Here is a 69,513-nt window from a genome sequence, read left to right as displayed (position 1 = left end):
GCCCCCTACCACCCCCCTCCCCCCCCCCCCCCCACACACACACACACAATACTTTTTTTTTTATTCTGGAGGATTAGGTGAATCATCTAACTCTGATGGGCCAACTGCAGCCTCCGAAACTCAGCGGTAATGGCTCCACCTCTCTAACCTTCTCCATTTAAATCCAAGCTTCATTCGTATGGCACAGGGCTTGAACATGTGACCTACGTCACAAGTCCCTCTACCTTTGCCACTTGAACTAAGCCCTGAGGGCAATTTGATTGTTATTTGAACCAATTTAGAGTTAAGATACTCTGGCTACATGCATCACATTGAACAAGGAGCAATGAGGCATCGTTTAAAAAAACACTGAAGTCAAAGAGTATCGGAACACTGACAGATCAACTCGAGTATCATTAAAATGTAACTGTAAATTAAGTCTATCACACTTTTGGTCATTGCTCAAGTCTAGAGCATCAAAAGCAATCAGCCAAGAATACTAAGTGCAATTTTACTAAACCTTGTAAAAAACCAAAAAATTCTGAAGTTTGATTTCTGGTGCAGGAATATTAAACTCATCCCAACCTTAAGGCAAGCGATAAATAAGGAATCCAAACTTCTAACAAACACCTTAGAGTGAGTTAGTCAACAACTAAGCTTTAACAACATTCTCTCATTTAGTAGTGAGGTGGACTAACATCTCACTTAAGTATCTAGCAAGAATATTACTTTATAGGTAGATTAAATAAAAATTATACAAGTAAATATAAGTAGATTATTATTAATAATACTTTTATTAGTTCTGACTAGAAAATTGTCAATCAGTAGAAGTTGGATGCATTAAGAGTACTAATATGTAGCTTCTTCAGAACCATTTGACTATTTATATATTACACACCAAATATGTGTTCCCCACATGCAAAGTACCTATTTATATATCACATGAATGAACAAGTATCTTTATTTGCCAAGTCGGTGTTTCCATTATAACAAAAAAAATCAATAAGCTTGTCATATAAAGTCAAAAAGTAAATTAAGTCAATTAGAGAGATGTCCCAGCACTAACCACAATATTGAGCATCAAGAGAATGGAGAAATAAGCTGCATTAACAATGTAAGAAAAACAAAACTTGGACCACAACAGTACAAGCTGTGATTTAAAATAAAGGAAATTGTGAGCTGATTAAGCCACTGGTGAAAATTTGTTTAACTTGAAATTGATACACATGAACTCTTGCGTAATTCAGTTTCACCGTTCTACAGAAGCACTACCTACAATTATTCCTCCAAAAGTGTTCTAAATTTGCTATAGACTATAAATTACAAGAGAATTCAGAAAATATTCAGACGTAATTATACTAATGATACAACAGGGCAACCAACAAGGATTCTCTTTTTCAAGTCCCTTTCAGTGGTTGCAAATAAATGGGGTTTTTCTGGCAAATGTTAAGCCCTGAAGCAGGTGAGACAAATAGGCCTCGGCTCTGGTCCCTATAATCTTCAAAGAGACAAGTCCAACCTCAACGGTTATTGACTTGTTCGAAGTGCCATAAGAGAACTAACAACACAGGCAGCACAAAGACCCTTGAAAGGACGGTGCCCTCTGATCCAGTAGGGACCAATACAAGCTCAATCGGAAACATAACAGTTGTCAAAGATATCTGTACTTGAAAAATGGTTATTCGTTATTCTGAACACATACCTTTTTGATGGATCAATTGTCCTTTGGTATGGCAATCGCATCATGCAATTGCCCAGTTCAAGTACATTCATTGAGTGCTAACCACAGTGCAAAAATTTCCTTAAAATCGTCCAAGAAAACATTTTCAGCCAATAAGCTATTCACCAATTAGTCATCATCAAAGAATTTACAACATGAGCAGAAGGAAGGGGAAGGATGCAGAGGAAAGAGCTCGCTGGTGGAGTGGACTAGGGAGTCATTGGCACTTGCGAGGAGCATAGCATGCCTGGCACAGAGCTGAAGTGGAAAATGTAGGACTAAGACTACCTGTTACCCCAAGTCCTGCAGGAATGGATCAGAAAGTTCCAATGTTCCATTTACATTGCTAGTCTAAATCTTAAAGACATAGTACCTTTCCTCCACCATGAACAATCTCCGTTTGATAAGTAAGGTTGAACTTCGAAACCAATCATGTCAAGATATCCAGCATTAACGAAATGAGTGTTAGGACCCTATCCAACTGCTTCCTGGTTGCTTTAACACTCCACATTTATTCATCAGTTTCCTCACATTAGCAGAGTCCTCCCAGTTCTCCGCACTAGCATAAATATTGGATAAAAGCACATACACCGTGGGGTTATTCTTCTCAGTCTCAAGCAGAAATCCCGCAGCAATTCTGCCTAGTCTAACGTTGCCATAAGCAGCACATGAACTGAATAATGTCCACCAAACAGTGGAATCTACATCAACATGCCTATCTTTTACCAGTTTTTCTGCCTCATCAAGATATCCAGCCCGACCTAGAAGATCAACAATGCAAGAGAAGTGGTCTGCTGTAGGTTCTATACCGTAGGTATGAACCATGGAGGTAAAAACTTCAATGCCTTTATCGATTAAGCCTGAATGGCTGCAAGCTGATAGAACTGCATTAAAGGTCGTGTTATCTGGTTTGACCCCACCTAATTCTTGCATCATCTCAAAGCAATGTACAGCTTCCTTGCCTTTCCCATGCTGTGCATATGCAGTAATAATTGAATTCCAAGAAACTGTGTCTTTTTGTGTCATTATCTGGAACACCTTTAGAGACCAATGCAACAGTCCACATTTTGCATACAATGTAATGAGGGCATTTCCTAAAGATATTTCTGAAATGAATCCAGATTTGAGAATGTAAGTATGAATCTCCTTCCCTTGTTGTAGAGCTGAAATGCTGGCACAAACACTCAAAATGATGCTTAGAGTAAAAGGATTAGGCATCAAACGTTCACTCACAACCTCAGAGAAGAGGTGCAAGCACCCCATGGGTAGTCCATTGAGATGACAACCAGAAATCAAAGTATTCCAAGAGATCATGTTTCTAGGGAACATGTCATGAAAAACTTGATAAGCTTGCTTCATTTCACCATGCTTACAGAAGGCAGAGAGCAGCGCATTAGATACTTCAGTCTTCAAGATAAGGGCCTTCTTCAAAACAACACCCAAAATTATTTCAACAATTACTAGAGACTCTGAGCTTGCGAGTATGCTTCCTATCGTAAACTCGTCTGGCTCTAACCCTTCCTTCTGCATCTGAATGTATGCAGAAATTGCTGCACTGTCCAAACAATTTTGGGCATAACTTGTAATCATGGCATTCCACGACACGCTATCCTTCACCTTCAGTCTTTCAAAAACTAAAAAGGCTGCATTCAAGTTCCCGCAACTAGCATACATGGTTATTGTTGCATTAGCGATAGACGTATAGTTTTCTAAACCTATTCTAGCAACTTGAGCATGCAGTTGAGAAGCAATTCTAATACATGAACATGAACTCATTATACTCACAAAAGTGAACTCAGTAGGTCTCAAAGAAAACTTACGCATATCCTTGAACATTACTAATGCCTCCTCAGCTCTTTCCATACTCACTAAACCAGCTATCATTGCATTATAAGTTACAGGATCAAGCACTTCATCCTCAGCTTCTTCAAATACTCCAAAAGCATCAAAATCATTATTACAGTTAAAATACATGGTAACCAAAGCATTAATCACTGAAGCTCTTACCAAAAAACCCGTCTTGATGACCATCGAATGCACTTGTCTTCCGAAATCCAATAACTCCATATCACACAAACTTAAAACACTAGCAAAAGCATAATTATCATATCTAACACCTAAAAAATGCATTCTTTGAAACAAATTCAAAGCAATCCCGTGATACCCACTTTCAGCACACCCAGTAATCATTGCATTCCAAACAGCCAAATTCCTCTGCGGCATTTCATCAAACACCTTACAAGCATACCCAACTTCCCCCAACTTAGTACAGGCAGACAATAGCGTAGTCCAAGAATAAACATCTGGGGTTTCAATTTCTTTAAAGACCCTTTTAACTGAACCCAAATCTTTAGATTTGGCGTAGAATGAAAGAAGAGAATTTGATACATGTGGGAATTGTTTAAGGTCTGTTTTAATGGCGAAACCGTGGAGCTGATTGCCGAAGCTAGTGTTTACAATGTTGGCACATGCGGTGAGAGTGGTTGAAAGGGTGTAATGATCTGGTCGGAGATGAAGGGAAGAGTGAATTTGGTTGAAGAGAGAGAGAGCATCGGAGAATTGGTGGGAATGAGTGAAGTTTGAAAGAAGGCAATTGAGTTTGATGAGTTGCTTTGAGGAGCTTTCGGTTAACTTCATTCTACATCTAATAATTCTTATTCACTAGGGTCGTGCATAAGAATAAAATCAATTTTGAATAGATTATAATTAATTAACATAACAATCGAATTAAGACCCGATCAATTCGATCCCGTCCAAATATACTTCGGTTAGAATTGGGCATGGAAGAGGTGTACATAGGTCGGTTTGGTTTGGCTTTTCATAAAATAAAAAAATAAAAAATTAAATCAATTATGTCGGTTTATTAAATCTAAAAATCAAATCAAACCACATAAAGTCGGTTTTTTCGGTTTCGGTTTTTTTGATTTTTTGCAACTATACGGTGTTTGAAAAAGAGATCAAATATATTTTCACTTACATGTGTGATAAGCTAAACTTAAAAAATGTTAAATGAATAGAAATTTTCGAAAAAACGGTAAAATTCACATGAGTACAAAATATTTTTTGTGAAATATCAACGCTCATTATGTTAAATTAATAAGATTAAAAGCTACATGCAAACTGAATATTAACATATAAATAATATTTTTTATCTATAAATAAAATAAATTTATATATATATATATTATAAATTTTCCAAGCCCAAATTTGAAATAAAATATATAAACATTGAACACTATAAAGTAACTAAAAATATATTAACAAAGTAGGTTATAAATAATATTTTTTATCTATAAATAAAATAAAAAAAATTATATATATATTATGTCGGTTTGGTTTGGGTTCGATTTGACTCTTTTTCTTTTAAAATCAAATCAAACCAAGAGTGGTCGAGTTTTTTTTCAACCGCCAAACCAACCAAATCAAATCACAAATCGTTTTCTTTTTTAGTTTAATTTGATTCGTCGTTTCGATTTGACTTGTACAGCCCTAAGCATGAGACTAGGCTAAGTTCATTATTATCTTAAGAAGAAAATTTGGCCACATATAATTGTTTTTTTTTTTTTTTGACATTAGTCACGTTTAAAATGACTATTTAACCCTTTTTCGGCCAAAAATTTTAGCACCACAGTCATATAATATTATTTTTTTGGAAATAGCAGAAGTACCCTCTCTCTGTCTTTTATTTTTTAATCAGAATTTCTCCAGAATTTTTGGTTAATTACGTGAACATGCTAATTTAAGTTATTTGTTGATCAATTTGATTGGTAAATATATTTGATAAAAAATAATGAATTTGGTGAATATAAAAGATAAAGTAGAAATTGATTTGAAATAATAATAAATGTTATGATAGTAAGAATAATCAGTATTTGAGATATAAATGGTTTTAAAAGTAATGATATGAATTATAAATTTTATTTACATATGAAATAAGTGGTTAGTAAATATATATGTGGGTTGTTTTTACAAAATATAAACTTATAGGTCAATTTTTGTATTTGAAAATTCCCAAATCGTGATTTTTGGAAAATTTAAGATTTCATGAGATGAAATCAACATGAAATCGCATGTCCAAACCCATATTTCATATCACGATTTCATATCGCGATTCATATCGCATTTCCAAACGCCTACTAAGTTATACTAAAATTTTCTTTTTAAAATAATCGACGGACTTCCGTGCAAAAATGGTTGCAATATATTTTTCGAAAGCCTAGATCACTATATAAGTCGGATTAGTTGCATCACATTCTAACTAATCCAACAGACTCTCTCAATTTCTCACAAAAATAAATAGGAAAATTATTGTTCATAAATCATAACCGATGGAATTTGTTGCCTTTTTTTTGTTATACCTTGGTCAATTCATCAAAAAATAAATTAATAAAGAGCATTTATGCTGACATCGGTGTCATGTTATGAATTTATGTTATTGTTTGATTTGTTTAGGATTAATTCCTTGATTTTATAGTATTACATGACTTATGGCTTATCATGAACATCCTAGTTAAGGGTGTACGTGGCCAGATTGGTTCGAGTTTATCAAATATCAAATTAAATTATTTGTGTCGAATTTTTAAATTTATAAACCAAATTAATAAAATTCGGGTTTTTCAACCTTAGGTTTTTTTTAGATTTTTCCTATAAAGTATTCATACAAACATATAATTAACTTGTACTTCAAATATTTCTTTAGTCCTACCAAAATACAACTATCTAAGGTGTTTTTTAAGAAAATAATACAAAATATGAGATGATTAATGATACTAAAATATCCAATAAAAAAATAATGAGATCGCATAAAACAAATATTGTCAATAATAAGTCATAATGAAACTGATCATAATTTAAAAGTATTAAATCATCCTAAAATAAGTTTAATAAGTATTAGTTACATCACTAAATATTTTTAAAAAAAAATAGATTATGTATTTTAATTGTCTAAACCAATGTAAAACTAAAGAACAAATATTCAATATTATTGTCATTCTTAGTGTTGAATTGATTTTCTTTTAGCATTAGTATTAATTAGATTTTGATTTGAGCTTTATTATAATTACCAACATCTATGGACTATAATCTTTATTGGAACATTCAAAATTCTAAGTTTCAAACTTGAAATAATATATTAAAAGATAAAAACTATGAAAAAGTAATATTTAAAAATTATATCAAAGAAAATGGTTTTACGTATAAAATAAAATTTTAAAATTATATATATAATGTCAGGTTGGTTTGATCTTGGATTGATTTTTTTAGTTAAAACCAAACCAACCCAAATATAATTGGGTTTTTTTTCTAATATCAAACCAAGTCAAACCAAACCACTAGTTGAGTTTTTTTTTTACTTACGATTTGATTCGATTTTCAATTCGATTTTGTACACCCCTAATCCTAGCTAGTTAATGGTTTTACTCTGCTTATGGATTCAAAGTTGGCCAATTATAGTTATATCATGTTGAAGATGTTGTTCTAGTTAATTTTTGAATTGATGTGAAACATTTATATGGACCGAAGAGTAAAAAGACATAAATTGAAATGATAGTACAATTTAGCTATTACATTTATATGAATAAACTGCATTAAAATGTGAATTTATTGATTGAGATCAGAGTTGCACATCTGTATATAATGCATTGTATTTTGTACAGATTAGAGCGGCACGCTGTCCAATATTATACATATGAATCGGATGTTGAGTTTTAAAGGTGTGAATAGGAAGTCAAGTCCAAATTTGAGATTTGTTAAGTTGTACTTTCTTCGTCTCATTTTATATGTCACATTTTTACTTTGCACTTGCATTAAGAAATGATGTAACTTTATTCTTCTACCCTTATATAATTTTTTTGGAACTCAAGTTTTCAATCAATGAATATGAATTAATTTATTTTGATTAATTAATTTAACCAATGAACATGAATCATTTACTTAGCTTTTCTAAGTTGGTCAAATGTATATTTTTCAAGGCTAATAACTCACAAGGGTAAAAAAGCAAGAATATTGTAATGTATGCATTGATTTTATGAAATGACAAGTATTATGGACCAATTATTTATAGAAAGGGATGACATATAAAATGGGACGGAGGGAGTATTTGAATTCACGAAGACGTGTACTAGTGATTCCAGGTTTCTAAAGATTTTGTATGGATTTTCTGCATTTCTTTTTACAGTTTTATAAAAAGAGTTGTTATTGACTTGATTGTTATCTTCCGTGTTTTTATGTTTCGCGTCATGATTAAGTTATTTTGGATTGATTTACCTATTGTGAGATCAGGGTCGTTTTAATCCCTAGGCCGTTAAAGTTATTGCTTTGGCTCCATATTTTCTTGGGCCTCAATTTTTTTTAAAAAATTACTTATAAACGTTTTTTTTTTTAAATTATATATACTGTGAGTGTTATGATTTCTACTAAGAAAATTGTTACAACCTGAATTTCGTAAGAAACAATTTGATAAAAAAATATTGATAACGAAATCACAAAGCCCCTTGAAATTAGAGTTGAATAATATATATATATATATATATATATATATATAGTAGATCAAGCTATTTTTTCACTTCAAAATATATTTGAATCAATTGAAGCATATGAAAATATTTTTGGTTTCTTATTTAGTGGTAAATTGAGTTCAGTAGGTGATGAGAATTTAAAAAAAAACATTGTCTTAACCTTGAACTTTCTTTAACACATAATAGTTATTCTGATATTGATGGTTTAGATTTTTTTTTAAATTAAAAGTGTTAAGAGAAATAATATACAAGTAGAAGATAATGATCTAATAAATATACTCAATCAAATAAAAAGACTTTCTTTTCTCCAAATACATATATTGCTTATAGAAAGATGTTAACAGTTCATGTAATTGTTGCCTAAGCCGAAAGAAGTTTTTCAAAACTAAAATTGATTAAATCTTATTTAAGACCAATAATGTCTCAAGAGAGACCGAATGTATTCACTATATTATCAATTTGAAAAGGAATTATTAAAACAAATCGATTATAAAACAATAACTAATGACTTCGCATCTAAAAGCTAGAAAAATAGATTTCAAATAAAAGTATATATGATGGAAAAAGTAAAATATTAGGGGCCTTCTCTAAAGTTTCGCTTTAAGCCCCAATCTTATTAAGTCGGCCCTGAGTGAGATTGAGGTAGGTATCATCACTTTATCGATTTCGGATCGTGACAACTATTTATTTAATCAACTTATTTTGTACTTCTTTGATTCATTTATATGACTCACTTTTCTTTTTTAGTCAACCCTAAAAAGAATGATATACTTTTAAATATAATAACCATTTAACTTTAAAATGTGTATATTATCCTCAATGAAATAATTTATAATCACACAAATATCTATGACTTATTTTAAACCATAAATTTCAAAAATCGTCACACATCACATTAAAAAAAGAATGTTAAAAAAAATATCAAACTACTTGACATAAATTAAAAAGGATGGAGTTCCTAACTTTAAAGCCATTCAATATTTAAATGGCATAGAGACATAAATACATTTAATTTAAATAAATTTGGCATAATCCTCTTTATCATAAAGTTTCATAGTAATGTGGTTAACTAACATTCGGTAATTAATAGAACACTACTTTTACGGCAGATGTGCCACCTCTTAACTTAAGCTAACAAAAGAGTGGACAACATTTAATACATTCACCAACATAAATTGTGGTGCAGTGATAAAACTGCTTTATTCCTAATAAAAAATATCGAGTTTGAGCTTTAGAGTATGGAGAAAATTTTGCTAAGAGCCGCCATCTCCGAATGAGTTCTATAATATATTGTTCAAATTTAATCGAAACTCTAATACGAAGTCCAAACATTGAAGGGAAAACACTAACCCAAAAAAAAAACATTTAATACATTGACTAGTTGGCCTAATCCGCCGTTTGTGAGAATTGTAGACGTTTTGGGGCTAACAATTGTCTTTTTAGGGTGTGTATTAATGATTAATATAGTTTTATTTTTCTGGGTTGGTTAATCAAATAAATTTGAAATAATTTTTTTAAAATAATATAAGTTTAAAAAATAAAAAATTCCTTGCAATAGCAGGGAGAAGTTTTATAAATAACATTTTTATATTAATTGTGTCCTTCTATCTCAATATACCTCAACTTCACCCCACTTTCGTAGCTTTCATCCCTCGACCTCCAATAGAATTTGTCTATAAATACTTTTAGGATAATTTTTTGTTTATACCAAATACAAAAAAAATAAGTAAGAAATTATTTTCCTTAGTATCTATGTAAAATTCATTATTTTTTTAAATGACTAAAATGAAAAGGAAAAAAAAAGTAGTATCACGTGAAAATTATATATCCTTCCAAAGTTTGTTATACCAAAATTTACAATCACATGAGATTTCAGCATAAATTTTTTAATAATAATTTTACATCTTTTTAATGTTTCGACTTGAAAGCATCTTCCATTGTGATTAATTATTATATAACCTCCATTTCTTTCATATTTTGTATTACCAAACTATATTGTAATACCCAAAACGACAAGCTTACTCCTAATTAATGAGTTAAACATGTTTTTCTTCTATCGTGTGTACCACCATAGTATCTTATTTTATTCTTGGTAAAAATCAACAAATGCTTTTAAACGTTGTGAAATTAAAATAGAATGTCCTCAATATTCTTTTAGTAAAAAAAATAAAATTAATTGTGTGTGTGAGTCATTATACTATCAATCCAGATATTCCCTAATTGATGACTGTTAGGTCTGTTTCCGCGCACCTTGACTAATTTTTGTGGTATATTTGCCACCTGCCACAAGTAATAGGTACTAGGTAACTTTGTCCATCAAAACTAGGACACATCGAAAGAATCACCTAATGTTTTTTCTCTTCGCTAAGTTTTGAACTTAAGACCTCCATAAGAACCCACTAGATTTAATTAGAACCGGTGGCTTTTAGTTTATTTTTATTTTTAAATTAAAAATAAGTGCTTAAAATACATTTATTTTATTTCATTCCAACACTATAAATTAAAAGTTTAAAAATTATTTTGACTTAAAACACTTGAAATAATTCTTCATCTTCTTATAAATTCTTGTATTTCCTCACTTATGTGAAATGTTGTACAAGAAAAATCATGCTTCCTTGTGATTTATTAGCAGAGATCCTCTCAAGACTCCCAGCCAAAAATGTATGTCAATTAAAATGTGTTTCAAAACATTGGCTCAACACAATTTCCACACCTCACTTCAAGAAACTCCATTACAAAAATTCCATCAAAAATCCTCATCTAGTTGTAATTGATGAATCCATCAAATGCAACAACTATTTTACCAAAACTCTTACAATATCCACAATTAACCACCTTAAACAAAATCCAACACCAAATCTTGACAAAAAATTCACATTAGACATTTTGTTTCAACACAACACCTATTTCTCTTTCAGCCAATGTTTCATTTGTTACAACATTAAAGACAACATTTGGTTATACAATCTAACCACTCAACAAAATCAAGAATTGCCTCATGTTACAACCCCCATGATTAGTTTTGATTTAGGGTACATCCCGTGTTCTAATGAATTCAAGATTGTTCATGTTTTTGGGTTAAAAGATGACAAAGTTGGATATGAGATTATAACTCTTAAAGATGACAACTTTGTCCCAAATTCTTGGAGTATTCTTGAAAACCATAAGAATTTATGCACAAGAAAAATTGCAGCTTTGAGTGTGAATGGCTCTATTTATTGGTTGGTCAATGATATGCAAGACAATAAAAAAAGAATTGTGTGTCTAGACTTGGAAAATGAGGAATTTAGGAAAATTTCTTGTCCAAAAGAAAGTTCAATTACTCAAAAAAGTCTTATGATATATCAAGCACAACAACTAGTGGAAGTAAAGGGGTTTTTTGGGCTAGCACAATTTTCAGCAAATTTTTCAAATGTGAATATTTTTGTGCTTAAACAAGACAAGAAGGCGGAGGAGTTTTGGGTAAAAGAGTTTAGTATCAACTTGTTTCATATGGGGCATTGGTTTAAGATTGTGGGGTTTGTGCCTTTTGAAGAAGACAATATTAATGGGGAGATAATATTTATTCCAAACAATGGGAGACTCTTATTGTATAATACCAAAACAGGAAGCTTTAAAAAAGTGGGAGAGTTCAATTTATTGAGATATAATCATCATAGTTTGTATTTTGATAGTCTCTTTTGTTTAGGTAGTAGTGGATGACTTGTAGGAATAAAAGAGAAAGTTTGTTTATTTTGTGTCAAGCGTTGAAAACTACTAAGCTGGAGTATGATGCGAACAAAGGAAATTTTGAATGGAATGGTGAAATGTTTAGTGATAACACTTTAGTTATCAATATATTATATATTAATAAGAAAGAAAGTATGTATGTGTACAATGTAAGTAATTCTTGGCATTTTTATTTTCAACTGTTTTTAAATTCTTATTCTCATATCTAGTTTAATTTCTTTCTACTTTGACTTGATGTTAGTAAATGATGTAGTATTTACTATTTAACTCTTTATAGGCTTCCTAGTTTTATATTGTGCATTAGCAAGGAATGATAAGGTCAAACCAATGTATTAATTTAACAAAGAAAGTAAATTATTTAAAACACTTGATAATCATAAAATAAATCTCATAAGTTAATAGTATAGAAGGTACATAACCTCACCCCCACCCCTTTCCCCTCCCCTCTCGAGAACTTGTGATATGAGTCAAGTAGAAATATAGCTCCCTTATAGTCTGCGATGTTAACCTCAATGGTAACTGGAAGTTTAAGAACATTTCCTTCACCATCCCTGATGATATAAAATCCGCCATCAGTGCCATCCATATCATTCATGTGAACCCTAATGAAGACAAGCTTGTTTGGGGCCTTACTAACAATGGGAGATTCACTACCAGTAGCGCTTACTCCCTAATCAGGGAGAATGCCATTGCCACAACATGCTACCTACTTCCCACTACTTGAATTAACCCTAGCTGCCACTTCTGTGGCCACCATACTGAGGATAACGATCATATCTTCTTTAGTTGTACTAATGCCACAATCTTCTGGAATGCCATCACTTCCACTAACACCTCCACCCATAATCTCCCCAATAGTATCTATTCTCATGAGGGGTGGAGGGAAAAATGGAAGCACATAAAAGGAATGAACTACAACCATCATCTACAATGGGAGAACTTTCTTCCTTTTTGTCTCTGGGCCATTTGGCTCCAAAGAAACCACAATCTTTTCAATAACAAGAAGGATTGTATTAGCCATGCGAATGTAATTAGTCAAGTAACTGAATATCTTTACATAGTTAATAACAAGCCTCTTCTAAAAGCTAGGAAACAAACCATTCAAGTGAAGTGGAACCTCCCTCCTCAGGAAAGTTTCATGTTGAACACTGATGGTGCTGTCAAGAACAACCCTGGGGATAGGATGGGGGTCTAAGAGGTGTCATCAGAAACCATAAAGGAGACTGGGTCGTTGGCTTTGTCAGCAAAGAGGCAAATACAACCCCTATCCTGGCAGAGCTCAAATTCCCTTAGACAAGGCCTCACCATGGCCAGCTCCAATAATCTTGTTCCCCCCGTAACCAACATTGACTCCCAATAAGTAGTTAATATGTTTCATGAAGATAATGCTCTCTATAACAATCTAATCTATGAATGCAGGGTGCTGATGGAAAGGCTGGGTGCAGCTCCATCAACCCACGTCTTCAAAAAGCAAAATAGGGTCGCAGATATGCTAAGCAAGAAAGGCCTGGAATGTGAAACGTTTGGGAACCCCACTTTTTTGATAGTTCCTCCTATGCATGCAAATAGCGCAGTTTGAAACGACATCTTAGGAACTATGTATGTAAGGGAAGCTAACATTTGTAATTATGCTGTAGCTGGGCATATTTTGTCCCGGGGAATACCTACCCAATGCCTGCAATGGGCCTTCTGTACGCTAATTATTATTATTATTAATATACAATTATCCTTTTGACAAAAAAAATATGATATAGAAGGTACATAACTATTTCAAAGTTAATGTATGCATATGCACATGCACCTTTTTTTTCAACTTGGGTCCACCTTTGACCATGTCACTTGACACGTGATACTAGTTTGGATCTTAAGAAAAAAAAATTTGAATTTCATTAAATTGACTTATATAGTCGTACAATCCAAATTAATTATTTAACTCAAAGTTTATATGGATTAGATCCAATAATTTTGATGTGTCTACAATGCCCGATTTATCCAGATATATAGACTTGTCAAATATGAAATTCCAAGGTTTGAAATACATGAAGTCAACCTAGCCACAGGTGGATTTAGGGTCCAACGAGGGTGTTCACTCAAACTCTTTTATCAAATATACTAAATCCGACACTTTTACGCTTCACTTAATCCTAAAAGGAGCTTGTGTATTTGTTTTCTTCACCCACAATTCTAGTCCTCTATTGTTGTTGGTGACAATGAAGAACACTAAAGGGTTGTTGTTTGGTCGGGTTTACAAATTAAAAGTATTGAATAAGATGCATTAGTAATATTGAAATTAGTTATGCTGACATTATTTTTTGTCTACTATTTAATTTGATATATTAAAATAACAATGCATTGTATTGTATAGTTTCTAAAAGGCGGAATGACCTGAAAGACCCTTATCTTGGCTCCCTTTTGCTTTACAGACAAATTATGTACTGGGTACTTTGATGGAATCTTATGTGCATTTTTTATGTGTGGAATCTGTACTAGCTATAGCTTTATAATTACAAGAACGGCGGAATGACTTGGAACACTCTTGTACTTGGCTTCGTTTGTCACCTGAACTTTTCTACTCACGACTTTGTCAACTGAACACTTAAAGTTATTAAAACACACTATTTTAAACCCCTTTGACCATTGACTAAGCTTATGTAGTGTTTTTTTGCTGAATAAAATCAAGAGAGTGGTTACACACGTTTAAAAGCAAGTGAAGACAACTATTTAATTTATTTTTAAAAAAAAATTAAAAGAAAAATATAACAATTAAAAAATAATTTTAAAAACCCCTTTACCAATATGATGTACGTTTCTTCTTCTTCCTCCTCATAATTTCACCCAACTCCCACCATCACCACACACACATCTTCTTCAATCTCTTCCAATACTCTTACCCACAATTCTTCCTCTTTCTGTTCTCATATGCTACCTATCATTTGAGAGCTCTATAATGATCGAAAAAAAGATATTTATTTAGATTTGGGTAAAAGAGAGGGGGAAAAAAAGAGGTTCTAAATTGTGAAATAGATGCGAATTTTAGATGGATTTTTTGAAAGACATGTTTGAGATTATTTCTAAATGTAAGGCAATTTTATTGAGAGCATTTTTGAAGAGTTTTCTATAATGACCCATTTTTGGTCTGCTTCTCTTCTTTCTCTCATCCTCCATTTGAGTCACTTTATTTCTCACCACCATTAAAATAACAAAATTTATAATAAAAAACATAACAAAGCCTTTCTTATCTCTAATTCCTCTTCAACGTAAAAAAATCACTAGGAAAGAAAAAAAATGAATGATTAGTAGCAAAATAGATGAAAAATATGGGAAGAGGGAAAAAATGGAAAGAAATCAAGAAAGAAAGGATTTTGGAGATTAGTTTGAGATTTCTTTTAAAAAAATATTATTTGTAATTAAAAAAAATGATGTGGCAATATATTTTTGATGTGGATAGTGAGGTGTTATCCACATCAGCGTGATTGGGAGACACATGATCAGAGGGATTTGGCTCCCCTCCATTAACCTTTCCCTCCATTTCGTCAAGTACACATCTAGATGAAAAACATGTGTACTATTTAATTGTTAAATATCAAAATTATGTTGCATTAACTAGTATCATAACCATAGTTAAGAATTAAGTTTTGAACAAATAATTTCTTAACTTTGGTAAGAAAAATATTCCTACAAATCTTAGAACCATTTGATTTCATTTTATATTTCTATATTCAAATATTACTATTTACATTATTTAATCGCTTCCCATGCTAGCAAATTTATTCTTGAAATATTAGGTTGAGAAATTTAAAAAATAAAGGCTTAAGTCATTGACGACCCCTTAAAGTTGTCTGCATATTCCACTTAGACACCTCAACAGACCCTTTTTCCTATTAGACACTCCAATCTTCAAAAATAAATATCTATCAAACATTTTTCTGACACCTAATCAAAAGAGGAAGTGCGTGTAATACACATGCACATGATGTGGCAAACTAACAAATTAGATAACAGCCCACCCCACCCTTTCTTCTCTTTCCTTAATAGCTACCCTTGTCCACCATGGTTAATTTTCAATATAGAAAAAATGGAGGTTTTAATATATATATTAAGTAAGAATTTACTATTTTTATTTCTCTGTATGCCTTCTTTCTTATTTCCATTTAAATTGATAGTATTTTCTTGAAAGATCTGTTCTTTATTTTTTTATTGTGATTTCGAATTTGTTTTTTTTTCCTTTTCTGTTTATGTTCGATTTGTGAAGAAGAAGGGGTGTGGGTCAGGGGAGATGAAGAGGAAGAGAGAAAATATTTAAATAATAATCTTCATTTGTTCCGGCAAAGAAGATGTGGATGGTGGTCTCCATTTTTTCCGGCAAAAAAAAATGTAGATGATGATGTCCATTTTTCGATAAAGAACTGTGATGATGATCTCCATTTTTTCCGACAAAAAAAATGATGGGTTAATTCTACATCTGAAAAATTAATAGTATAGCGATAAGAAGATTAAAAAAAATGGCGGTGTATTCTTGTGAAGAAATGGTGCAGCAAGATGTTATGGTGAAAGAGAGAGAAAGATAAAAATATTTTTATTTTAAAAAAAAATAATGAAAAAAATAAAAGAGAAATTGGAAAAAAAGGAAAAATGCTAATATATTAATTTCACGCGCCCAAGAAGGTGTGCATTACAATTTTTGTGCCACATCTGCATAAAGTGTCTAAGTGGTTCAAACTCGAGAGGGTATAGGTGTTCAATAGGTACAAGTTTTAGTTGAGGTGTCTAAGTGAATTATGCAGACAACTTCAAGGGGATAGACATGACTTAAGCCAAAAATAAAAGGAAGAATTATCATTGATGATAGAAATCATATAATAATAATGGGAAGTAAAAAATGCATATATAATTAGAATTACAAATGTGAAAGTATCAAAAAAGAAAATTCATTTTAAAAAATAAAATAAAAGAAAACATCAATGTAAAGGCAAAATATTTTGTAAGACTACTGTTAGGCTAAACAAACTAAACATTGTTATCCATTTTATTATTTAAATATAAAATAAATTTAATGATATAAATATATGGATACCAAAAATTGAGAAGAATTAATTATTCTTACTAAATTTGGAGAGATTTTTTTCCAAAACTTATTCACTTAACTATGGTTATGATACTAGTTAATGCAATATAATCTTGATCTTTAACAATTAAATAGTACACATGTCTCTCATCTAGATGTGTACTTGACGAAATGGAGGGGAGCCAACTCCTGATCAAAGGGGTTTAAAATATTGTTTTTTTTTAACTTTAAGTGTTCAATTGGCAATATCGTGAGTAGAAGAGTCCAGGTGACAAACGGAGCCAAGTACAAGGATCTCCCAGTCATTCCGCCGTTTCTAAAATAATTATTATTATAAATCCATTGCATTGTGTGGATTATCCATTAGATTTATTCAAGAATTAATTGGATTCATGTATGGGTACTTCCAAGGTGATAAGAACCTTAAGGGATAATTATGTATCTACTAGTTTGGTGACCTTTGGGAGTGATATCTCAACACTATAAATAGAGATATCACTCACCATTTGGTATACACAATTGAATAAGAAGAAAAATCTTCTTCTATATCTACTTCTCTTGTCTTCTTCTCTTTATACTTAATTACTTATATTGCTTTGAGCTTGATTTTATAACAATTATTTATTTATAAAAGAATATCTTCCATTAATTTTTTTTTGGCTTTGTACACTTTCTTTACGATTAGTTGCATATAGTTGATTTTTATATTTGTGCAGAACTGAGAACTGATGTCATCAAGATATTTGTATATTAGGGGAGCAAATATATAATTCAGTGAAGATGACCATCGAAGCCAATTCGTAACATCCACACCCTCCTATCAAAATAAATATTATTATGACAGACAACACTTCATTATCTACTAACCTTTCATCCTAATTCGTCACATCCATACCCTTCTATTTAAGGTCATGTCTTCGGTAAGATAAAGGTGCACCATATCATGTCTAATCACCTCTCCGAATATTATTTTTCAACCTACCTCTACCTCTTCTCATACCCACTATATCCAACTTCTCACTCCTTCATTGGAGTATTTACGCTTCTCCTCTTTACGTGTCCAAATTATCTCAACTTTGCTTTCCTTCAATGTAATAACGTTTTCAAAAAAGATACTCCCTTCGTTTAAAAAAGAATGGTCTAGTTTCCTTTTGTAGTTTGTTTAAAAAAGAATGACCCCTTTCCTTTTTAGGCAAGACTTTAACTTCAACTTTCCACGTGACATGTTTAAGACCACAAAATTAAAATGCATTTTGGTATATTTGACATAATTTTAATTTAAAATCACAAGATTAAAAAAAATTCTTTCTTTTCTTAAACTCTATTCCAAATTAAACTAGACCGTGCTTTTTTAAACGGAGGGAGTATTAGATTATAGGCTTCTCATTATTAATAAAACGAATAATAGTAATTGATGCAACAATGGAAAATAATATAAATCAATTTTGTCCTGGTCGAAAAGAGTGAATATGATGACAACATTTGCACATACATATAAATGTGTTAATTGTCAAGTGGGCAACATGTTATTCATCAGTTTGTGTGTATCATACTTAAAAGATGTAACAAAATTACAAATGGCATAAATAACATGATGGAAGGAGAATCCAAACAAGTTGTCCCAGCTGGTGCACTACTCATGTCTCATGGCACCTCTCTCTTAATTTGATTTATTTCTCTCACTTATTTAACGATAAAGCTAGAATCTTTTTCAAAAAAATATATAAAGAAATAAACACGCACACAAAAAAAAAAGAAATCGATGTAAATGAGCCCTTTATTTCTACTTGATTCTGCTCTTACTTGCACCCATATTTTCTTGAAAACTTTTTGAAAATATACGGCTCAACACAATGCATTTATATATATTTACATAATATAGCTAACTTTCTTTTCACAACAATGTTTATGTAGGTGATACACAATACTAAATATCTATTGTAATAATATATCAATCTTATGAAAAAATGTATAGTAATGTATAAAAACATTTATATTCACTTTTAAATTGATATACAATATTATACAACAAATTGGATGTCGTCTCCTAGAATTTTAACCAATGAAATTTCATTTGAAATGGTTTAAAACATCACCAAATGGCTCAAAATCTTCATCGATCGAATAACTTCAAATTTTAATCACAATTTCGAAATGATATTTCCAATAAATCTCAATCATCAATTAAATTAAAAATTTCAACAAATCACAGAATTCATTTATGAGTTTTCAATTATTATCTTTTAAAAATAACAATAAGGTTTTTAGTTTTTCACTTTAATTCACCCAAATCACTCATTTTTTTTATTCTATACTTGGACCAAGTGATATAAGTTAAAAATCCCTATTTCTTTGAGGAGAAGAAATTGGAGAACTAAAAAATTATATAATGTGAATAGTGATAATTCTCAGTTTCTCACTCAAATGTGATAAGTACTCCTTAATTCATCCTTAATCAAGAGGTCTCGGATTCGAGTCTCCTTAGATACGGAATCACCTTTTCTTAAGAGGCACTTTACCTTCAATGTGGAACTTTCGGTGCAAATCCAAATTTGATCGAACTTTAATATGGATATCGAACGTCAAATTAAAAAAAATGATAATTCTCTCTCATGCAATCTAGATGATGTGAAAACCCACAAGAAGATAAGAAAAATAAAGGAACAAAGTATTACTAGAATTAATTCTCTCACTTCGTATCTAGTTGACATTGATCCCCCTTTAAGAAAGTAAATACATTTTTTTTCGTTCTAATATATGTGAAATTATAACTATTTAAGGGTCAATTCTTTTGAAAATATTTTAAATCATTAGCTATATTGATTTATAGTTTTTTGAGTAAATTTTTAAGTACATAAATTTTATTTCAAAGTATATATAAAAAAAACATTATCCAAATTTGTAATTGAAAAATATTTTAATCTTTGTACTCCAAAACCCCTTTACATAAATTGAAGAAAAGGGAATAATGGTTCCAATTGAAAATATTTTCTTGTATACAATTATAACACGAATCAACATATTTATAAATAGAGACAGAATTAGAATTTTGAGTTAATGAGATCTAAATTCTGGAAGAAAAAAAGAGTTAACGAGTCCTTAATAAATTTGGCTGGTGTTTTCATCTAACTTCATACAATTATTCAATTTATTATGAAAATGACTTTTGTTGCCTCAAATTTTATGTATGAATTGTCAACTAGGACTAATTTCTTTCCTTAATTGTTAAGTCGTGCATTTAATTTTAACATCTGGCAATAGTCCTAAGAAAATGACAACATGAATTTGACAGTTCAAAGCAAATTTTTTTTTCTTTCCTTGTCAAAGAAGAACACCAAATCAATTCATTGACAAAGATTGATCAACAACCAAAGGATGTTGTGTTTTTTTAATATTAATTAGAGGTTTCAGGTTTGAGCTTCGAGTATAGAAAAATACTTAACTTCCTTTCAAATAAGGTCCTATGCCGTGCGAATTCAAAATAGTTGAACTCCTATACAGATATTTCTGAAAAATCAAAAACAAAAATTAAGATTGATCAAAATTATTTTTTACTATCATAAAAAGACTATGTTGGCATTTTAAGTATTTTTTTAAAATTTTAATGAGCAATTTCATATTTAAATTTGAATGGCATGTAGAGCAATACATCATAGATGAATAGTACTAGTTGTTGTTATTATTTCTTTCTTCTAATTGATATAATTTACGGTATTTGAGTAGATGATTTTCGGAAATTTCTTTATTTTTACGAAATAATGATAAGATTTACATATACTTTATCCTGCATAAATTTCACTGTCACTAAATAAATTGTTATGGTAATCATTATATTACCACACAACTTACCCCTTCAAAATTTGTTACTCCCTCTATTCAACAATATTTGTTCATTATTGACTTTGCACATTTCTTATAAATAAATTAGCGATTTTACTATATCACCTTTTGAATATAATAAATATAATATCTTGAAAAATGTAATAGAAAAATGACTATAATTAATGATAAGGGTAAATTAGGAAGTAAGTGTAAAATTATCCATTGATTTCATAAAGTGGACAAATATTGCTGGACATCCCAAAATAGTATGAATATAATAAATATAATGTCTTGAAAATAGAAAAATAACTATAATTAATGATAAGGGTAAATTAAGAAGTAAGTGTAAAATTATCCATTGATTTCTATAAAGTGGACAAATATTGCTGGACATCCCAAAATAGTATGAATATAATAAACATAATGTCTTGAAAATAGAAAAATGATTATAATTAATGATAAGGGTAAATTAAGAAGTAAGTGTAAAATTATCCATTGATTTCATAAAGTGGACAAGTATTGTTAGATATCTCAAAATAGTATAGTGGACAATTATTGTTAGACGGATGTAATATTTATAAAATGAGACTTTTTATTCAAATCTGAATTAGTCTTCCCCAATACAGAATCTAACATGTGTGGGAAATTAAAAAAAAAACATAAAATAATATAATAAAAAATTGATGATATTTGTGAATGAGGTTCAAGAATAAATAAAGGTGAAGATTCTAATCTGACAAATTCCCCCCTTTTTCTTCTGCAGAATTTTAGATTTCTGTTCTACTGCCGCGTTAACCTCAATTTCACCATACCAAAACTGAATTCTCTCACTTTTCTTCAACTTCTCCATTCCTCTACACCTTCAGGTTCTTCTTTATTTCCACCCCACCATTTTTTTTTATTAAAAAGATTGAATTTTTATTGTTTTCTTGGAAGTTCTTGAGCTAGATTTAGCTATATGATTTGCATGGTTCGTCTCTGTGATTTGTGTTTGTTGTTTTAAATTCTTGATCTTCATGCAACACCCAGATCTTATTTCCTGATTTCTCGGAATACTTGTTCTGTTTCATATTTTGGTTGGTTGGTGTTTCTGCATATTGAGGCCTTTTTTTTTTCTGCCAAGAATGCTTTTTTAGGTTTGCTGAATAGGAACAACTAAGATTTAATGACACTGAGTGTATACATGGTACAATCCAAAATGGGGTAGATCCACCTTTGGTTGCTGTATATGCTGATTCACGTTCTTGATTTTTGTTTAATTTTGGGTTGTTGTAGTAATAAAGTTGCCATTTTTTGCATACTGATGAACCCCACTTGTGTGATTTGGTCCTTCCTAGAATTGTATATTGATTTGCCACTTGCCACTCTTACCTGCCTGTAGTTAAGATGTTGGTTTTTTCTGAATTCAGATTGAAATGGGGATTATATAGCGCAAACCCAATTCTTGTAACTTGATGTGTCTGTTTATTGGATGTTCTTGTTTATATTCGATTTGGATCGTTATTATAGCAATAGAGTTTTTATCTTTTTGGTACTTATCCCCCAACATATGAGGTTTGGTCCTTTTCATTAATTGGCCATTCCATCTTATTTGATCCTTTAACCAGCATATCCTACTGTTGTTAGATGTTATTTTTCTGATTTCAGATTGAAGTGGAGATTACTGTTATCGGGCTTTATTTCTGCCACTTACATTTGTTTGTTTGGTTATACAGTTGTTGCTCATATTACAGGGCCTCTTTTCCTCTTTTAGAGAAGAGGTCCACAAGGACCCTGACAAGTTAGAGGGAGGAGGCCAATGGATTTTGAAAGCAATAGCTGGATTGGGGAAAGACTGTGTTACTACCCCAGGCTTTTTGGTGGAGTCATGCTAACTGCAGCCTTGCTCGGGGTTTCAACTAGCTATTTAACAGGGATCAGTGCTCCTACTCTACCCCACTTTTTACCCAATCTAAGTATCTTTCGTAAAAAGAAGCGTGGGAAGAAGCGTATTCGTGTTTATATGGATGGGTGTTTTGATCTGATGCATTATGGTCATGCAAATGCGATAAGACAAGCAAAAGAATTAGGAGACGAGTTAATAGTTGGAGTTGTTAGTGATGAAGAAATTGTAGCTAATAAGGGTCCACCGGTTTTATGCATGGAAGAAAGGTAGTTTGATTAGTTGCTCCGTCTTTCATTGATCAAAATATTTTGTACAGAGTAGTTTAATGCATTACATTCTACTTGATGCCTTATTTGTTTGAGTGGTGCCATAGAAAGCTGTACTTTTCGTGACTACCTTAGGAATGTTAGCTACTCCTACATGTGTTACATGAAGCCTTAAAATCTAGTGACACAGTGGACTAAAGAAGATACACTGTAATCTTCTTCTTCCTTCACCACCTTGCCTGAGTAGGATAGGTGAAGAACAAATCCAGTCTGAAACAGAAAGGTTGGGTATGGTTGCTAAAATTGTTTTGATAAAATGCAATATCTTTGGTTGTATGGACTGTACCAAGACTGAGAATTATGAAATGCACGATCGAATACATCTTAAGAGGGATCTTAGTAAAGATGGTCTTGTTTTGGGGCAATCCATATTTTATGTAGGATGACATCCTATAGACATGTTGATAACAATTTGTTATCAAGATTATGATGTATTAACCAGATGCACTAATTCAAGTCCTCATTAACTATCCATCTAGAGCATCTTGATTATAAATAATATTTTTCAAGATTCCACTTACTTGAGTGAAAATGATAGCTAGAAATCGTGAAATAATATCATAACTAACAACGCTTATCGTTGTTTCCTGCATTCATCCAGTGGCTAATTTTCATTGTCTACTGGTCCTTTGGCAAAGGCAGCAACTGAGACAGTCTTTTGCCTATGAGTAGCAAATCCTCTTCGATATTATCAATGGATCTTTCTTCATAAAAGAGAAGTATCAGATCCTCATTGAGATTCCATCGCACATGCAGTTTATCCCAGTACCATCTCTGGGCTGGAAGTGTAACTGTGGAAAACTATATGATTAGGTTAAAGGTCTCTTATCCATTTCAGGACTGTTATCAGCACTGTCCATTGAAGTTTGACCTTGCATCTTGATGAGCCTAAGAAAGTTTTTGGCATAAAGTGGATTATGGAGAAGAAGCTTTTTGAAAGAAATTTATGCTTATTAGCTCTTGCATGTTCTCTGTGTATAGATGTGAATGTCTTTTAGTTCTTGGAAGTTCAAATATAAATTAGCACTCACTTTAATTACTTGAAAAAGAATTTAGTGCGGCTTGTTATGTGATACTATTTTGTTTCATCAATTTAACTGTTTCAGTTTTTCCCGACCCTCACATGTTATCTAATTTAAGATTCTTTGCAGACTCGCCCTTATTAGTGGGTTGAAGTGGGTGGATGAAGTTATTGCTAATGCTCCTTATGCAATTACTGAAGATTTTATGAACCGTCTGTTTACTGAGCATAAGATTGATTACATTATACACGGTGATGATCCTTGTCTACTACCCGATGGAACTGATGCTTATGCGCTAGCAAAGAAAGCTGGTCGTTACAAGCAGATTAAACGCACTGAAGGTGTCTCCAGCACAGATATTGTAGGTACTATATCTCTCCTATTCTGGTTCAGTTTTAAGATTTGATGTGTAAGGACATCATGCAATCTATTATGCTAATATAGATAAAATTATCCAGAAATGTGCCTTATGTTTGTGGTTGAACTGATTTTTAAGAAGATTGTTTTCTGTATAAAATGAACCCGCCCCCACCTCAGTTCGTTTAATTGCAAATTCTTGCCATTCCCGCCCCTAGCTTTTACTTTATGCATACATATGTAATTAATAATGTACAGAGGCTATTAATCTTTCATTTTCTTCCCTCTTCTTCTTCTTCTTCTTTTGCCCCTGGCCTCTTTTGATGGTTTTGTTAGCTTTTCATGATCCTGCTATATATTAAGACTGTTTGTCATGTGCCAAAGTTTTGTATATAGCTGATAATATCAGAAGACTTGTGTATAGTGTTTTTTCAGAAAGGAGAAAACTTTCTATAATCAAATTATTTTCCCTAGCCCAGAAATGGAAATAAATTAAAGAGACTGTTCAGTAAACATCCTGGAATCACATACTAAAAGCGATGAGTATGTTTTTGTTTTCTCATAGATTTTACAATCATGTTTTGTAGGAAGGATTCTTTCATCTGCTAAAAGTATTTCTCAAGATTGCGCCAATTCATCTCTCCCCAGCAAAGATGATAATATGAACCATGTACATGCTGAGGAGAAAATGTCGAAGATCGATCACATATCTAGTTTTCTGCCCACGTCTAGACGGATTGTGCAATTTTCGAATGGAAAGGTATCACAAGCTATACTCTCTACTTATTTGTGAGGCCTCATGCCAGATGTATAATGTTCCTTTTTCTATTTTGAATTTTCAATGTGAACATTATGAGTATGAACTCAACTGTAGAATTAGATTTTTTTTTTTTTTTGGAGCTGTTATGTCTGAATCTACACTTCAACGGGGCTCAAGGATAAAACTTTAGTAAGTCTCGCCCAAGATCATACCTGAAATGCTGGCTTATACTTAGAGGCGGATTTAGGATTTCAAAAGGATTATTATGAAGAGGGCAGATCTAGAATTTACATTTGACGGAAACCTTTAGATTCTTGCCATTAACTCATTGTCTATTGAAATTATAGGTTCAAAAATTTATTCTTTTTCTTACAAATGTAGTGATGTCATATATATATATATATATTTATATGTTAGTCCGTGTCGAAACCCGAAAATGTTGGTATTAGTTGAGCCAGTTGACTATATGCTACATTGTCCAATACTACTACTTTAAACATAGACATTTAAACATTATATAAAATTTAAGTAATAAAAGTCGAATAGGGATAGCAATCTGTCAAACTTGGGGAGTTAGAAAGAATAAACCAAATGAAGAAAGAAGGAAAAAGAAAGAAGTACTCCCCGGCTCAAATCTAGAAAAAGAAAGGAAAAATAATAAGACAAACATGGAATTTGAACCGCTGGTTACATTTGTAGAGGTGAACCCAATAATTATTGCACCATAGAGACACTTTGAGCCTGGGCGTGCACATATATTTTAAACTGATCTTGTAAAACTATAACATTACTATACGTGGTCTAGGGAGAGGAGCTTGTATTCACGTGAAACCATACTCCTCCTGTCCTCCTCCACCTAGTATGCCCCTGCTTATATTAGCAAAAAATTATGTAAATGAAGGTCTTCCTCATGGAGTTGATGAATCAGAATACATAGAGTTAACTTGGCTAATACTTACTAGGGATTTTACTTGAGATAATAGATCGTCTATTCTTTGGGCAAACAAAAATTTTGTTCTATTGTGGTGAACATGTATTAATAACTGAACCATGTACCTCATCCATATGCAATATCATATACTTGAACCATGCTTGAGTAAATGAATTCACGCTTTAGAAGTTGAAACAACAAAAATGGTGATAAAGTTACCTCCCATTAGCTCATAGTGATTTACAGAAAACCTAAGTCTCACTTCTCTTTTCTCATTGCAATCATTTCTGTTTGAGATTTTTTTTCCTCCTAGAGCCTTGGAAGTAAATATTCTCCTCTTTTTTTATTCTTAGGGGCCTGGGCCAAATGCTCGAGTTGTGTATATTGATGGTGCGTTCGATGTTTTTCATGCTGGCCATGTGGAGGTAAATCTCTAATTTGGAATTTTGGAATTAGTCAGGCTTTATTATGTATATAGTGCAATCATATGTGTGACTTTCACCTATATTTAATATGTCTGAAATTGTTAATCTGGATGGTTTATGGACTTCCTGTGAAGTTTGCTTCCTTGCTTCCTTCTACTTGCATGTAATGCTAAGGTTCATGGGTTACGATGCAGTCTAAGTCATTATCCTTAATGATGTTGAGAATTAAGTAGCATTTAATATTAATTGCAATAAATACTTTTGAACCTCAAAGCTCATTATAATAGTAGATGATGTTTAATGATAGACTTAATATCCAAACTATTGAATCTTTTATTTTTGCTTTTATACATGATATACTTAAATCTCCATTTCTAGTCTTTAACCTGCCTATAGTGCCTTTCATTTTTTTATTGTGCTTTGTAGTTCATTAAAATAGTGTCTTCTGACATTCAGCATCAGTATACAGTTTTACGAGTAACAGACAATTTTTCTCCCATCTTAGATTCTTCGAAGTGCCAGACAGCTTGGAGATTTTCTCTTCGTTGGAGTTTACACTGACGAGACTATCAGGTACATTTATGTTAGTATTACTTGCCTATTCTTGGCTATCTGTTGCTTTCCGATGACATCCTTTAAGTGATAACCCTGATTTTATTTGTCAAAGGACAAACTACACTGTTGATTAAAAGGCTCTGAGGTCACATCTTTAAATGAACCCTTATTTATCTCAAAAATTCTTATTTTCGTGTCAAGATATGCTGAATGTGTGATTATCTCTGTATTTTCACTTGCATGTTGAGATACCATGGTTTAGTTATGACTTTCTAAAAGAATTTCACAGTACTCCTTCAGAACCTGTGGTTATCTCATTTAACACACTCTTTATGAGTACGAAGATAGAGAATTAACTAATTTTATTTCTTGCAGCGAACTTCGTGGACATCAGTATCCACTGCTGAATCTGCATGAGCGCAGTCTTAGTGTACTTGCCTGCCGCTATGTTGATGAGGTCATTATTGGTGCCCCTTGGGAAGTGACCCACGATATGGTAAGCTTGCTTCAACCTTTTAGATGTTTTCTCTCTCTTATTTCTAGTTTCTTTAGATTTGTCTACTTAATTGTATTTATTGTATATTCAAAAGATAAGCAAAACAGCTGCTTTTCTTTTCCCTTATTTTTTCTCTTTTATTAAAAGAAATTTCTTCTGCATTTGTTGATTTCGCATTGATGAAAAAGAAATATCACTCACCTGTGTGTCCTTTACCCTTTGCCCTGTCATACAAGTATATAGTTCTCCCTGGATAGGGGTTCTTTCTGAAAGCAAAGCATACAAATAGTCGCAAATTGACAGAAATAGAAAAGGCTAAGGTTTCATTAGGGGATAGTTTAAAGATTATGTGAACAATTCATACTTTGGCTAGTTGTTAAAATCCCAACAGTGTACATTCTCATATAGCTGAGGATGATCAATGGCCCATTAAATTGGTGGACCCAATGACTTGAGACTTCATACTCTCCCTTATACTAGCAAATTCTTCACTATCTTGTGGAATCATATTTATCTTATAGTACTGAGTAATGATCAGCGCAAGATTCACAGTTCATCACCATGAAAATTGTGCTGCTATAACTGAGAGCCTAATGCGCTACAGTTTGTGGATCATTAATAGTGCTTGAAACATTCACCAAAACACTTGAAAATGCAACAATATATGTGGCATTTTACAGTTCTTTCACAAGAGCATTTTGTTATAACAAGCTATTCCTTTTTCTTAGAAATCAATTGTTTATTTTTCTCTCATCCTACTCTTAGACATTCAAAGGAGAAAGTGTGTACTCTGCATTTCTTGTTGGTGACTAATTTGCCTTTTTTTTTTCTATTTGACATGGACTAGGTAACAACTTTCAATATTTCTGTGGTTGTACATGGGACAGTTTCTGAAAGGAACTCTTCTACAGGAGTAAGTATTTGCACAATGACATTTTCTGTTTAACGCCAAAAAAATAATAATATTAGAAGCATGTTCCTGAGAAAAATCATGGCTGCTGCAGGAAGAACATGATCCCTATGCAGTTCCTAAAAACATGGGAATCTTTCGAATAATTGAGAGCCCTAAAGACATTACAACCACTTCAGTTGCTCAAAGAATCATTGCCAACCACGAGATATATGTGGTAGGTGACACTTTCACATTTGTTACTTAGTCCATAGATTATACAGTGTTTAGCTGTTTGCGAAATTTACTCACATGCCAGTTGGAGAGAGAAAAAGACAGAAAGAGACGGACTTGTAAAGGAGCAGTATTTGGATCGACTACAATGCCCAACAGTATCAAATTTCTATGTATAATATAGACACTTAGGTGGATCAAAATTTAGCATTGTGTTTGCTACTTCCGGTGTGACCTAGTTCATAAAGTGTCGATTATCTAGGAAATTCAAAAGCATTGGTGGTCAGGAAAATCATTAGTGATAGTAGTGTCACAAAGTAGGTCATAAATTTCCTATGATGTAACATTCCGTTGAGAAGCACTTGAGATCCTCCATATGCCACACTTGACTAACTACCATAGAGAATCCTAACTACAGGAGTTTTAGCTGTGCAATATATTATTCCATAACTGTAGGACTCTTTAGTTCTGCGAAAATGGGACAATTGAAAATTTAGGGGTTCTAACCTTTTTACGTATTAATTAAGTCCATTAAACAATAGTTGTGTTTTCTCTTATGTCCATAGCTTATATTTAGGTTTGAAAGCCCATATATGACTCCGTTTACCTCATAGACCGACTTGCATTCCCATGAAACGCCCACATCTCTATATATATAATATATATATAGTGAACTGGAAAGCTACAAAGACCTCATTATCAATCTCCTCTCATCAGATTAAACTATTTGTTGTAATTTATATTTGAAATATGATTCATGGACATTGTATCCTCCACTTTCTATTTGCTGCACATTGATATTAGATTTTGCTAAAAGTGTCTTTTCTCCATTAGTACAAATAACCTTCCCACCCCCGCCATTCCTGCGGATTGCCAACCTCAACTTGCCCTGCTCCGAAGAAGCACGTTGCATGTCAATATTTTATTACACCCTTGCTCTAGCATCCTCATTTTTATTGTGAAGATTTCACTGTTCTTTGTTTGCAATTAATTTTGCTCTATCATAATACACGCCTTATTGGGATGTGCAGAAAAGGAACTCAAAAAAAGAAGCAAGTGAGAAGAAGTACTATGCAGAGAAGCAGTATGTTTCAGGCGATTAGGTTTTATGTTACAGTCTCCAGTATACCTCTTGTGGCTTGTAACTTTGGCGAAGGTGCTCTTTTTTCAAGGTAGCTCGTCCTGTATTTGTATTTGTTTGTATTTGAAATATATACGTTCGAGGAGGTTTGCAAGATATAAGAAGAAAATTCATAGTCAGAAGATGTAGACTTTTATTTATTTATTTATTTATTTCTTGGGTTGTAGCTGATTTCCTAATCTCAAATCCATATTGATTCTTGTAAGTTAAGGAACTGTTGTTCCATTCTTATTCTATAGTTAATCAGTTCCAATTTCAATTATTGAACTGTAATTACAGCAGTTGGGGGTATTTTGTTTCTTAGAAACAAGTAAACTGAATATTGCTTCTTTCATTTTATGGAAGTAACAAGTAGGGTCTTTTGATGAGGGCGACTTGACTTCAAGTTTTAGGGCCAATCAAATGTCTAAATTGTATTATTTTCTCATGAACATAAAAAATACAGGTGTGGAAAGTATGAAGTTTCTCCAATTCATGAATAAAATATCAAAATATCGTACAATACCAAATCACATATTTCCATATTTCTTTTTTGTGATTACAAACTTCCAAAATAATTTTATGAAGAACTACTTGTCAACAAACGACACATTAATAACAAGAGCTCGTTGTCTTTTTTCCTCTTTAACTATTATGAGTTGAACAAATTTCGTTCCCAAAGTGACTATTTTCCATTCCACAATCTCTATCAGTGTGTAAGCAAAATAGGCATAACAACTAAAGAAAAATCATATCCAAGATATGGAGAATGATGGAGACATTAGAAAACCATAAGCAGCTCTTCGCTCGACATATTAGAGGCCATGCTTGCTGAATTTAACATAACGGTCTCCTGACCTTTTCAATTCACATTCTAGTACTTTTATCTACTATTTACTTCACCCTCTTTTACCTAACCAATGCTTCCTTGCAAGAGGAGACCCATGGAGAGTTCTAATAATATCTAATCGTAATTATAACATCCTAATCCTTATATGCCAATTACCGGTACCAGGGAATAGGTGTTGATGTGTTCTGAGGCAGTTGAGTCGTCGTCATACAATGCTGTTGTTGCCAATGATGAAAACCATCATTTACACCAACTGCACCAGCCTCGACTGCAGTTCTTGGTTCAACATCCACACTGTTATCTTCAATATCCATAGCTACTCCCTCCATATCTTCAGCATCCATCATATCTGAAACATCAGGTTGACTAAGGACTTCAGCTTCTGCTGCAGAAGGAAATTGAGATGGAACCCACGGAACAACCGCTAGACATTCTTTTGCAGAACTAGAGTCGTCCTGTTGCGTTGCTTCATTGTCAACTAGTCTAAATGCATTTGCAGTGTTATCCCAGAAGATTTGACCTGCACAACATACAAAAACTGATCACTGAGCTTTAAAGTATATTTTTCACTTAGGTAAAACACCACCGTCTAATCAAACCAAGGAATATACAACGGCAACCAGCTTCTATGGCTCTGCCCATGGATCAAATTAGACTCTGTCAAAAAGTTCTCAATCAAATTCTAATTTTAACCATTATCAGGATCACATCCATTTTCTCTAAAAAGATAAACCAATATCCTCTTTTTTTTGGATCTGTAGAAGCCAAAACAATATTTTTTCTTTCTAATATAGTAAGAGCGCATCTCATGAAGCTTGTTTCCATTAACACCTTCCTCAAAAAATACTCAATACATACAGGATTCTGACTATTCCTTAGCTCAGCTCCATGATCAGATCACTAAGAAAACAAGTTCCACAAAGAGAACAGGGATTTCTAACTTTTTTCACCAATAAATTCGTCAAAAAGAAAGACTGAGCTACATGAGCTACACTTGCATTGACAAAGGTTATTCTAGAAAGTACCTAAAGTTTGCCTTAGCATTCAAGCTGGCTTATATATTAACTGCAACCCCAATCAGCTCATCTTGAACTGATGTATTGCCAATTTACCCCTGGGAAGATTTATACATGCTCCTTAGCATTCAAGGCAAATTCCTTCTCGTGACCTCTACCAAATTTAGACAGAGCTTCACCATTACTTTTCGAGCTGTGGAACTTAACAAGTTCTTAAAACAAGAAACACACCACCAACAATTAGATACTATGTTCATCCTGTTGATCTCAAGGTGATCTAAACCATATTAATATAACCTAATAAGCCTAATAAATAAGCTAATGCATTCGATGTTTTCAATAAAACTACCAAATAATCTCATATAAACTAAATTAACAACTAAAGGTATAGGGACCAGAGACTTACTTTTGAGACCATTAAGAAACTGGGGATCCACTTTAACGGAGAAATTAGAAGGGGAATGCACAGGCTGTGTGTTCATGGGCTTGAATAGAACAATTGCCCTCTCTTCATTCTCGGGCACACTTGGCAGTTCCTCAATTACTAGACCCCTATTTACTGCATTGCTTCCGAAGCTTGGATAAGTAGCTGCTTGCTCAAAAGCTATAGGAATCTCTGGTTCTTCAACCTCTTCTATTATGGGAGGCAAATCTGCATCCTAAACATAGAGTAAATAGAAAAAAACATCACTAACATACTCATTGCACAGGCAATTTCATCAAAAACAAACTGAAAGGGGGCGATAGCAATTTTAGAACATTCTTTGATTTATCCTCAATTCTGCCAAATTAAGTCGTAACAAATCAACTACACCTCAATCCCAAACTAGTCGGAGTTAGCTATAGGAATCCTCTATATTCATCCTGCTCTTAAGTTGAAACAACAGTGATTTATTTTTTCGCCAGTAACTCCGTAACCTTTATATCCTGAGGCTAATGTAGAGGGTTATTTACGTGTAGCTTTGACATACCATGTGTGTGTTTAAAAATTCACTAAATAAGAACAGAATTGATCTCGAACCCAGTAAATAACAGGAGTTATGGTAGAAACTCAAAGCAATATAGTTTAAAAGGCAGCCCAGTGCTCTAAGCTCCTGAGTACGAAGAAAGACTTAACTACAACTGTTTCCACGCGAATCTCCTGATCACATGTAGGCAACTGCAACTGGTACACCAAGGTTCATACAATTCAAATCCAAAAATCCACCTCAATCAACACCAAGTGCATTCTTCTCTAGTTTAAGTTCATACAATTCCAGTACTCAAAAAATCAAGCTCAACCTCCATTAGTTGAAAAAAATTTACAAAACCATCATACTAATCACTACCTTCAACAGAATTTCATATACTTGCAGTTAAAAACAGAAGAATTTCTCAAAGGGCGAAGAGGTTTACCAGTCGACGAATTTTTCTGGCGGGAGAAGAAAGTGAAAATTCAGAAAATTCATCATAAACATCTTCCAAATCCTTCCTCTTCATCTTCAATGTATAGTATGGCTCCATATTCTTCTTTTAACAACAGCGTCCAAAAAAAACCCTAAAAAGCTATCAGAGATCAATTTGCACAAATTTATGCTACCTACCTCCTTCTCAAACGATCGATCAAAGCAGCAACCAGAGTGTTGTTAGGTAGTTGGAGAGCTCGGTTTATGAAAGTGAAAGAAGAACGAGGTTGAGAATTTCAGTTATAGGAAGAATAATGGAAGCTTGTAGACTCTTCTCCCAAGTCTAGATTTTTCCGGAACTTTGGTGCACATAGAGAGAGAAACAAACTGTGGGCCTCACTTTACTTGGGTCAGGGTCCCACACAAGAAACCAAATAGTCCTATTATAATTTGCTATGCATTTTTTTTGGAAAAGGGTTAAAAATGCCCTTAATGTATTCGAAATGGTTTAAAAATACCCTCCTTTTACCTTTTGGTTTAAAAATGCCCTCAACGTTTTTTTAAGGTTTAAAATTGCCCTTTTTTAACAGTTTGTTGACATGGCAAATGCTGAGTCATTAAATTAGACAAATGGCTTATCTTATTGGTCCACCTATTTTTTTTAAATCCAGCCCAACGACCCAACCCATCTATGCTACAAAACTCAAACCCACCCACAAACCCGTTTACACATTAACCTAACATATCCTTGAACTCCATTTTAGCATGATTCTCAGCCTTTTTTTGTAGCAGCCGCCGAGGATACTCTGCTAGCCGCAGCTCTGCTTTAAATGATGGTAAGGTCCTAATGAAACTACTTTCGGATCATACTCGTTTCTGTTGTATTCATCCATCTTTAATAGAGGTAAAACTTTATGTATTTGTCTTCACCACGAGTATTTATAATTTCTTGGCATATATTATTCTTCTTGCTTTTTTGGTATCTGTTCGATTCTCCTTGTATTTCTAAAGAACAACACATGTAGGTCTTCTAAAAGGTGGCAGCCAACGCTTGTTCTTTGTTCGCCCAAAATTATTTTTCTTGCTTTTTTTGGTATTTGTTCGATTCTCCTTTTATGGCTGCTCGGTGATTCAGTTTTCTTCTTCTTGATATTTTCTGTATTGCGGTTGCGAATTAATACCCTTGAAAGATTTACTTATGCATAACTTTTCGGTTAATTGCTAGCTTTTTGAAAGCACTATTCCTTAGAGTTACTGTATGAATTTTAATCCTAAGAATTAGTTGTCCAAGATGGTTTAAAATCCTAAGTTTCAAGATAGTTTCTTTCCAAGCAAATTGAATTCAAGAACTTGCTTACAACAGAACTAAGAAAATCTGCAGAATCTCCGTCCGATATTTATCAAAATTCACGTCGTAATCAAGTTTGTAGTGCAGCCATGTGCAAAAACATCAACTTGACAAATCTTGATGTAGTTCTTCCATCTTTTTCTTCCTGCAATTAACTAGAGAATGGAGAACATATGAATTGAAGGAGATGAAAGAAGAGAACTAGAGCTAATGGAAGCAAAAGACCCAAAAACGATCGGGTCAAGTTTTTCGAAATGGATTTTCAGACTAAGTGGGTCATATATTTTGAAATGGGTAAAGAAAATTCATGTTACATTTGCCATGTTAGCTGGCAGTTAAAAAAGGGCAATTTTAAACATTAAAAAAACGTTGAGGACATTTTTAAATCAAAGGGTGGAAGGAGGGCATTTTTGAACCATTTGGAATACGTTAAGGGCATTTTTAACCCTTTTCCCTTTTTTTAAAAATAAATTTTAGAAATCACATAGTTTTAATATGAAATTACAATATATTCCTATTTAGTTTGTAATTACATTAATTCCTGAAAAAGTAAAATAAATCGAATACATAATATGTAGCTCGAATACATTAAAAACTAGCTCGGATGCATGATAAAATAATTTAGAAGTAGGAGAGAAATAAGGATTTTAGAGGTTTTTAGAAATAGAAAGGAATATTACAAATAAGGGAAACATAAGATGTGTATTTCAGTAATTTTTTCTTTATTTTTTGGTTTCTCATTCGGTGTCCGGAGTCCACGTTGGAGTTTCGACAAAATTCGGATCGCGCTCTGCAGGGCCCATTCGGAGGTGGCGCTCCCAATAGGATTTTCTCCATACCCATGGCTCAAACCCGAGACCTCTGGTTAAGGGTGAAGCACTCCCACCAGTGCACCACAACTCATGGTGGTGAGATTTGAACACGCAAACACTAGCTCATTCAAGAAATTTGGAACCCATCAAAGGGATCTAAAATCGCTGGTCTACGACAGCCTATTGTAGTATTGTTACACACTAATTAATGCATTTATACACACTATGCATTAATTAGTGTGTATAACTAATGATTGAATTACATTAATTATATCAAATAAGATAATTAATTATATATTACATTATATCAAACAATTTCTAATAATATAATACTACTTAATAAACTTCAAAAATGGTACCAACTCAAAAACTTGAGTCATAAGTCACTAGTAGGTAACTCATATTCTCGAACGACAAGTAACAAACATATTAGGCAGAATCAACAACCAACGACAAATTAACTGCAATAAAATAAGAAACGCAACGGAAAAAAGAAATAACATCAATATATACATACAGAGAAAGAGTACATGATCCAATCTCACAACCTGGTGGACGAAAGTACAAGTCTCAAAAGTACAGACTTGTCTTGAATCAAAAAGACTAGTAAAAACTATTTACATTTGGATATAGGCCGAACTAGGACGTTAACAGTTCACCCTCAATATTCTCCAAAGATCTCCGCAATCAAACTTGAATCATTGTTGATGGTTGGTGCTGGGATCTGCATCAAGAAAACAGATGCAGAGTGCAGCATGAGTACCAAACCAACAAGTACTCAATAGGTATCATAGGTTGATTGAGCTTGGAAAGTAAAAACAACATGAAAAATGAGAAAGTAAATAGTGACAAGAGGTCAAATGAATAAAGCGATAACAAAAAGTTTAACTACAAAGCTCACAGGTCTAGAAAGAACTACTAAAAAGTTATCTATAACCTAATTGCACCCCCATAAGCCTAGAAGATACACTCATGCGCAATCGAAAAGTAAATAACCCAAACAGACTCCCTATAAGCCCGATAAGTACACAAAAGAGCTAAGTATAACACTAACTAAGACTTAAAGTATTACAAAACTGAACCAGTCAACCCTAGACTCAAATAGTGACAAAAGCATCCTGAAGAACCCAATAGTACATCATGCCAAGACTTAAACCAGACTTAAAGAAGCGGGTCTGAACTCAAATCACGATGAGTGAACATATACCGGGGCCTTAAACAACAGCAAGTAGAAATGTGTTACCTCGAACTGTGGCTAAAGGAGGGACGTCAAGCCTCTAACCATAACTAAAAGGCTTTAAATGTTGGGTTTAGGAACTTTTTTTCCCTTCATATGTGGATAAATAAAAGTCTTATTTGGACCAGCTCACTTTAGCCCATAAGCCCAATATTATGTGACATATATAAGGCTTATTTAGGTCTTATTTTCATAAATACAAGAGAGAAAAATCAAGAGAGAGCCATTTTAGAGATTGAGAGAAAGAGAGAAAAATCTCATTTTTGTATCAGAAAATTTTCTACTCAGGCAATCCGCTTCAAACAGAGTTTTCCGCTTCGTTAATCGTTGGATCATGGGAGTTCTCAGAATCTGGTTCTTGCAATTCAACGGCGGAGATCGGATTTGGTTATCTGTAGCTTCTGATTTTGGGGCGTGAATAGTAGCTCCTTTTTGGGTGAAATCTCTCATTTAATTCTCTAGTTTTTGTGCAATCTTGTTTTGTTGTTACTCGTTGTTTGACACTTATTTTGTGGCCAAATTTGGAGAACAATATTGTAACTCTTGGTGTTTATAGTGGAGCTTTTGGTCCTGTGGTTTTTTAGTTTTCCACGTAAATCTCTGTGTCTTTTGTGATTGGTTTATTCTTGTCTTATTGTTTTAGTTTGGTTGATATAGTTGTTGTTCATTTTTCGTTTTTAGACTTGGATATTATTTCGTTGTTATCATGTCGAGAATTCTTATTAGTGTCTTGCCTTTCCTAACACTAAATACCTCCAAATCATACGATCTTCTTCACGCAGACACAAACCGTATAGCAAAACTATCTTCAGAATCATCAAGGACCTCGCTTAGCTCGAAATCCAAGAACTGATCCAATATCACCAACAAGGCCCCAAATCGCCAAAGAAACATCAGGAACGGTTACAAGAGTAGAGTTGTCTCCTAGCTAAGGATTCATAATATTATACCCAAGTTTGCTACATCACTTTAGAAGGAGCTAAGTCGTCTGAAGCTACGTTGGAGAATTTCTAAGGCCACTACACATGATACAATCTAGAAATCCCTCCCAAAATTAGTTAATCAACATGAATATACAAACACAAGCTCAATCTAGTGATCGGTAAGGCGTAGTTTACCTCAAAGTTGATCATGCATGCTTTGAATCTACTAAATCAGATATTTTCCCTTCTGAACCGCCTCTAGTCATTGTTATGCTAACAAATATAATAACAACATCAATAGAGACGTTTTGACACCAAAAACGCAATAATTAAAGACAAACCCAAAAATGAATCAAAATGATATTGTGGAGCCTGTGCCAGAAATTTTTAAAATTGACTCTATTAATTAGTCTTACTCGGCTTAAGGAACATGTGCCCCAACAATTTCTAACAAGTAGCAACTGAAATCAGCTCCATAGCTAAAAATATCAAATTCACAATTTAGGAAAATGATCTGAAATTTTGAGATCATCACAAAATATATCCTGTTAAATTAACTCCAAGAACTCGAGCCCTTGGCCGTGATCACAGTAGTCAACTAGGTTGGGTCAACGACGACTCTTCTCCGTGAACACCTAAACACATTCATGAACGCAAAGAGTTGGCGTTTCATCTCTCTGCGAACGTGGATGTGAGCACGCAAATAACATAGTGACCAATTCCCTTGGTCTCCGCAAAACCAAAGAACAAAAACTTGGTGCACGAGCAAAGACTACATCAGCTCCAGTAGGATTTGGCGAAATGCTTCGATGGGGGCTTGGTATTTGTTCTGAACCTCGTGTACACAAACATACTATGCTAACCCACCAAATTTAATGATATTATTATATTTTTCCGAGCCTTTAATCGCCGATCATTGGATTCACACCTACATCATTGAGCAAAAATGTGATAAATCAATCTAAACGAATTTAGCTTCACATTTTGTAACCAAGTAAGGCAATCTAGGTTTATTCATATTGATCATAGACGCAAATCAGTTCTCTGTTTTAATAAAAAAGCAAGAATCTTACTTCCTATTTCAGTGTTCTATCTCATGATTCTGTTTATGAGTTTACAATGAGAGCATACATATATTCTAAGAGTAGTTAAGCATTAAAATAATGAGTTTAAGAACGTAAAAACAACTAATATGATGATCAAATTTGTCGAATCAATTGTCTATTAAATAATCATGTGTTTAGTCGTTACACAGGATAAAGGTGTTTAGCTACTCATGAACAATAGGCTTCTCTTCAACTTGTGGCTAGCAAAAAGTGACCCCCCCTAGTGATCCCCATCCCCCCAAACAATTCGTCCAAGGTTTTTATTAATATTGGTGGAAAATAACAACTATTTCTAGTTGGATGTGATCTTGACTTGTAAAATGATCCCTCAGTAAAATATTAGTTTGTGACTTTACTCCAACGTATGGCTTAGGCTCCGTCGGGTGCCCTTCATTGCAGTCTTTTAGCTCGTCGATGTGCCCTACATCGCGCAATAAAGCTGAATTTTCATTGCACTGAAGCTCAAGCACAATCCTAACGTGGGGGTTCATCGATGAGTGCCTTCTTTGCACCGCAAACTCCTTCCTTTCAACGTCAAATCATGTATCTTTTGTTCATAGTGCTTGGATTTTGTTTCTTTTATTATTTTTGATCTATTCCTGCTGCATTTTGACCTGAAATGTGTCTATCACATATATTAGCTTACTCACATTAATTTTGCTCAAAACATATGAATATATGTGAAATTATTTTGTAACATAAGTTAATCATGGGTAAAATACGACATTGAATATATAAGTACACTCAAAATCAAATATCACCAATTAATAATCTAAGAAAAATTGTTCCAGAATCGCTCAATTACTCAAAGAAACATTCAGCTTAAGCTAAATCAGATATATATAAATATAAGAACAAAACACATCATCTTTCGATTAAAACATTCATAAATGTCTTCTAAGTTTGGGGAGTGTTTTATTTATGTTTATTTGGGAATAGAATCGTCACTTAGTTTTTGAGAGAAATTAAGACAACTTAGAATTTCAAAAGATTTAAAACAGAAAAATCAATTGAAATACCAAAGGGGGGTTCGGGGTTCACATTTACACTTTATAAATAATTTTAAAGTATTTGAAGTGTCCGCTGACATGTGATTATCCAACGATTTAATTTGGATAGGACTTAAAAAAAAGTAGGCATGCTCAATCACTTAAGGAAATAATTGAATTTTTTACAGTTAAAATATTTTTGCAGGAAAAGGAAAATGTTTTTGTCTAAAATATGACCAAGTAAAGAAAGTTTCAAAGTTTTTCAAATAAAGGGTTTATAATTAACTAATATGAGAATAACTCATCCTTGGGGGATTTGAATTAAGTTAAACTTTAAGTTTTGTTATCAAATAAGCAAGTAATAACTAAATAAATTAATAAATAATAAAGAGAGAGAAGTATTGGGCCCAAGTCTAGTTTCTGTCTGCTTGGATTAGTACTTGGGTCTAATTCTTGATTTTGGGCTTTGGCTCAATTTTCTTGTCCTAAAACTAGCAATAGGGCTGCCAAAATATATGGGCTTTTGGCCCATTTATCTCAAAATCTGTGTTGGAGTGTTTTGAGGCGTTTGGCCCCATTTCCACTGTTGTATACGGTGTGTACGAATTTTGTATATCACTGTATATTTTCCGTATATCCTATATTCTGTTGTATACAACCCCTTTTGGAGACTTTCGAAACCTATATATCAATGTATACAGTCCATTTTTGGACTTTCGGACACTTGTGATTTGTCCTCAAAATGTCCATCAGCTTCTCTATCTTGGCAATAAAGGCTGACTCGAGAAGAAGAAGAAGAAGAAGAAGAATATGGGCCTTCATAGCCCTCTCGAAATGCAAGGGGAAGGAAGATGGAGTCCAATATGAACTCGAGGCAGATTTCATGTAGAAAAAGAACATAAATAATAAGCATTAGCATTTATTTGCAATGAAGGTAGCAAAGTAATCACACAAATTTTCGACTAATATATGTTTGACCTCAAATAATTACCAACAACAGTAAACGCGTCAATAATAATTTGATTCCTCTTATAAATTTGATATCAATAAATCCATGAATCTAGAAATTCATTTTGATCTCTCCCTATTTTCTCTTCTTCTTTTTTTCCTTTATAGGGTACCATTAAGAAGCGTTAAAATGGTAATTTTCGTCATTGGTCAATACCAAATAAATGACCACTTGATAATAAATGAAGTGAAGTGGGTGATCGATGTGGGAACATGGTTCGAGTCCATCGGTTTATTAGAATGCCTCAATTGTATATATCAATGCACTTTCACTTGATACTTATTGTAATGATAAATGATTCATCTGTGATCTTCTCTTAATTTTTTTTAAAAAAATTATGTCCCTTCATCCCCTGTAGGAACAGAGAATTCGCTGGAATGTGCTACTGAAAGCTCTGAAAAAATCAAAATAGGAAAACACTCATTTCGTGGTGGGCTTACTAATTAGTTGCTTTCAATAGTTATCTGTTATGCACTTGGCTATCCAACATTCACCGTGGGTATGCTAATTGGTACACTAGAGGTGCCTCTTTTTAGCTCTAACAAATAAAGTTAAATGTGTTGATAGAGGAATCTTTACTTCAAAACTTTAGAAAGAAAAAAAAATGTCTTAAATGCTCCACATTTCAGGGTCAGGCTTAATTCCCTTTTTATTTGGGAGTATTGATTATACCCAAATTATGAGCTTCATGTTACTCTTTTCAAGTGGCATGTCAGGCTCAAAAAATCTCAATTGAGTTGATTGAAATGACATTTTCTCTTTTGAATTTAAAAAATCAAAAATTTAATCAAATCACGCATCGCAGTATAATCCATATAATCGAGATCAAATATATTACGTAAGATATAATTTTGAAAAGAGAAAGAATTGGAGCTATGATAATAAAAAATCCCCATGCACTAATCGTTGATTAGCACGAAGAATATACGACCCTATTTGATGTAATTGAAAGCACAGAAGAAAGCTAAGTTTCATGAAAGATAAACTAAAATAAAGTGTGCACATCATGTATAATTAGTAGGGGTGGGCATTCGGTATTTCGGTTCGATTTCGATTTTTTTTTTTTGGTTTTTTTGGTTTTCGGTTCTTGTACAACGTGTACCGAACACCGAATTTTGATTTGGTTTGGTTTTTATTATTTCGGTTAGGTTTATGTTATTTCGGTTCGGTTTTTGTTATGGGTTTTTAAAAATTTTGTAATTTTTTTTGTTTGTTTATTTTATTTATACTTGATGGTGATCGCCGAAAGTGGAAAGAGGTCAGTGGTCGGCGCCTGGCTGTGTGGAAACTAGAAAGGTCGGCTGACGGCAAGTCGACTAGCGGTTGCTGCGTGCTGCTGCCTATTGATCGACGCCGGTCGCTGCTGTGCTGCGGCTGCCTGCTGGTCGACTGGCGGCTGCTGCGTGCTGTTGCTGGTCGACGCTAGTCGCCGAAACTCGAAACCAAGAATGGTCGCTGCTGTTGTAGACGAGCGAATTGGGAACGGTCACTTTTGGCCTTTGGGAAGTGGGAACGACGGAACGTCACGGTCAGTTAAAAAGTAAGAAAAGTTGGAAAGGACTAATTGACCTATTTTGTTTTTAATTTTAAATTATAATATATTAGTTAATATAACAATTAATATAATATTAATATATATTAATAATATAATATATTTCGGTAAAACCAAAATACCAAAAAATATAAAAACATATACCGAACCGAAAACTGAAATAATTCGGTTCGATTCGATTTTTCAGTGTTTATGCCCAGCCCTAATAATTAGTGCCGGCAAAATGAGCTCATATTTTGGTAACCCTCCCAATTCGTCCATATTTTAATGGGTTGAGTGAGTGACTTTTTACATGGGTAAAATATGGGTTGATACTCATATTCAACCCATAAAAATATGGGTAAAATATGGGTAAAATTATGGATTAGCCAAATGGGTTAAGCTTCTAACTTTTATTCACTCAAAATTCATGATATCACTAAAAATATTGTAACTTCTCTTCCTTTTTATGTTCTTCTATAGAATAAAGTATGTTTCCCTATAATTGACAAGGTGAAGTCTTTAGCCCTCCAAAAAAAAATATTTGAAATATACATGTTTTTTGTTAATTATAATTATATATCTTTTTATTTGTTTAATTTTATGTTGGATAATAAATAATAGTGTAAAATAAGCAAATCATGTATTAGTATTGACATTGCTTAAAGTGCATTAAGCATGTTTTAGTCCTAAAATGCAAATATTCATTTACTTTGAAATTAAAAATGTTTTCCCCTTTTTATTACATAAATTTATTTTACATTGAAAAGTTATAGGATTTTTTTTTTTACTTTTATGATACAATAAAACTAAATGAAGCATTTTCAACATTTTTCATCTAAAAAAAAGACTAAAATATTTAACCTCCATGTTGAATTCTTAAGTAGAGTAATATTTACTCATGAAAATATGGGTAAACTAGTATTTTACCCAATCCATTTGTTACCCAATTCAGTTTTACCCATATCAAATATGGGCGAATTGAATTATAACCCATTTTATGTTGACTCATTTTCAACCCGCTCAAATTTGATCCAACCCGCCCATTTGCCATCACTATGTATAATGTAATACACACATTCACCTTATATATAATATTTGCATGTATTTGAAAAATGTGTATTTATAGTATATAATTATTCTATAAAATATTTACACTGCTCACAGGCATTGTTAATTAAAAAAACATTGACATACATATTATAATGCGGATATATACTATTCATACGGATTATACATGTTGTACACCTTATATACATTATGTATAGACACTAATAATATGAAAGTGTATATATTTTACCTTTACCACACACACTCCTCACAGAGAATCATTCTCGATAATTTTCACCATTGTTACCAGTACCACTTCTGCTAGCTTCACTAGCAATTCAATAAAACTCAAGCAACAAAAATGAAGAAGAAGGAGAGAAGGAAAGATGAGGGAAGGGAGGACAAGAAGAAGGATTCTTTGTTTTTGTCAGTATAATTCTTTGAAGATACTAAAATTTATTATATCATGGTAGGGAATGGTAATAATAACGATACTACGGTAAGACGTGAAAACACCTAATCTCATTTCGATCTCGATATGTGGAATTGTCTTGTGCCATATGTACTGAGATTGTTTGAGAGACATAGTTCAAGCCCAGTGAAAAAATGAAAATTACTTAAATAGGTACCTTTTAATAAATAATTACTTATTTTAGCAATACTTTTTATTTATTACCATTTATAACAATATATAGCAACAATATGATAAATCTGCAATATGTATTAAAAGTGAATTATGTATGCAATATATATGTATTATAACTGTTTTAAAATATATTATGTTAGTTTGGTAAGAAATTGACACCTTGTATTATAAGTGTATTAAAATGTGTGATAAATGTAATATTCATCAATAAAACTTGTATTATATGTGTTTTATAAATTGATCTCTGTAATATGTATTAAAATTGTATTATAAATGTATTAAAAGTGATCAAGTGATAAGAAAATGTTATTGCTATAAATAGTAAATATTTTCTTAATATATTATATTTATGTATCAGGAGTGGGGGACGGCCCGTTTAGATTGGCGGAAAAAAGTAGTTTTTAAGTTAAAAAAATAAAAGAGTCAATTTAAATGAGTTGTAAGTCAAAAAATAAAAAGTAGGAGGAGTGCTACTTTTGATTAACTTTTTTTTAAAGTTATTTTAACTTTACCAAATACTTCCAAAAATTTAAAATGACTTAAATGTAGGTTTGACCAATTCAAACAGGCTCCTTGAGGAAGAAGAAGAAGAAGAAGAAACATTGATATACACATTGTGATGTAGACATACACCATTTATACTTATTATACAATAGGTATACATTTTATATACATTATGTATAGATATTACATTTCCACCAGACTCTTCCACTCACAGAAAATTGCTATCAATGTTTTTTTCTCAGAAGTTTTCATTCCTACAACCAATTTTGCTAAGCTCTATTACCAAATTAAAAATAAAAATCAGCAAACAATAACCAAGCTCAAGAACAAGTGAAGAAGATAATAATTAGAACAAGGATGAGGAATATTGATATACACACTATAATGTGAATATATATTATTTGTAAAGATTATACATTATTTATACATCTTATATACATTGAATAATGTGTATACACTATATTACACTGTTGCTACACACTCCTCTATTCACAAAGAATCGCTTAGTGAATTTCACTACTTGTAAATTATAAAGATTCTATTATTTTTGTTGTTGTTGTTGTTGGCTTTGTTCAATTATTATCTAATGTAAATGTAAAAATATCAAATTAAAAAAAAAGAAGAGAAGAATATAAGTGATTATTCTAACGTGTAAGAGAGAGGATATTGAGAATTTTACATTACATGCCAATTTAGGAGTACTAATTTTTTTATTTATGGACACTTATAAATAATTACCCAATTTAACAATACATTTTATTTTTGTGGCAATTTAAGCCAACCACTACAACATTTGATTTTTGTTTTTGTATTAAAATAGTGTTTGTATTGTTATGCTGGAATGACGGGTGGTTATATTGGTTATGGTGGTGTTATGATAGAGGAGGTGTGAAAAATAAGAAAAACATATTTTCCGTTGCGTAAAGGGTGTTATCGTTTTATGTATATAATATGTATGTCACATGTATATCATTATATGTCATACGTATATGTTGCATATATCTCATGTATGTCTTGTAAAACAACATTATATACATGATGTACATATGCGCGTATATATCTGTGTGTGTGAGAGAGAAAAACATATGATGTGCACGTGACATATAATGTCATAATTATATTTTTTGGCTCTAAACTTTAAATGCAAATCAATCTAAAAACCTTAAATGCTACTCAAATTTTGTATATAGTCTCGTTTATGTGCTTCTACTAATGAATTATGCCCACCTAAAATTTAATAATTGAAGAAAAACTCATATTTAAAACGAAGCTTCAAAATGGTTCTTCAAAAAATAAAGAAATAAGTTGGTTAGGCGAAGATGTTTCTAAAGTTACAAAAAAAAAAAGAAAAAAAAAGAGAAAGTTTAGGACACTTGAAAAAAATAAAGAAATAAGTTAAGAAGAAAGAGAAAATCTGCAATATCCCTAATCTTGTTGTTATGTGTTGAAAGTAGAATAAAAATGTGAATTATTATTATTATTATAAATATAAGTTTTATATTTCGTATATTTCTTTAAACGTTAGGGGTTTTGCTGGCCGATGGGTGACCAGAGAAAATATTACATGATAATTCAAATTTTTAATAATAAAATAAAAATTAAGATCGTCAATCTAACTGAGCAAAAAAAACAATAAAATCGAAGGACAGGAAGTCTGGCAAATTGTACTAATCTATTAAAGACTTCTTAAGGCTAAAGAGAATAGACAAGCTAGAATACGTAATTTGTGTGCGCTAGAGATTGGGTGTACAAGTCAAATAAAATTGATGAATTAAATTAAATTGGAAAAAAAATGAGTTGTCGTTCACTGGTTTGGTTTGACGTTGAAAAAAAAATCGATCATTTTTAATTTGATTTGGTATTAAAAGAAAAAAGTCTAATCGAATAAATATATATGTATATATATAATATAGATAAAAAAAAACATTAAGTATAACCTACTTTGTTAATATATTTTTAGTTAGTTTATAGTTTTCAATGTTAAGCTATATTATTTCAAATTTGGGCTTGTAAACTTTTGTAAATATATTATTTTGTATTCAGATCGAAAGTTACAATTATACTGTTATAGGTTTTTAGATTCGAAGTTAGCAGTCAACTTTGTAGATATTTTGTTTTGTATTCAGTTTAATTGTAGTCTTTAATCCTATAAATTTTACATAATGAATGTTGATATTTCAATAAAAATATTTTGTACTCATGTGAATTTTATCTTCTTTTTTTTTAAGATTTCTATTCATTTAACGTTTTCAAAGTTTAGCTTATCACAAAAGTAAGTGAAAATATATTTGGTCTCTTTTTTAATCACCATATAGTTGTAAATAAACCAAAAAAAATAATCAAAAGAACCGACTAAAGCCAAAATAAAAGAAAAAATTCGACTTTATGTGGTTTGATTTGATTTTTAGATTTAATAAATTGACATGTTTGATTTAGGTATTTTCTTTAGTGAGAATAAAACCAAACCGACCTATGTAGGATATGGCTCTTCTCTATTTCTCTTCTCTCAATTTTCCCAAGTTCTTGTTTGATGTGAGACACACGGCATAGGTAAAAATTAATGGTCAAGATTTTAATTATGATTTAAATAATTAATATATATTTCATAAGAAAAATAACAATACCACAATCATAACAATATATTATCTTGTTTATAAATATATTATTAAAAAAATCTCTTTTCCTAATCTTTTTTCTTACTAGTATTGTCTTCTGTTTTTTTCCATAAATATATTATAAAATAATTCGCTTTTTCTAAATTCCCCCCTGCGAGTATTTTTGCTATTAATATATGATAAACTAATTTTAAAGAGAAAGTTCAAAATTGTTATCTAAGACTTGCTCAATTTTTTAAAAAGACAAAACAGAATATAAATACTCATGGGAAAAAGAACTAGAAAAGAGAATTTTTTTATAATATATTTATGGACAAAATATTATATTGTTATGACTTATGATTATGGTATTGTTATTTTTCTTATGAAATTTTAATTATCTAAATAATAATTTGAATTTAATCAATTAAATCTCTGCCATTATTTTTTACCAATGTCATGTGTCTCATATCTAAGTAAGAACTTGGAGAAAATAGAAAGAAGGGAAATGGAAAGGAGCCGGATCCACGTATGTACACCCGTAGCCTTAATTTCCCAATGTATTAGAAAAAAAATTCATTTAAAAATTTGATACCTAAAATACGTCATAAGTATTTGTGTAATTATAAACCATCCCAATAATAATAAAATAAATATTTTAAAATTAAAGTATTATTAAATATAAAAAATATGTCATATTTTTTAAATTGACTAAGAAAACATGTCAAATAAGTTAGGACATATAATTATAACATAAAAATAACATGTTTAATATATTTTCACAACATAGTGTATGGAGTGATTATTTCTATTTATACTAGATATAGGACCCCGTGCCAGCACGGGGCCCAATATATATATATAATATTTTATTTTTTATTTTATTTTTTTTAATTTATGTCATATTATGGAATAGTATATTTTGAACCTAATTTTTTACTAATTTATGTTATTTGCCATGTCCTAATTTATGTGGCATTAATTGATAGATTTGTTGGAGCTGAGAGATTTATTTTGTTAATTATTGTAATTTATAGTTTCTTTTTCGTCAATTTCAAACAATATATGTTGTTAATTGATAGATTTTTTGGAGTGGACTATTTTTTTATTAATTATTGTAATTTATTGTTTCTTTTTCGTCAATTTCAAACAATATATGTTGTTAATTGATAGATTTTTTGGAGTGGACTATTTTTTTATTAATTATTGTAATTTATTGTTTCTTTTTCGTCAATTTCAAACAATATATGTTGTTAATTGATAGATTTTTTGGAGTGGACTATTTTTTTATTAATTATTGTAATTTATTGTTTCTTTTTCGTCAATTTCAAACAATATATGTTGTTAATTGATAGATTTTTTGGAGTGGACTATTTTTTTATTAATTATTGTAATTTATTGTTTCTTTTTCGTCAATTTCAAACAATATATGTTTATCATATAATCCATTTTATGTGGTACCAATAGAATTTAGAGAGTCAATTAAATTTTTTCTATAACTTTTAAATATTTAAGGTGTTAAATATTGTAATGTATAGTATTACTTATATTATTTTTAAATATATTTAAATATTATATGTTACCTTTTTTATCTTAATTTATATGGCATTGATAGAATTTAAAGTGTCAAATAATTGTTAATTATTGTAATATATAATATGGAGTATTTAAGTCATTTAGAGTATAGTAATTAATATATAATATGTAGTATTTAAGTGGAAGGTGGTGGGGCCCACATATAAATATATTGGATATTAGTAGTGATTCTTATTGGAACACATGTTGACTTGTGGTGAATACTTATTCCCTCTTCTTATATAGTAATAGAGGTAAAGAATTGTTTTCAGTAGATGTTTGAGAAAAGAATTTTCTATAACAAGACTAAAGTTTAAAAGAAATGTTAGAGTAGAAAATTATGATCATATACAGATTATTGTGTAATTATTTTTTGTTATCATTTCATAAATTAATGAATCCAAATTTTATATTTTCAAATCCACGAATTTCAATTAAATATTACTCGTAACTTCTTTTTATGTATTTTTGTTGCTATCATATTTAATATTGTGCTATCGCCTATTTGGAGTTGTTTGATTTAAAATAAAATTATAATGCTCTGATTATATCATGATAGATAAATTTATATTTTATTAGAAGAAGATTGTGTTTAAAAAGAAAAGAAAAAATATATATTTATTAGGAAAAGAGAATTTGGTTAACTCAAAAGTAATAATAGAAGTATTTTTGAGTCAAGATATTAATGCATATAAGTATTTTTGAATCAAATTATTTATATATAACATTGTATTCAATTTCACAGAAATACTAAATTGTGAATTTAATTATCGTTATAAAATAATTTAAAATTATTATAAAAATCAATAAACTTTAAATTATAAATTTATCTCTATTAACAACATAATTTTTTTTAAAAAACTAAATATATACTAGTATACAGTTGAGGAGCACTACTTCCCTACTAGCATAATTACATGTAAGATTCCTCCAACAAGCATGACTCATCATGCTTTGTGGATTTACAGCTATTTTAAACAAAGAAAATAGATTAAAGCAAAATCATGATATCATTAATTAATTAAATTAAATGGAACAACAAAAATTGATCAGCTAACAACTTTCTTTTAGTAACAACTAATAACAACAACAAACATACGAAATAATCTCATAAATAGAATCTGAGAATCATAAATTATACATAGAGCTTATGCCAATATTATCAAAGTAAAATGGAACCTCAAACATAAAATTGAATACTGATCACTTCATATTTCTCTTCTTTATAAAGAAGCTTGCTTACTACGCTGAGTATTTTTAATTTTTTTTCGGTCAGATGTTTGGTATCTGTATAGAGGCTCCAATTAATATGAGTTCATGTCACATGAAGTTTATTTAAGAAGGAAAGTCGATATTAAAAATGAATAAGCTTCACATCAATGGTTAATGAGATGAGTGATTTTCTTATAAGGCTTGAACAATCCTCCTCTTTCTTTTGGTGTTGCATTAGGCACAAATGCCATATAATTATATGGTATTAAAGCATAATCCATCTCACCGATTTTATGCTCCCAAATTAAATCTTCCCACACCTTAGATGTCTAGGCTCCAGCCCTAAGCGCGAGTTGGGTGTTGAAGAATGAAAAAGTCTCATATCAATAGTTAATGTGACGAGTAATCTTTTTATAAGGTCTGAACAATCCTCCTCACACCTCATTTAAAACTAATTTTTAAATTAAATCAGACTCAAATGTCATATTTCTACGATAAAAAGAATCTCATCAACAGCACCATTTTACAAATTTGGTTTGTACTGTTCTGATTTGTATCATAAAGTTGTCTTGAACAAAAGAAGGGAAGATAATTAGGCATGAAGTTGTTTTACAAATTGGTACATTCTAAATCCATGGCAGAAATAAAGCAAAAGTAAAGTACAGAAAAGTATTTACAAGAAATGGATATTTATTACCAGACAAAACCTTATGGAATCTGATAAAATAAAATAGTTGAGCCTATATTAGAAATTTCAACTGAAAAAGAAAAGCAATGCATGTGGTGACTTTTTGGTACAAGAAAACATAAATATCTACTTTTTTTTTATTTTTACTTTTTACTTGCAAGTGTTGTTTGGCATCACCTGTCAGCTTTGTCTATATATAACTTTTACTCTATTTTGCCAAGTAAATTGCAAAGTACTCTTAAAAGGACAAGGAAGTAATATTGATAAGTACTCCACTTTTAAGCGATTTTCGAAAATCAATTTGACTAATTTTTAAAGTTAAATTAGATTACATTAATTTGATATTTTAAACAAAAAATTCAGATATTCAATAACTATACAAAAAGTACTATAAATTCCATTTTTTTTGCATATCAATATGGTGAAAAAATACATCGTAAAATATTAATCAAAGTTATTATCGTTTAACTCTACGAAAGAAAACCATAATAATTAAAAATGGACGGAGGTATATTAATTATGCTAATGTTATTCTAAATATAACTTTGCATGTACTTATCGTCTTAAATAGGGGCGGTTAGATAGAATAGGTGACTTTAAGTAAACATTGATCCTTTTCTTAGAGTAATTTACTACTATTCTTTTTCTGTCTATTTTTATTTTTCTATTATATTCAAAATAGATATTTCGTGTTTAGTTTAAAAAATTGAAAGATAATTTTTTTTTATTCTTATTGTTAAGTATTTTACTCTTGTAGTTTTAAATTAACTATTGTATTTTTTTTTTAAATACTAATAAAATTACTTGTTTATAAAATGTGTCAATTCAAATATAAACAAGTAAATATGGACGGAGGGAATAATAACTAATTGGATTGTTCAAAACTAGAATTAAACTTAAAACAATTGAATGAAATGTGAATATTTTTTGGTAATTATGAATTTTTTTGATATATTAGGAGCATTTTTAGGAAAGAAAATATTAGCTTTTTGGAAATTCTACTATAATCCATAATCGTTATAATTTTGTCCTTCGAATGATCACTTTATATTTTTATCAAGCAAACAAGAGGTATCAAGTATGAAGTACTGTAGTACAGATCAAACTCTACCTTTATATTCTTTCTATTAACTTTTTCATTAATTTATTTTTTTGAAAGGAGCATCATTTAAAATCATAATGAAAGTTTGATAAACTTTTTTATTTGGTACTCTTTTCCCCTTTTAATTCTTTAATGCATAATATAATTAAAGATAAAAGAAAAACTGAGAGCAAAAATGATTAGTTATAATAAATAAGTACTATACTACATAAATAAATAATTCATAAAAGTGATTCTTTTACCCTAGGAAAATTTCATTAACTGATTTAACATAATTATGTAACTACTTTGAGCATCATTTCATTTGTGATTAAAATAACTCAGTAATATGTTATTTTCATAACAATTGATTATCAACCCGCGAGTGAAATCTCAATCTCACCATAAGAGACTATTTTCAAAAGAAAGCAAATAAGAATACAAAATAGTATCGTAATCGAAAAATAAATAAATATCAAAAGCAAAACAAGCAATAACAATTTTCAAATTTCCCAAGTCAATTACTAGAATATTTCATAAATTTTCAAGCTATTTTCCATCATCATCATAGTAATAATAAGAACAATAACAAGAATCATCATCAGCTTGTCACCCCTAATAGTCTAAGGGGTAAAAAAGGAAAGAAAAATTCACCAACATCTATTTGTAACCCAGCAAACCTTCATAAAACCAAATTTCTGGGTTCACAAATGGTTGAAAAATAACAACAAAAAAAAATACTTCCTACAAATCTCCACAATGTTAGGCCAAAGGTAAAAAATAAAACCCTATAAAACCTAAATCTTCCTCCTCGAATACCGGGTCGGGTCGGGTTAAACCCTAGCCTTCTGAAGCAGAGGAGTAAATCCATGTGAAGCAGCTTCTTTACAAGACTGATCTAAACCCGAATCAGAAATCACCATCAAAATCTCATCTAACCCTAAAACACCGAATCTCTGTTCATCAATTTCAAGCAGACTCAGAATCTCCGAGAACAACTCAACCTCACAGGGCAAAACCAATCCTCCGGTAGGTTGAAACCCGAACTCCTCCTCCGCCTTATCAAGTAACGAAATGAACACAGGTAGATTCAGAAACCGAGTCGGAATCACAAACCGGCGCCGCTCATCCTCATCAACCCCTACGTAAACCGCCAATGAACCGGACGGCGTACGGCGGCGGGAGTTCGAATCGGTTTGCGCCGGTTCGTCGGAATCGGAAGAGGAGTAAGAGAGAACGGAACGAGGACGAAGAGAGTTGTCCTTCCATCGCTTAACGACTTGTTTAAGGCGAACAATTTTGGTAATCATGTGAACTTTTTTGATAGAGGCCATTGTTGATGCTGCTTCTAAGCTTTTTCTCGGGATGTGTGATGTGAGAGAGAAAGTGAAGAGAGAGGTTTATTGTTATTTGTTAAAGAGATTTTATAGGAGAAGAATGGCAGTTAGAAAGACTTGAGGAGCGGGCGTGGAGTGGTAGTGGGTATGGTATCTCATATCTGAAAAAAATAATATGTCCAGATAATTTCGTGATTCCTCATCTAAGTATTATTATCCCTTTTTCTTTGGCTAAAGAAAAAAATATTAGTATTTTTATTTTATCACATAAAAAATTATTTTAATTATTTATCAGTTCAACTAGTAAAAGTTACTCTTACTCTTAAATAAAGTTCGCATTACTTAATTATTTTATGGTATGATCTGCCTTTCAAATGAACTGGTCTTTAATTTATGTAATATTATGATGCCAAATATAAAGTTATGTTTTGAAAAAATTAAGGGGCAAAAATGTATATATATATATATTGGCAAGTTTACCTACTTTGGGCAATAGGTTAGATATTCACATATGAAAGTGTGGTTTTATGAAGGTTAAAAATCCGCATGATGTTTAGTATGATTTGTAAAGGTAAAAGTTTAGATATTTTGAGTGAGATGCATGTTAAAATTGGTTAAATTTTCAATTGTGTGTATATAAATCCTTCATGTATTTTGCACCTCAGATATACAGGATTGAAATTTTCAGATATATGTGCGTCTAAACAAAAAATAATACATACATATTTGTCTTCTTATATAATTTTTTCATTTTTTTTGTTAAACTAGAACACACAATTGGATAATATTAGAATTTTTTACCGTGTTAGAAATTTGAATTCTGTTAATTTTTTGTAGAATGTTAAAATATTTCAAGTTAAATGTTTTTAGAGGCTATTTGGATTGACTTATTTCAAAATATTCAAAGACAAAAATTAAAAGTTATTTTAGTTGCTATTCTTTCGATTAATACCAACTCATTTTATGTAAAGTAAACTAATAACCTCATTAAATGAATGGTAATTATGAAAAAAAATTCCTAATTTTTTTAAAAACCATAAATAATTCAATTATTTTAAATTATGAAAAAGTCTCAACGATTCACTTAATATAAATCGATACCTTTATTAGGAAATCAGAGAGGATACTAATTAATTTGAAAATAATATGTTAGATAGATTTACTCTACATTCATCATTAATGTAAAAAGGTGTTCCGACTAAATTTCATTTTTAATTGATTTATACACATTTTAAAAAGAAAATCATTTGAAAATTGGTCACAAAAATCCATGAGCTATAACAATCTTAATTACATGAATAAATTTCTTATCGCAATTTAATACTACTATTTTTTTCCACCATATTAATTTTCTTCATATTTATTCGAGTAACGGTAAAAATAGAAAAAAAAATTCATCTTCTTCTTCTTTTAAATGACACTATACTATATTTGGGACTCGGACATATATATCGTTATAGTATATTGTACTATATATTTTAATTAATTATTTTTAATAATCATGATTAAAAAAAATAGATCGAAGGTAATTAATAATAAAAGATTGAGCTCTATTAATTTTTGAATCTGAATTGTTAGCCCGTCAAGTTATTACTATTGGCAACAAATTAATTATTTGAAGATTTATCAAATACTGCTTTGTTGTAAATTAATTATATAGCACGCATTGACTCGATGACTTTAAACACTTTGGCTTGATGTTTTTGGACTCTAAATTATTGAGCCATTTTGAGTTTTATAATTACTCTACATTTTCAGATTCAATGCACATTAAAACTTGATAAATGGTTACTTTAAACACTAATCAAATTGACTCATAAAGTAAAGTAAAATTTTGACTACTTAATGATAAAGGTGGAGTTAGAAGATCATATATGGATTAATCAGATATAGTAATGTTTGTTCAAATAAAGTATTTGTATTGACATATATTTTATAAAATGTGTTATAAATATTAAGGAAAAAGGTTTGAAATATATTCGAATTTTGACCGAAATTGCTGTAACAATCTCAAACTTTGGGCAGGACATATTACCCCCTGCACTATTTAATAGTGTATTTTAAAAATATATGAGTGTCCAGCTGGACAAGTTACTATTTATAATGATGCAATTTTTATGATCTCCATGTGAACACATATATATCTTTAAAATACACTATTAAATAATACATGGGGTAATAGGTCCTATTCAAAGTTTGAGATTGTTACAGCAATTTCGATTAAAGTTTGAAATTAATTTTAAATTGAGATAGTCCAGACATGTGATGCGGATATGCACATCTCTTCAATATAGCTTACCGAGATATGACCTTAGATCGAAAAGTATGAAGAATACAAACTAGGGTAGAAGGTTAGTAGATAGAAGTTCATCCATATTAGTACATTGTCTTATTGTCCTTACTAGTAGTTGTAGTACTACGTTTGTAGTTTCTTCTTTTCTGATTATATTTGTTGTTTCGTGTAATTCACTTATAGTAGTATTATTTTGTTTTAGTATTGTTCTATCACTATCGATTGTTTCTTGTATTTTCATTACGCCTTTTTCTAAAGTGTTTTTAATTTAAGCTATGAATTTATCAAAAATAACCTCTATACATTCGGATAAAATTTACGTATATTCTATCCTCCCTCTCGAAAATAAGTATTTTAAGAGGGAGATATTCAGTTAATAGTGGTTAGTCAAAGCCAAACTGAAAATCAGGTTCCATGTTCCCATCCTCCACGCCTCCCAACTTTTTTACCTAGAAAAACCCGTCACGTGTATACAATCATACAACAGATCTCATGTTTTTTAAAATATTAATCTTTTAATTAGTACTTTAAATTGTTTATAATTAATTAATCAATTTTATTTACGAAGTACCCAAGATATACTCTATCTTTGTAGAGTAGAGGAGTAGTTTGTATTTAATTCATATGACTTTTATTAATTATTAGAATAGTAATTTACGATACAGAAAACATTTTTAAAATGTTTTTTAAGAAGAGTGTGAATGCATTTAACTCAATTGGAGGAAGTAAGTCAAGATGATTAAGTAAGAGTAATAGTTAGGTGTGCATCGGTTGGTTGGGTTCGATTATGTATTATCGATTTGATTTATTGATTTTTGATTTTTATATACGTCAAATCAATAGCAAACCAATAAGATATTCTTTATTGGTTTTCGGTTTATCATTTTTGATTATTAACGATTCGATTTTCGATTTACTCAATAAGAAAATGCTCATAAAATAAATATATGACTTCTCACTTCTTTAAAATTTGGCGTGAAACAAGCAAATCAGCTGTAAATGCTTTGATATAGTGAAACAAGAAATATAATGAGAAATTGCATCAATAAGAGTAGATGTAGTACGAAAGCTACAATAACATATTACAACCTAAACATAAAATGGAATTTCTTATGTGAAGTAGAAGTAGTGTAAAGTGTGTAGACTGTAGTGAAAAGTAAAGTAGTAAATTACTATCGTCTTAATGAGTTATCAATTTACCAATGACCCAACTCTAAAAATCGATACCGAATCGGTAACCCAATTTATTTTTTATATAAAATCATTAAAATTTTGTTAACCCAATAAAAAAAATTCAGTTCGATTTATTGGTCGATTCAATAACCCAATAATTTTTATAAAATCATTAAAATCTTGTTAACCCAATAAGATTTTTTTCGGTTCGATTCTTGGACACCCCTAATAATACTCACTTTGTTTCATATTAATTGTCAAAGTTCTTTTTTATATACTCATAAAAAGTTATAAATAAAATTTACTTTTTATTAATTTATATTTAGCTTTTTTCAATGTAATTAATATAGAGTATTATTTATTTTTAAAAATAAAATAAAAAATGTATAATCTGATAAAATAATAAATATTTTTGAACAAACATTTTTAAAATCAAATTAGGAAATGATTTGTAGTAATGTACGGTCCATGAACGTGGAGATGCTTCCATTAAAAGTAGTGTAGTATATACAGAGTTGACCAAATAAATTTAAATTTATAAAAATAGAAGATAACAATAATTTGTCCACATGCCACATGATTAAAAATGAGATTAACAGCAGATTATTTATCTAATTAAAAAAAAGAAATGACAACAAATCAAGAGCTGTTTCTCTCATTAGTGGATTAATAGTTTTTTTCCTCCTCTTGTAAATATGTGTATAATTAATTTGTTATTCACTTGTTTTAATTATTATTTTTTATATTACTAATATTTTTTTTTAAATTCTAACTTTTCACATTATATATTTAAGATCATAAAATTAAAGATAAATTTAATATATTTCACATATTTTTATTTTAGGACCATACTTTTATATATGTTTATTTATCTTTTTAAATTTTATTATGAAGTTGAATTAGACATACAAATTAAAACGAAAGGAATAATGGATGATGTGCATGTGCATATGCAGTTTGATATTTACATTTGTCCTTTGTAGTACACCTAAAGTTATATTTACAGTACGAATAGATTTCTACTAAAGTAGTCTGTCAAAACACCATTTTTATGAAAAGACAAGAAAGTGATGGGTCACATTACCAATAGGGCTGATTGCTCCAATATAGCTAAAATATTACTCCGAACTATTGTAAATGGTATGTAAATACCTTTTGTTATATTTTTGGGACATTGATGCCCCTGCCGTCCAAAAACTAGAGCATATATACCCTTTATATTAACGAACATACACATGTCATAATTTTATCTATCAATTCGACATTTATTAAATATTGGATCGACGGATAAGATTGTGTCACGTGTCCCTATTTAGCCTTCCGTTAGAGTGAGGGACATATATGCTCTAGTTTTTGGATGGTAGGGGCACCAATGTCCCAAAAGTATGACGAAGGGTATTTGCATATCATTTACGATAGTTCGGGGGTATATTTATCTTTTTTTCCCTTATTTATTTTTTAATTTTTATTCGATCTTTAGTATTAATATTGAAGCTCAATTAATTTGAATATAGTGCGTAGGGCTCTATTCGAAAGAAAAGTCTTCTCTACTAAGAATTTCTTATACTCAAGGCTCAAACTTGATATCTTTAATTAAGACATAATCAACTTCATCTATTGCACCATATTTGATATGCGTTTGAATTTTAAGGGTTGAGTTCTTTTTATTTTAACTATAAATTTTAAAATAAAATTTATATATTTCAAATTACGTTAAAGATTTGATTAACAATAATAAATACTAATAAATTTTACGTTGCATTTACTGCTGGTGGTGGTTTTTTTTTTTCCAAACCTTTGAATGAAGAAGTTAATGTGCATACTTTTTCTTTTTCTTTTTTTATTAAAAGTATTGGTTTCAAGTTAGGGCAAATATATTGGACCACAAGCACCAAAAAGGGATACTAATCAACCATATTATATCTTTGAGAATTAATTTAGGTTTGTGATAATATAGGTTCAGAATAACAATTTTAACCTATAAACATGTTTCCATAACATGATTAACAATGTTCAGCATGTTGATATGTATAAGATGTATAAGTAAAAAGGGGTGATAAAATTAGCCTAAATCTATATGACTCGTCTAATTGTGGATTATGACTCATAGTTTAGCCCATCTCAATTTTGTATAGGGTTGGACAATGAACTATTTATTACTTCAGCTCATTGCCCATCTTAATCTACTCAAATTCATCTAAAACAACTCATTTGCCATCCCTAGATAAGTATATTGTGAAGTTGCACTCTTATATTGATAAATGATAATCATATTCTGAGAATCACATGTCATGACGCAAGTCCATGACAAGTATTGTTTGTCTTAACCCAATAAACCTTAGGAATATTTTTTAAGTATAAAACTTAAATATACAATTTATACTGTTATCAAGCCTAAAAAGCAACATACCATTTGAATTTATACTATGTCTTAAAAAGTTTTATACTTATATATGTTTGAGATTTGTCTAAAGTGTAATTGTGTAACCAATGGCGTACGCATAATTTTTTCTCAGCGATGTCACCCCTAAAGGAACAAGAATGACTCAAGAATAAAATCAATGAAGATTTTGTTTTAGGCCTCCAAAAATTTGAGGCCCCATTAATAGTGAACTTTATGAAAGAAATATTTTTCTTGAAAATATAATTTTTGATTAAATTAAAAAAATTGTCAACTCTTTAAATTAGAAAATAATTTTAAATTTTAAATTAAACCACTCAAATAATAGAGTAATAGAGGATTGCGGACAATTGTAATCAATTTAATGAATCTTAAATTAATTGTAACAAGCAAATAGAAAAAAATAAAATATTATTATGAACAAATAAAAATAAAAATAAAAATTCAAACACATAATAAAAAAATAGAATAGCAAAATAATACTAACATGATATGGAGATTCGAGATGCCGAATAACGATGATTAATGAACAAGAACGGAAAGAAAATTAAAGAAACTCACAAATCACCAATATACAAATACAAGGATTTAACGGGTCAACACTATTTTTATTTAACTATAATTCTAATTGATAAAAAACTCAAAGATTTTAAGTTTTATTTTAATTCTAAAAATAAAAAAGAGTAGTTAAATTAGAATGGATCGGTAGGTTTTTAATGAAGGACCTACAGTTTGAATTTAAAACAAAAATTTAAGAGGTAAAAAAAAATTGAAAAAAACCAACAAACAAAAAACGCAAATAAAAAAGGGAAAAAACAAAAAAAAACACCCCCGGAATTGAACTCGAGACGTTACACAGTGCTTGCGGTGCCTTTGCCACCTGAGCTAGGAGCTTTCTGTTGCAAGCAATTTCCTTTTAATTATATTACCTTTAAATTTGTTTTTTTAATAGGTATATTCCGTAAAAAAATTCGACGAATCAGTGTCACATGACATGTATGTATGTAAATCTGCCCATGTGTGTAACATATTTCTCTTCTTCAAAATCTTACTACAGTAATATAGAAATCCGCGGTTGACTCATCACATCACATTTTATATGAATGCAATATATTTCCTTTAAAGCAAAACAATAGTAATAAATGAGAGGCAAACTTTTGAAAATGGTAGACTTTGTTAATTTTTCCATCATATGAAAAAGGTTTACCATTTATAGAATGGTCCAGTACTAGACTTAGAGGGTGGGCTATCACTCTTTAAAGATATTTACTACCTTTAATGCAAATTAATATAAGTGTAGAGCTAGCTAGGTCTAGACACTAAATTACCAAGATAAAAGATGAGTTTGGCCAATTAGTTATATCTCAACTTTGCTCATTAATTTTGGTCACTCACAGTATCATTTATTCTAGGCTTAAGTCATATGTGGCTCCTTAAAGTTGTCTGTATAATTCACTTAGACACCTTAACAGACCTTGTTTCCTATTAGACACTCCAATCTTTAAAAAATAAATATCTATTGAACATTTTTCTGACACTTAGTCTAAAGAGAAAGTGTGTGTAATACACATACATATGAGGTGGCAAAATGACAAATCAAATGAAGACATGTGGCATTTTAATTTAAAATAAATGAATTTTGAATATAATAAAACCCTAAAAGAATATACTTTAAACTAAAAAAATAAAAATTATACACCCCTAACCACACCCCACCCCCACCCCACGCCCGCACCCCACCCACCTCAAATCTCTCCATTTCTTCTATTTCCTTAACAGAACTACCTTGTCCACCATTGTTAACCTCCATTTAGAAAAATTAGAGGTTTTAACATATATTATGTATGAATTTATTATTTTTATTTCTCTTTATGCCTTCTTTCTTATTTTCATTTAAATTGATATTGTTTTCTTAAAAGATTCGTTTTTTTTATTTTTTTTTATTTCAATTTTTATTTTTTCTGTTCGATTTGTGAGGGAGAAGGGTTTGTGGGGGAGAGGTGAAGAGGGAGAGAGAAAATATTTAAATAATAATCTCCATTTTTTCCGGAAAAGAAGATATGGATGGTCTCCATTTTTTCCGGCAAAGAAGATGTAGATAATAATCTCCATTTTATTTGATAAAGAACTAGTGATCTCCATCTTTTTTCTACGGAAGTGACAGTAAGATGATTTAAAAAAAGAAAGAAGGAAATTTGTGGGGAAAAAATGGTGATGGATTGTATTGAAGAAGTGGTTGCAATAGGTGTGTGGTTTTAAAAGAGAGGAAGAAGAAAAAGATTGTTATTTTTTTAAAACAATAATGAGAAATAAAAAGAAAATATTGAAAAGGAAAAGGAAAAGTGTTAAAATATTGATTTCACGCGCTTACCAAAATGTGAATTACATTTTCTGTGCCACATCTGCAAAAGTGTCTAAATGGTTCAAATTGGAGAGGGTAGAGGTATTCAATAGGTACTAGTCTTAGTTGAAGTGTCTAAGTGAATTATGCAGACAACTTTAAGAGACCGCAGATGACTTAAGCCTTTATTCTATAACGGTTACGTATTTAGTATGGCTACATGATAATTCAACATGTTTTATGAGTAATCCATTATATATAAAAATAATAATTAGATTGAACGTAATAATATAAATTCATATTACATGTCATAAACTTGCATGCACAATTTCCCCTCTTTTAATTTGTGCTAGTAGTAGCTTCGGTTTAACAGCTTGTTTGCAAGTTTTGCTTATGGTGTATTCTCATTACTTATTAATGTATCATAGTTAATATACACTGGTTTAGGTAGATTGGGTGGAGAAATTTAAAGGACATGATAGTTTTTTAATATTGGAAGGTTGTTTGGGAATACAGAAGTTTGAACTATTGCAGTTGAAAAGTCTACGCATAAAAATTTGAAATGCATTTGAAGCTCCAAACACATTCTACTGAAATTCACTTGTTAATAAAGTTTGAACTATCACGTTGATACTTCACATATTGTTCATGAAGTTCAAGTTATATCAAATTTCAATGCATTGTGTTACAATTATTATACTTGTCAAAGCTTCGTGTTGAAGTTGTTTTTAGGGTACAACTACACATCAGTCTCATATAAGTTGAGGATGCTTTACGAATCCTCTTTTTGCCATTTAAACTTATATTATATCAATATCATCATGATTAATAAAATAAAAGTAAAAAATACATTATATAATAGTAAAAATTTCATACAAGTCTAAAATCTATCCTCAACTAGTAGCTGACGTTGTCACATTTTATCCTCAATGTGTGCTACTTCCACTTCTAGTAAATGTAGTCCTTTCGAATCTAATTTAGTCATGTAACGATCACACATTCATTTTAGCATTCACATCTAGTGGACACGTTGAATTTTAGCAGCTCAACATTCACTATCATTTCATTCTCTTGAAACGTGTTTTAGCAAATGAGAATTTCCCAAAGGCAAGGCAAAGCACTCTTCACTATGCCAAAGAGAACAGTAGGCACCTCAAGATGCCACTTCTTGCAAAAGCAAGCAGCATCAAAATTGAATTTTTCACAATTACTGTGGACTAAATATCCGATACACTTATGTCATAAATAATTTGTCCTACAAAAAAGATATGCATATATCTGACCCTCTTTTCTCTTGAAGAACCCTGCTTCCTCACATTTATAGGTGTTAGCTAAATCAATCTATCTAAATCAGGCAGATTTCAACTTGGCAGATGTGGACGCCAGATGAGAAAGGGTTCTGTGTCCAACAAACACTAAGAAGATCCCTAAGAATCCAAGCGCTTTCAGTGTTGTGAACAGATTCAACTGCACGCAGAAAAACAAAAAAAATATGAGTCAGCAAGCAAAAGTATTTTGTCTAACAAATAAATCTGCTTGCGGAATTAGAGCCTTCCACAGATTTATAAAGGCAGCTGAACACTCTTCAGTTTTTTTCCCATGGCAGGTCATTTAGGATTTCATTGTCAATTGAAAAATGTTCAGCTGAAGATAGTAGGCAATGGATCCTTATTCTAGTTTTCTATCTCTGCCGGTGCATAGAAGTATTGATCTACCAGTTAATGTTTTATCAAGCAGAGCATTAGATAATAAGCAGAATCAGGACTAAATCACCATTTAAAAAAGGGTCAAACAAACTGCCTGGTACTAGTGTTGCAAATGATAGCTACAGTGAAGAGTTTGACGCTTCTGCTATAGCTACAATTTTTCAACAACTAACGTGGCAGTTGTGACAAAGGAATGGCTGTCACCAATGTCAGTGGGAGCAAAAGAACCACATGTATTTTGTATTTCTCCTTTGATAAATGCCCTGAATCTTGTATTAAAACATTTGCAGTAGACTAAAGTTTAAGAGAAATCCCGAGATTCAGTTAATCCTATTAGCTATTAAAAAGGACATTTTCTAAGACCTTGCAGAATTCCTATAACTAATTATGAGGATTTGTAACTTGTAAAGGTATCCTCTGCAGAACTAAATGACCAATATTCCTCAGCTAAAATAGAAAGGGACAGGAAGCCTATCCACCCCCCCCCCCCCCCCCCCCCACACAAAAACCCTCCTCTCCACTTACCTTACCTCCCCACAAAATAAAAAGAAAAACTGAGTCATTAACAAAACAAACAGATGGGTCTGACTATAACGATACCATGAATACTGAAAAATCTCAGTATCTTTTTTGTCTCCTAATGTGCTAGGGTGATGGATGAGCTCATCTTTTAACAGCCAAGACGGACAAACAATATCTGGAGATGACCATAAGGGTAGGGGAGTCAAGAATGACATATAAGATGACATTGCAAATGATATAGACAAGAAGATGTCTTTACTCATGCAAATTGCAATGTAGCATAATAGGAACAACACCAAGTCATAAAAAACCTGCACTAGAAACCAAGCCCATACACATGAAGAGTTGCAATGACCTAGTAGGGTTTTAGAGGGTAAGAATAGCGTAGTTGGAAAAAAAAGTTCGAGGGGTTCAGCTGACTTTTAATAGGGGAAAGTAGCCTGAGTCAAATATAAAATAGACAAGATCAAACTTCAGCCGCAACTTTGTCGGCCCTCCATCTGGATAAATCATCATAACAACATCTCAATACTAAAGGAACTTAGCAAACAACAAATATAAATGGCTATTACAGAAATTATTCTTGAAGGGGGCAGACTGACGTTAACGGGCTGATTAGTTAAGGTTTGCCAAATCACATGACTGCAAACATATCATCTTAACATATTTTGAGCTGCTGATTGTATATTGTCAACGTAAAAGGGTTTATATCTTGTCATGAACAGAGGCCATCAAAAAAATCCCCCCCCCCCTCCCACCAAAAAAACAAACCCCCACCCAATGTTTTATAAAAACTAGAGAGTAAAAAAAAAAAAAAAACTATACATAACAGAGGTTTTCAATCTCATAAGCCATTAACCCACTAAAAAAGGGTCTTTGCGACCAAAAGTGCAGTCACTTTTGAAGAAAAGAGCATAATAATGATATACAGGAAGCAAAAAAGAAACCAAAGGACAAACCTTCAACCAGAACAGAGAATAAAGTGATAGAACAGCCGCAATGGCAAGGTGGAAAAGAATGGCAAATGCTGCAGGTGCTGATGCTGTTGGGAAGTTCTTCAGGTTCACACGTAGTCTCAAAAGCTTCAAAAAGACATGAAAGCACGATAAATTAACCACAACAAAGGCATTTCAGGCAAGGGAGAAGATGTTAAGCTCCACATCGAAGCCAACGCATAACAACAAACTGAAACAGAAACAACCAATCATACAACTATTATCTCTTATGTTTTCTTCTCTTTAACAATGGTGTCAAGGGAAGATCGTGTGCACCAAAACTAATCCAGCAGGTACATATTACCCCATCAGTACAAGTACCGGGTAACTCCACCTACCAAGGCTTAGATAGATGGGAGGAAATCACCTTTCTTTGGTCCTATTGGAGCTTGATCCCACAGCTATTATCTCTTTTTTTTTATATATTTCGTCTTTTTTAAGTGTTGGGAGGGGACACTGCTATTCATTACATTTAACTTATTTACAAAAAAGAAAATCAAGCATGGTTCAGAGAAAAAACCTACCCCAACCAAAAATCCAACAAATGGCACAAGAACAAGGGCCAGAAATGCATAAGAAAGGTTGCTCGGAGGTCTTTTCTCTGGAGCCCTGAAAATGTGAGCTATTTCTGCCTTGGGCCCAAATCTAGAGGAAGGGTCAACAGCCTGAGGAGGTGGACGTGCTGCCTTCTCTGGAGCCTCTGGCAAATCTAATGTAACAGATCCCAACGGTTGCAAGAACGAGTTCTCCTGGAGGAAACAAATTGGTCAGCTCAAGATACGACAAAATGTTTCAGATCCAATATCCAAATTTCTTTAGTGCATGTTTTTGCCCAAAAATTGACCAAAATATGGTGCATATGCAGCTTTAATGAAGTTGGAATCCATACATACCATTACAGCATCTCCAACAGTAAGTTGAATATCATATCTACCCGATAGATAGAAAAACTGTTCAACAAGTCCAAGGAAATCCTACAAGACAGAATGCCAATTAAGAATTCAGCGGTTAGCTCCTTTTTAAAGATGTCAGTTTTGGAGTTCGAGGCAGTTGCACACGTTTCTTCTTGGAATTGGAGTTTGTGCTGAACTCGCAAAACACGTCCACATTATGTTAAGCAGTAGCAATTTCAGAACTTACTAGTATTATTTCAAATTGTTTCCCAGAATTCCCGACCACAAAGATATGCTCCACCTTACTCTCATGACTCAACTTGAGGAAAGCCTGCAGAACATCTCATAAGTCCACCAACTGGATAATAACGAGTGCAACTTATTGAACACATAAATCAGGATCCCAACCTGGTGTGGCTTCAAAGCATGCCCAAGAGGAGAAGTTAATTGAAATGACAACCGTAGCTTTTGAAGATGGTTTGCTGATAAAGAGATGGAGTTCTTTCCAGCCAAATCAAGCCTGTATGAAACACCCCCAAGAAAAAAGAAAAACTAATGATGGCTTATAAAAAATTAATGCATACAATTTGTGTAAATAATAGAAGACGATTCCACATGGCTAGTCAAAGAAGTTAGAACACTAATTTCAGTGCTCTACTTGTGCCTTGTATAGTTGGATAATAAAGATGAGATGCACTCTCCAGGTTTTCAAGCTAAAACAAGTTCAATGGAAAGAGAAGATAGGTAGTGCCAATCTAGCATCAAACTTCACCAAATTTACTGGCATACCATTACATGTACTCCAGCGCCAATTTCCAAAAAAAAAAATCTCAGCAAGAAAGTCATAACAAAGTATGGAAAGGTCAAACTACGAACAAGTAAAATCTCAAGTCAAATCAGCAAGTATTACAACTTTATGAGCATTCTTGCAAACTAGCTATATAACTTTTTTGAACTGAAAAACTTAAAAAGTTCTGCAATCAACCATTAGGCAGACAATGTCAAGTTTATCAATGATAAAGAAACTCTGACTATTAAAACTTTTAGAAGGAGTCCTTAAATAACAGTTCAGTATATTGGTTTCACAGCTCCCGTAGAGACTCTACTTTCATGAGCCTTGAACCTCTACCAGTTGTCAGAAGTAAATTAAACTATTGAAAGCAACTATATGCAGGAAGTAGAAGTGAATAAAAAGCCAGTTGTAATTGAAAAAATACAAAATAAATACTATAACAAAATAGCTTTTAAGAACAAGAGGAAAAGAGAGAGAAAAATATGTATCTACGTTCCTTATATATTGAATTGACAGTATCACCTACCTGAAACAGAAATAAGTTCCACTAATGACATTGACAATAAATAACTAATATGTGCCAGAAATGGTAAAAAGAGCAGCCAATGATTAAAAGAGGGAACTCAAAATGGATATCACGAAGGAGATGAGAAGGATAAGAAAGGAAAAGAACTTACTTTTTACGAGTTTCAATATTCCCAAGATCACTGTCAAGAACAGAAATCTCTGCATTATCAACTTTAATAACTCCAGTAACGTATATGGGTGCTTTTGTTCTTCCTCCAGTGGCATAGATCATTTTGTGCTCTGAATCATGAAGAACAATCTACAAGATCATCAAGAGGAAAGGAACATAAATTGGTCAAATGAAGATCGACGCAGGAAGAAAATTTTAACAAGGAAAAGAAGATGCCATACCTCGAAAGTGAAAATGTAACTGCCAACATCAATGTCTTTGGGCAAAGCATCCAAGTAATGCACGGCATTTTTATGGTCAAATTTGAGATCCTTTATCATGGTGGCAGACAAATATTCACAAAGTTAATAGCAAGCAGAGATGCTAAAACTACTTTCAAAGAAATTATTAACAGCTATATCTTATGCACGAGATCACAAACAAAATCCCCTTAGCACCTGATCAATAACAGAGGCATCCTTTGAACCAGAGCTGAAAATCTGCTTGAGTTTGACCGTCAGAGAAGGTGCAGTAGCCCCCAAAACAGTGTTTACGCTTACCTAATTGTATCAATAACAGTCCATCAATTTCAGATATGCTGGCGAAACTTATTAGAGCACCAAGATAACAGGACACATGATACAAGAAAGAATGCATCACATTTTTCCTCAGAGGAATAACTGTTAAAAAAAGGCACACATGAATCATGCTAAAACATTGCAACTAGACACAAAGCAGGTTGTGGCATTGTCTAGCTTATACAGAGATTGGGCGATCGCACAGAGGTAATGAGGGAGGTGTCTTAGCAAATTCAACCAACTGTTTTTTTCGTAATAAGATTAAGATATTTAAAAGATAGATGAGCGCTCTGCTTGAAAAAGGTGGCACTACACAGAAAAACAACTAGTTAATATGTTTGAATTAGAAACTTGAAATGCATTTTGCCATCTCAAGAAATTTAATAATATCTTTTATAAAGAAAATTAATATGGTCTGCGACGTGATACATAGTTTTTACTTGACATACTGGTTGCAGCATTCCAATTCCTCCACCCTTATATTGGCTTTTCTTTTAGTTATTTTATGTTTTCATTATGTGCCTTTCTTATATGTTAAGTAACTTTTTAGCTTAAAACAGCATCAGATTTTTGATGCTTTTTATTGAAGCCACTAATTTTCGTCTAGAGCATACCCTCTCCGAATCTTATTTTTGTAGATCTCTATGTCTCAACTCTCAAGTTATCACTAAAGAAGCACCCAAAACTGGAAAATATAGTCTCAAAGACTTTATAGTCTAAATCCGAAAATTGAGGAATACAAGGAAAGCAATTATGAAAGAAACATAGAGTGATGTATTCAGAATTCAAGAGAATTATATCAAAAACATCACACCTTAAGCTGGTCCTTTCTAGTCAACGAAAGAACGCTGGTCGGGAGTGATAATATCAATGGAATGGAGACCCTGCATTTCAAAAAATGCTTGATATGTAAGTATAGAAATGGTGCTGGCCTGCTTGCAGCAACGATGCTACATCTAAACTCTACCAGCAAAAAGCCAAAAACACAACATTTTACAGAAACAAAGCAAATGTATAAAAAATCAGAAAAGGTGAAAACAAAGTATATGATGAACCTATTGTTTTCCAAGGAAGCCAATGCTTCAATTTGATAATACAAGTCCTTCGCATTTCCAGGAACTCCAGCACCAAGGAGAAACCTTGCCAAACCTAGAATTTTGTCACCTGGAAGCTGCACATCATAAAGGAAAGTATTATCAAGAATGACTGTCATCAAATTAGAGAAAGAAAATGGCATGTGCTACACAACATACATTTAAATTTTCGGCAGACACTGCGGCAAAAGCTGTAATCCCACGCACTACAGCTGATGAAGCTGAGAGAGGACCCTGATGTCCACGAGCATCAGCAAGTTTTTCATCAAAGTAATAGGCTCCATCATCTGTAATATGATATGACAACAATATTATCATAGACGTTCTTTTATTAGAACAAAGGGAACTTCTGAAATTTCTGTTATAAATTGTCACCTCCACCAGCTCACAAAAAGAGAGAAAAAAAAGAGGTATATACCGTATTTCTCTAGACCATCAAGAAGCTTTGATATATCATTTTTCACCATGCTAATCTGCCAATGCACAGTAAATATGGGGTTGAATACAAAATAGAAAAGATATTACACAGAATTATGTGAGCGGTAATAAACAAAAATCAGAAGATTAATGGCATTATGTACAACCAAGTAAAGCATGCAATAACTTAAGCATGTAACCTGACCTAACGGTCAAGCTGAGACACCGACATAAACTTCAAATCAAGTAAGATGAAATGTTGGATCTTTACTTTTGATAAGTGACACTCAATGTCAAGAGAATGATTTTGATGTCTGCTTTAACTCCTGAATGCATGTTAACTCAAAGAAATAACTATGTATCCTCATCCCTTTTTAACGAAAAAGAAAACAAAATTATTGAAATAAGAAAAAAAAGCTACAGAGGTCACTACCACATGAGATGCATTATTAAAGTTTCTTAATCCCATTTGGCACCTCTTTACACCCATAGTGAAAGATACTCAGCTGGAGAAGGACCATACAGAAACCAAAGAAATCAGTATGGGAGCAAACAAGATGGACGCATGAAAGAGCTGAAAGAAGGGACTAAGTTCAGATAAGTATAGCACCTAGGTCCCAGAGATACTTGAGTTGCCTAGTTCCTAGACACTGTCGCATGTGGTCATGTAGCGCTTACGATCAACCTGAGTCCCATTACCTACAGAATCTCCACCATCCGCATATTTAAAGAATTCTTCCCTATTTCAGGGATTAATTTTAGGCAAGAATTTGAAGAGAGAGGATTCATGAAGAAAACCTCTCTAAAAGAGTTTTTCCTCAATAGGATTATGATATTGGACCCTATTACTTTCAAGTTTGGTGAACTTCATTATTCAAGGAATATGATGGAAGTCAACATGTATTTTA

The 69,513-nt window shown here is 31.7% G+C and overlaps 5 protein-coding genes across 6 annotated transcripts in view; 1 reads left to right on the top strand and 4 right to left on the bottom strand.

Moving 5' to 3' along the window:
- Nucleotides 1–1,137: 1,137 nt before the first annotated feature.
- On the bottom strand, nt 1,138–4,336 carry LOC102596375 (pentatricopeptide repeat-containing protein At3g49740). The gene has a single exon (XM_006360618.2). It carries the CDS (start codon nt 4,334–4,336, stop codon nt 2,165–2,167), a length of 2,172 nt encoding a protein of 723 aa, XP_006360680.1. The 3' UTR covers nt 1,138–2,164.
- A 17,207-nt stretch (nt 4,337–21,543) lies between these two features.
- LOC102590819 (ethanolamine-phosphate cytidylyltransferase-like) lies at nt 21,544–30,113 on the top strand. 2 transcript variants are annotated; one of them, XM_015314943.1, is made up of 10 exons: nt 21,544–21,696; nt 22,564–22,981; nt 24,193–24,428; nt 25,008–25,180; nt 26,465–26,536; nt 27,042–27,109; nt 27,467–27,587; nt 28,435–28,500; nt 28,592–28,714; nt 29,742–30,113. In XM_015314943.1, exons 2-10 carry the CDS (start codon nt 22,629–22,631, stop codon nt 29,811–29,813), a joined length of 1,284 nt encoding a protein of 427 aa, XP_015170429.1. In that variant the 5' UTR covers nt 21,544–21,696; nt 22,564–22,628; the 3' UTR covers nt 29,814–30,113. The 2 variants fall into 2 exon arrangements, with proteins under 2 accessions (XP_015170429.1, XP_006360666.1); XM_006360604.2 differs by having other exon boundaries at nt 22,546–22,981.
- A 311-nt stretch (nt 30,114–30,424) lies between these two features.
- Nucleotides 30,425–33,442, bottom strand: LOC102590471 (uncharacterized). Its single transcript, XM_006360603.2, has 3 exons — nt 33,092–33,442; nt 32,103–32,355; nt 30,425–31,200 (listed from the first exon to the last, which is right to left on the bottom strand). Exons 1-3 carry the CDS (start codon nt 33,197–33,199, stop codon nt 30,833–30,835), a joined length of 729 nt encoding a protein of 242 aa, XP_006360665.1. The 5' UTR covers nt 33,200–33,442; the 3' UTR covers nt 30,425–30,832.
- An 18,509-nt stretch (nt 33,443–51,951) lies between these two features.
- Nucleotides 51,952–52,949, bottom strand: LOC102595713 (auxin-responsive protein SAUR71-like). Its single transcript, XM_006360616.2, has one exon. It carries the CDS (start codon nt 52,718–52,720, stop codon nt 52,220–52,222), a length of 501 nt encoding a protein of 166 aa, XP_006360678.1. The 5' UTR covers nt 52,721–52,949; the 3' UTR covers nt 51,952–52,219.
- Nucleotides 52,950–61,966: 9,017 nt separating this feature from the next.
- LOC102590155 (dolichyl-diphosphooligosaccharide--protein glycosyltransferase subunit 2-like) overlaps nt 61,967–69,513 on the bottom strand; it is a 12,078-nt gene continuing 4,531 nt past the window's right edge. The window contains exons 8-20 of the mRNA XM_006360602.2: nt 68,607–68,661; nt 68,348–68,475; nt 68,150–68,265; nt 67,909–67,978; nt 66,975–67,076; nt 66,759–66,848; nt 66,518–66,666; nt 65,456–65,567; nt 65,295–65,378; nt 65,048–65,128; nt 64,679–64,903; nt 64,119–64,241; nt 61,967–62,398 (exon numbers count right to left, since the gene is read on the bottom strand). Of these exons, the coding sequence (XP_006360664.1) occupies nt 62,282–62,398; nt 64,119–64,241; nt 64,679–64,903; nt 65,048–65,128; nt 65,295–65,378; nt 65,456–65,567; nt 66,518–66,666; nt 66,759–66,848; nt 66,975–67,076; nt 67,909–67,978; nt 68,150–68,265; nt 68,348–68,475; nt 68,607–68,661 (1,452 nt within the window). The 3' untranslated portion in view covers nt 61,967–62,281. The remainder of the gene's footprint in view (nt 62,399–64,118; nt 64,242–64,678; nt 64,904–65,047; nt 65,129–65,294; nt 65,379–65,455; nt 65,568–66,517; nt 66,667–66,758; nt 66,849–66,974; nt 67,077–67,908; nt 67,979–68,149; nt 68,266–68,347; nt 68,476–68,606; nt 68,662–69,513) is intronic.

Source organism: Solanum tuberosum, unplaced genomic scaffold (genome assembly GCF_000226075.1).
Source record: "Solanum tuberosum cultivar DM 1-3 516 R44 unplaced genomic scaffold, SolTub_3.0 scf00328, whole genome shotgun sequence".
NCBI classification, from domain to species: domain Eukaryota; kingdom Viridiplantae; phylum Streptophyta; class Magnoliopsida; order Solanales; family Solanaceae; genus Solanum; species Solanum tuberosum.
This window is presented reverse-complemented; position numbering and strand designations above follow the sequence as displayed.

Excerpts from the sequence above, each read along its gene's own strand:
- LOC102596375 (XM_006360618.2), bottom strand. The coding sequence starts at position 4,336 with ATGAAGTTAACCGAAAGCTCCTCAAAGCAACTCATCAAACTCAATTGC.
- LOC102595713 (XM_006360616.2), bottom strand. The coding sequence starts at position 52,720 with ATGGCCTCTATCAAAAAAGTTCACATGATTACCAAAATTGTTCGCCTT.
- LOC102590471 (XM_006360603.2), bottom strand. The coding sequence starts at position 33,199 with ATGGAGCCATACTATACATTGAAGATGAAGAGGAAGGATTTGGAAGAT. Across the intron at positions 32,356-33,091 it reads CCAGAAAAATTCGTCGACTG|GATGCAGATTTGCCTCCCAT; the intron begins GTAAACCTCTTC and ends CTCTATGTTTAG. Across the intron at positions 31,201-32,102 it reads GTTTCTTAATGGTCTCAAAA|GTCAAATCTTCTGGGATAAC; the intron begins GTAAGTCTCTGG and ends TATGTTGTGCAG.
- LOC102590819 (XM_015314943.1), top strand. The coding sequence starts at position 22,629 with ATGGATTTTGAAAGCAATAGCTGGATTGGGGAAAGACTGTGTTACTAC. Across the intron at positions 25,181-26,464 it reads TGCAATTTTCGAATGGAAAG|GGGCCTGGGCCAAATGCTCG; the intron begins GTATCACAAGCT and ends TTTTATTCTTAG. Across the intron at positions 26,537-27,041 it reads TTCATGCTGGCCATGTGGAG|ATTCTTCGAAGTGCCAGACA; the intron begins GTAAATCTCTAA and ends CTCCCATCTTAG.